General features: G+C 47.0%; 1 protein-coding gene across 1 annotated transcript; it reads right to left on the reverse strand.

Moving 5' to 3' along the window:
* Positions 1-1,582: 1,582 nt before the first annotated feature.
* Positions 1,583-54,134, reverse strand: LARP4B (La ribonucleoprotein 4B). The gene is made up of 18 exons (XM_049776292.1): positions 54,000-54,134; positions 53,170-53,229; positions 35,233-35,380; positions 34,254-34,394; positions 27,381-27,459; positions 25,282-25,418; positions 24,668-24,771; positions 20,415-20,525; positions 19,749-19,802; positions 19,442-19,648; positions 19,087-19,089; positions 16,099-16,205; positions 15,332-15,583; positions 12,387-12,432; positions 9,830-9,994; positions 7,631-7,755; positions 7,445-7,553; positions 1,583-4,767 (listed from the first exon to the last, which is right to left on the reverse strand). The coding sequence occupies exons 1-18, from the start codon at positions 54,078-54,080 to the stop codon at positions 4,498-4,500; spliced, it is 2,199 nt and encodes a 732-aa protein (XP_049632249.1). The 5' UTR covers positions 54,081-54,134; the 3' UTR covers positions 1,583-4,497.
* Positions 54,135-68,755: the final 14,621 nt, after the last annotated feature.

Consider the following 68,755-nt stretch of genomic DNA (forward strand, 5'->3'; position numbering starts at 1 on the left):
TGAGGATCTCCCTTGGCCCACGGGACTGGGACAAAAGAAACATCCAAACTAAGGATACAAACACTTGGGGCTGGAGAAATAGCATGGAGGTAAGGTATTTGCCTTGCATGCAGAAGTTCGGTGGTTTGAATCTCGGTATCCCATATGGTCCCCTGAGCCTGCCAGTAGCAATTTCTGAGTGTGGAGCCAAGAATGACCCCTGAGCGCTGCCAGGTGTGACCCCCAAACCAAAAAAAAAAAAAGGATACAACCACTCACACAGACTACCAGGCCACAAGGCAAAGTCTCCTGCTGGTGGCACATTTTAAGCTTCCAGTGTTAGCCAGTGACTTCCATCAGTGGTTTTCAGCCACTGGCCCAGACTGAGCAAAACTGCAGGTGGGAAAGGTTAAAAGGTGTTGAATAGAGGAAAGGAGTTCTAGTGCAATATGTGGGCACCCAGATGGAATGCAGTCACCTCACTTCGGAAGGTCAATCAGCACATAAGGTAAGCAGCATGTAGGGCTGACCCTAGCACTCTGCCACACAGCCAGTGTGACTCACCACTCGAATCCCCATCGGAGCAGGTTATGCAAAAGTGGCCTATCAGTTCATCATCCTATTTCTCCCTAATTCCCTGGAGAAGAGCCAATCAGTATTTCATTAACTAGGGGCTGGAGAGGTAGCATAGTGGGTAGGGCGTTTGCCTTGTGTGTGGTTGACGTGGGTTCTATCTCTGGCATCTCATATAATTCCCCGAGCTTGCCAGGAGTGATTTCTGAGTGCAGAGCCAGGAGTAAACCCTCGAGTGCCACCGGGTCTGGCCCAAAATCCCCATGCCCTCAAATTTCATTAACTAGCAAATATGCATTAGTCACCTACAAAGTCACTCCAAGAATAGAGACATGATAGTGATGATAGTGATGGGGGGGCAGTGCCTAATGGTTTGGAAACTTACAAACAGAATGATAATTGTGTCAAACCTAGTGTCAGAAGGATAAGAACCAAATGCAGACCCAGGTGGAAACTCTGACACAGGCAACATCATCAATGATGGACACAGGAAAGAAACTTTCTTGTGGCAAACAGTAGAAGCGTGTCTAGCCTAAGAGAATGGACAAACACAAGCACACATCACTCACTCCAGATGGACTACAGACACATCCCTGACACAGCAGTACAGAAAAACTCTTCCAAAGACCAAGACCGCAAATCCCGGAAGAGAAGCAAACAAGCATGATCGGCAAAGGTCAGACACCCATATGTGCGATGAATGCTACCTGGAAGAGAGGTACCCAGCCCTGGGCACAAAAGAAAGCAGCAGTGGAAAAGAGAGGGGCCGGGCCACTACCATGCAGAGCCGGCCAGCATGGAAAGTTGTAGGGTTTGAAACCCCCCAGGACACCCACACACACCAGCAAGACCATGGAGGTGCTGAGACATCACTCGAAGTGCCAGGTTCAATATGCCTTGGACACCCCCTCCCGATGGGTAGCCCAGCTTCACACTCACATGCACTGATGAAAACAGGCAAAAAGTCAGTTTTTTAAAAAAGATGCATTCTTGAAGAAAACTTTAATTTAAAAAAAAATCAAAAGAAAAATTGAACAGTGCCTAAATCTTTATTTTTCATAACCTACAGTTTTTTTTTTCAAATTAGACAATTTTACACTGAGTGACACAGAAGGAAACTTAAATTACCAATAGTTTACACATAAGCTTGATTCCAGTCTTAATGAAAAGAACAGATACGTGGGCCCTCAGGCCCCACAGCACAGTCAAGGCTGTGACCGGCAGTGCTGCCCTGTGGCGATTGTCGGCTGCTTCCTGTGGCCCTGAGCGGACCTGCAGGGTGGAGGGAGCCGGCGCCCTTGTCGTGACTGGATGGCAACACTGCACGCGCTCTGCCCCCTGCTGGTGACAAGAGGGATGGGTGACCGGATGGCAGGAGGCTGCTCAGAAACGCCAAGACACTAACTCGGGGAGCAAAAAACGGAACAACTACTCTACTTGAAATTCATGTCTGGTGGAATGGGGCCGATCCTCCTTCTATTGCCAAGTGGTGAGCCTCAAACACCACTTGTGTGCACAGTCCAATTCCACACCCTGAGGAGCTGCAGGGGACAGGAAAGTGACATGAGATTGGACTTGCCTGCCTGCACTGCTACCACAGCTGCCTGGTGCCTGGTGCCCTCCCTCCCTGGTGATTCTGGAAGTCACAGAAGTCACACAAGGCCAGAGAAGTCATCAGAACAGGCTTAGTTCTACATACAGCCCACTGGCTTCAGGGCACAAAGGCAAAAAGCAGGGACTTGGCCCGACTGGCTGCCATTGAGCAACTGCAGCAGGCAACCGCCTTCCCACCCTGGATCACAGCCGGGCTGCCCGCTGACAGATGCTACTGCCCACCTCTAGAGAGAGGATCTGACACCAGATCTGCAAGCTCTGGGGCAACATCTGCTCCCTCTTGAGCAGGTGCCCTCAGGGTGGCACTGGCCTTGCCAGCTCTTTCCCAAATATGCCTTAGTTTGAACTGAAGAGGCCAGTTCTTGTTTTCACTCAGCTGTCTGACAACTACAAGGAAATACGGTCCCAGATTCCTCCTTACAGGCCTGGGGAAAACAGCACTGTGGGTACTTCTAGCTACTGGACTAAAGAGAACTGAGCTGAAGGAAATGTCAAATATTCAAGGCCTCCTTCTGACAGGTTGAGCATGCTTAGCTACCGATGATTTTAAGTAGTGGATCACGCTTAACTCTCATTTGAAGATCTTATCACTTCCTATGTGCTCTATTATACTTCAAAACCCTTCACATCAGATACAATTAGTACATATTTACACATGTCAAAGAGCATGGAAACATCGGAGTCTTGATTAAAACCTTCCACATTTCCCTTCTGCAGCAGCAAAGAGGCAGAACCAGATCAACACACCAGTAAAAAGAAAAAAAACCTCAACAAATCAAAAGAATATGCAAACCACAACATTTAGTTTATCTACATCCAGCTCAATAGCAACATTTATAATATATCAATAATTTTTATCAGATTTTCTCTTTAGGGTACCTTTTTAATATGTTCTGATTATTTACAACTGTACAAGCAAAGCACACTCCCAAGTGCACGGATTCAATACAGTATCGACTATTTGCATTTACAGGATTTTCAACAATCTGAAAAAAAGAGCAACTGTTTAAGATCTTCAGGGCAGATTACAAACACGACTGCTCGTTCTGGTAGGTGCTACAGTATGCTCACTCAGTAAAACCAGCGACAGCAGATCCCACACTGAGTGACTCTGTGACCGCTCACATCAACCCAGGGGCGGGGCTCCAGGAACTCGAAGCTGTCTTATACAAAAGTTAAGGCAAAGTCATTTTCAAGTTTAAATAAAATTCAAGTCTTTAAATATTGGATGGAAAGAATTGTTTTTTAAAAAAAACCCTCAGTCTTGTTAAATAACATTTTCGGGGATAAACTGTATGGTTACATTTAGCAGGAAATATTTTATCTTGATGTCTGCTGCTTAGAATATTTAAAGAAAAAAATTTAGACACTTTAAAACAAAATAATTGAAGTCTAACTTTATCATAACTGCTAGCTGTAGTGCACACATCTTTTTCAGGGTGCAGCCCTGCGGGGATCAGCAAAAACCCTTGTCTCGGAGGGAAGAGAGCAAAATCTTAGCCTCCACCACAGACTCCACTCCCCGTGGTTCAACACGCTTCCATCGGGGGAGAATTCATGAGTGGGGCTGCTGCCCCAGCAATCACCCACGGGAGCAAAACAGCTTCAGGGCTCCACTGTGCACAAGCAGTGAGTCAGTGGGCGACAAAGTCAAGGTTTCATTTAGGGTCTATTCACAATGTGCTTTGAGTAGAGTGAGAAGCTGGTTAACTTGCTTGCAGTCCATCAAACTGGAGTATTCGGGGCTCGCTCGGAGCTCCAGCAGGCTCACTGCGCCCACTAGGTGAAAATCAGGCTGCTTCTCCAGAGAATACGGGTTCTGGATGGTGCCCGTGTCCTGCCTAGGAGGGAGGACAGGACGGCGGCGCCTGCGCTGCTCCTTCCCGGGCTGCACTCCCGCCCCACCGACAGCACTCGCTCCTCATGGGCCATCTGGACATAGAGATGCGCACTTGCTAACCAGTCACTTAAAAAGGGAAGGAGCACAGTTCTGCTTAATTTAGAAAAACTCACTATACATAGCTTGCATTCACTGCCAAATGGAGGCGTAATAAAAAATATCAATTTGTTAGGATAAATGCATTTTCTATCCTGAAAAAAATCAGACTTATGCATCACCTCCAGTTAAGCACCAACCTAAAATAAGGTTTATAGTAATTAAATCCTGAAAAATAGATTTTTTTTTTCCAAGAGGGGGGAAAATCCGACTCAGAGGGAAATAACTGCAGGCCTCTCGTGGGCCCTGGGACTGCAAGCTCCTAACCAGCGGCTCACTCGGCACCGCACAGCCTCAAGGCCGCCCCCATGCTCACCTCCCTCCAGACCACGCATTCACTGGGGAGATTTAGGGGGGGGGCTCTGTTCTCGGTGCGGACGCTTCCCTGCAGCAGGGGGAGAGGGCCGGCGCCCCAGTGGCCTCCTCTGGTCTCTAGGGGGTCCGGGGTGAGATTTGGAGGCAGGGAGCTCTGTTTCGGTGAGCTTCTTCTCCTCCTTCCCACAGCCAGCAGAGGGGGGCTTCTGCTCTTTAGGGGCCGGCAATGGAGACGAAGGCTCTCTGCTTGTCCTCTGGCAGATCTCAGCGTAGCTGGGCTTCCGCAGTTCCTGGGAAACAGACACAACTCTGGGGTCACGTGCACGAAGTACTGTGTACAGTGACATCCTGAGACACATGGTGATGCCAGACCAAAGTGAGACAAGGTCGCAACATTCACAGCCCATGGATCACCACTATGGCCCACAACTCAAGTTTCTCTGGCAGCACAACTTGCCCTGAAAGACACTGGAAATCCTTCTCCAATTCTGACAGTCAGAATCTGTGAGGGAACAAAAGGTTTCCTGAAACTCCTTCCAAACAAGGCCTTCTGGAGTTCAGGCCAAGCCAGTCACCAGCCAACAATCCCCTCGAGGCCACGGTCACTGCACAGGGTGCAGCCAGGAGTCCTCAGGAGAACACATGGGGGAAGGGAGAGTGTGTGCAGTGAGACCAAAAGAGTGCACAGAAAGTGTGCAAAGCACTCAGGTGGGTTAAAAACAATAGCCCACAGAGACAAGGATGGGAGGAAGAGCTCAACAGCTAGAGGATGTCCACCTCCAGGGTGTAGCTCTATGGGAGTAGCACTCATCTTACATGTGGTTAGGTACTGGACTTTAGCCCCCAGTGCTGCCAAAAATTCAAAATAACCTATCAAATGACAGGAAGTGGGGACTCCCCACTCTAAACAGCACTCAGGGACCACTCCTGGCAGTACTTGGGAGGCAATTTACAGGATCAAAGTAGCTGTTAGCTGTGCCAGGAAAAATGCCTGATCCATTGTACTATCTTTCTAGCTCCTCTGATAGTCCCTGAACCAATACTGCCAGGCATACCCAAAACATTACCTCTGCCCAGTTTTGTCTTTCAGGCCATACCGTTTTCAGGGGTTACTCCTAGCTTTGCATTCAGGGGTTGTTCCTGACAGGACTCAAGAGACATGGGGCTGGAGAGATAGCATGGAGGTAAGGTGTTTGCCTTGCGTGCAGGTCAATGGTTCGAATCCCGGAATCCCATATGGTCCCCCGAGCCTGCCAGGCTCGATTTCTTAGCGTAGAGCCAGGAGTAACCCCTGAAAGCTGCCGGGTGTGACCCAAAAACCAAAAAAAGAGGGGAGGGAGGGAGGGACGAAGGGAAAGGGGGGAGAGGGTGAGAGAGAGAAGGGGGGAGAGGGGGAGAGAGAGAAGGGGGAGAGGGAGGGAGAGGGAGAAAGGGAGGGAGAGAGGAAGAGGGAGAGAGAGAGAGAGGGAGGGAGAAAGGGAGGGAGAGAGGGAAGGAGAGAGGGAGAGAGAGAAAGGAGAGAGAAAGAGAAGGAGAGAGAGAGGAGAGGGAGAGAGAGAAGGAGAGGGAGAGAGAAGGAGGGAGAGAGAAGGAGGGAGAGAGGGAGAGGGAGAGGAAGAGGGAGAGGGAAATTCCAGTCTATCATGTCTTTTTTTTTGTTGTTTTGTTTTTGGGCCACACCCGGGGGATACTCAGGAGTTACTCCTGGCTATGTGCTTAAATGCTCAGAAATCGCTTCTAGCTTGGGGACCATATGGGCTGCCAAGGATCGAATCAGGTTCGTTGGCCACATACACATACAAAGCAAATGCCCTACCTCTGTACTATCACTCTGTCCCCCTTTTGTTTATTGGGTCACACCTGGCAGTGCTCAGGAATTACTCCTGGCTCTGCACTCAAAAATTGCTCCTGCCAGGCTTGGGGGGACCAAATGGGATGCCAGATATCAAACTGGTGTCTGTCCAGTGTTGGTTGCATGCAAGGCAAATGCCCTGCCTCTGTACTATCACTCTGGCCCGTTTTGCTCTTTTTGGTTTTTGGGTCACACCCCAAAGTGCTCAGAGGCCCATATGGGATGCCGGGATTTGAACCACCAACACTCTGCATGCAAGGCAAATCCTCTACCTCCATGCTATCTCTCCGGCCGCCCCCCCATTTATTTTATTTTATTTTTTTGCCTTTTTTTGGGCTACACCCAGCTGTGCTCAGGGGTTACTCCTGGCTCTCTCCTCAGTAATCCCTCCTGGCAGGCACGGGGGACCATCTGGGATGCCGAGATTCAAACCACTGTCCTTTTGCATGCAAGGCAAACACCCTACCGCTGTGCTATCTCTCTGGCCCCCACCGTTTTGTTCTTTTAAAGATTCATCCACTAAGTACCTCATAGTTAGAATACAGGGCCGGAGCAGAGGCACAAGCAGCAAGGCCTTGCACGCGCTAGCCTAGGACAAACTGCGGTTCGATCCCCCGGCGTTCCATATGGTCCCCCAAGCCAGGAGCCATTTCTGAGCGCGTAGCCAGGAGTAACCCCTGAGTGTCCAGGGATAAAACTATCACCAAGTGGAATCGGTTACTCCCTGGAACCATCTTCTCACCTAAGACTGAAATGCAGGGAGGTGTGCTCAAGAGACTTTTCATAGTCATCGGGATTACAAATAGTCAAGATACTTTTTTTTTGGTTTTTGGGCCACACCCGGCGGTGCTCAGGGGTTACTCCTGGCTGTCTGCTCAGAAATAGCTCCTGGCAGGCACGGGGGACCCTATGGGACACCGGGATTCGAACCAACCACCTTTGGTCCTGGATCGGCTGCTTGCAAGGCAAACGCCGCTGTGCTATCTCTCCGGGCCCTAGTCAAGCTACTTTATGCACAAATTCCTGCACACCTAATACAGGCTAAGCACATGAGGATAGAGCAGAAATGAGCTCTTGGTTCCAACAGACCTTGGTTCGAAGGCCTGAGTACCTACCGTGGCGGTGCCATTCACTTGCACCGACTTGCTCACGGTGGTCATGAGTGCAGAGGAAAGTCTATCCACACTTGGGGCTTCCCTCGGCTTCTCCAGCACCTTGGGGTCCCTGTAAAAACACCACAGGTCTGAGTCTCATGCAGCTCCAGCAGATGCCCAGGAAGCAAGGCAGGCAGAAATACGTACTCCGGGGAACATGCTGGAGAAGGGGCACGCTCGTAGGTCGCAGACATGGCACAGGAAGCTGGCACCAGGGGCTCTCGAGGTGTCGCTGTGGAAATCGTGCTTGCGCCTGCCTCTGCACTCAAGCTCTGCAACCAATCAAGGGACAGCTTATGACTGGCTGAGACCATTGCCTGGCCTTTCCCACTGTCTTTCTACACTAATTACATATGAGCTGCTGAGGAGATGCAGTTCTGCTTGCCCACCTGCCCACCTTCCTGGAATGTCAGGATTCCAGGGTGTTGGTAGAGGCCTTTGTGTTAGTCCTCATATTGTCTTCTAATTAGATGTCTCTTGATTGGCTCCTTTGGTTTCCCTGTTGGGGTGAGCTTTGTTTTTCCCAATAAAGGCTGCTTTGGAGTCCTGGAGGAGGAGCTGCCATCTTGGCTTGTGGTTCCACGTGGTGGAGCGACTGACTTGTGGGTGAACAGCTTGCAGTGTGAGTTTCTGGCCTGCTATTCCTTCCCAACCATGTGTGGATCATTTCCTGCATTGAAAATGCTGCTGGACCCGTGTCTCTTGTCCGACCTGGACTTGGGGCATGGGAATCCCTCTCCTTCTCTGGGGATTGTGGAACACACAACCCACCATTTCACAACAGGGGGCCACTCACAATACTGCTTTCTCAAATGCAGAAGCAGAGAAACACCTTAGCTCTCTCTCCCCTCCCCACCCCCAAAGCCCTGGTAGCTTTCCTGTGTCACACTGCATTCCTAGCAGGATTACATACAACTGGCTCCACTAATGGAGGTCTGACGAGGACAACTCCTTGGTCACTTAGTCACTGCCAAAACACTGAGGGGAGGGGCTAAGCAGGTTCGCCAGCAGATCATGAGGCAGAGGCACTGCTCCAGGCACTGAACCCACAATCGTGGACTGCACAGAGCACAAGTACCAGGCAGTGGAGAGAAGCATCACTGGACATAAAATTGAGAGCAACTTCACATCTTTCCTGTCCCAGATGCCAAGTGTGCCCAGAGGGGAGGAGTCCCTGCTCAGGAAAGGCAGTAGTCTGCCAGCTCTGCTGCCAAGTCCCATCCAGCCTGAAATGAGTCTTCAGGCTGTTTCGGTGATAGCAGTTCACAGTCATTTGTACAAACGAGTGGTAACTATTTTTGAAGGCAGAAGGAGTTGCTGTTTCTGCTCTCTAGCCCGTTGGGTCCCACAGTTCATGTTCTTTCAAGCTGCACTGTCAGGTGCATGAAGGCGTATCTAACTCAGAAACGAGTACTCGGAACTAAGGTTCCTATAGCCGCCCCAAAAGGACCAAACTTAACTTGCCTTGGCTATCTGAGGTCCTCGATTCAACCCCAGGGATTGAAAAAATAAAATAAAAAAACAAGCCAGATCAGAGACAATACATGGGATTAAAGCATTTCCTTATATGTGGCCAATCTAGGTTTGACTCCAGGCACTGTTTAAGGTCCCCCATGCTCACCAAAAGAAACCCCTGAGCATCACCAGGTGTGGCCCCAAAATTGTATTTTCAACATTAGAAGCAGCAGACTAAAGTCAGAGTATGACTGACTTCACATGTAGGCTCTCCACTCCAAGCAGCAGGAGCACTCACAGAGGAAGTCACTGTGGACTTGACTTCTAACCTCCCACAACTAGGAAGCTGGGAACCTGTGAGTGCGGATATCTGGGGGCAGAGCCTTTTCCCATTCCCAGTCCTGGTGTGCTGGCCCCTTTGCTTTCTTCGGTGGTAAGGCTATAGGAAACACCAATGTATACCCAAGACCAAGAACTGCCTATGCAGAGATGGGAACCAGCACACACTCCCAGTCCAGGACACCTCACACCTCTCAGCTGCAGGACTGGAAGTAGAACTGGGAATAGAGACCAGACCCTCTGGTCTCTGCATCTAACGCTTCTAGGACTAATCACAGGAGAGCATTAAAGCTCAAGCTTTCTTCAGAATTACCATGAGGGGTTGCCATGATAGCTAAACCTGTCCCACTGTCATGGAACCCAGCACATACAGCACAGGTCTCTCACCATTTGGCCTAGCAGTAGGGAGAGAAGCAGAAGGCTTAATTCTGCCTGACCCTGACCCCATCACCCCAATCCCTAGGTTTCTGCCCTCCTGCTCTCTAAGAACCTCCAGCGGTTCATAGAAAATAAAAACCAGGCAGGATCTAGTGAGGGCAGCAGACACCTTACCCTTTCTTTTGACGATCCTATTAGCAAGCCAGACAGCCTGTTTTCAAACAAGTCCTCCGTCTTCAAATGACCTGCTGCCCCTGGCAGCGGGGGGAAGTTGGACAGTCCTAATTCGAAGCTCGGGGATGGAGGCTTTGGTGGCGTCGGAGACTGAGCCTGACCCCTCTGCAAAAGAATAAATCCCATCCATCAGATGCACAGCGCCAACAACCACAGAAGGTCTCCATGCCATTCTCCCACCACCTGCTTCCCCCCACGGCTGTAAGAATTAACAGTGAGCCCAATCAGAGCAACACAGAAATGCTGGGTGTCTGGGCAAAGAGCTGTCAAGCTCAACTCTCCCCACCCACCACCTGTCTGACCATTGAGGCATTCTGGCTGGTCAATGAGCCAGCAAAGCTATGATGGATCACCATACAGCCTCAGTGTTCAGAAAAGTGGGAGAGCTACAGAACAGGATAAAGAGTGGAATAACCTGGGCCTTCCTCACCTTCATTCACCTCTGAATCAGTTCAGACTACACTGAAGACGGTGGAAGACAAACAAACAAACAAATCACCACTCTCAATTCTCTACAACCTCTATCGGCAATTTTATAAAGATATCCACTTTAAAAGTGGCTAGAGCCAAAGTAAGCCAGTAGGGTGCTTGCCTTGAACTCAACCAATCCAGGTTTGATCCCTGACATTCATTCCATATGGTTCTGCCAAGAGTAATCCCTGAGCACAGGGCCAGGAGTCAGACCTGAGCCTCACTGTGTGGACCCAAACAAGAGGCCTAACAGAAAAAAGTGAAGGGGCTTTTGCCTTGCATAAGGCCGGCCTGGGTTCAATCCCCAGCATCCCATATGGTCCCCTTAGTCTGCCAGAAATAACCCCGATTGCCACTAGGTGAGGGCCAAAAACAAACTAATTTAAAAGGGGGGAGCTTAAGTTACTAGAACATTAGCTTAAGAAATACTTCATACTTTTTAATCAATGTGTAAAAACATGTTATTTAGTAACAAATTTGAAATCCCAGACTTCAAGAAAGCAAACTCAGCACACACATCTCCAAGAGTAGAGCCAGAGATGGTATAACAGGTCAAGTACAGGTCAGCCTGTACAGGTCTGCACACCAAGCACCATACAGTCCCCTGAGTGCTGCCTGGAGTGACCTGCAAACACAGCTGAGAAGAGCTTCCAAACAGGAGCAAACAAAAGATCTTAGGAGAAAGACAGTGCACCTTAACTCGAGGCAGGAAAAGTAGGCAACCATAACCCAAAGCAGGAATGACAAAACAGGATCGGGCAGATGGTTAGAGAACAGAATGGTCCGAGCCTAAGAAGTGGTGGGATGAGAGCAATGTTCCATGTGACAAGCACTGTTCTAAAATGACAAGAAATCAAAGACAGGACTAGATAATAAAAGGTGTGCTCATGGGCTGGAGAGATAGCATGGAGGTAGGGTGTTTGCCTTGCATGCAGAAGGATGGTGGTTCGAATCCCAGCATCCCATATGGTCCCCTGAGCTTGCCAGGAGCGATTTCTGAGCATAGAGCCAGGAGTAACCCTTGAGCACAGCCGGGTGTGACCCAAAAACCAAACCTCTCCCTCCAAAAAAAGGTGTGCTCAGGGCTTACTCCTAACTCTGCATTTCAGAAACCACTCCTGCTAGGCTACAGCCCCTCAAAGATTTTCTAAAATAAATACAGTAACATTTAAATGACAAGTTAAAAAGATGAGATATTGAATTAAAGCAACAAGCTTAGTCACTGCTCCAAGTTTCCAAGGTTACCGAAATAGCCTACATCTAGCAGGGCAGAAAATGTAACATGGAAACAGGACAGGTCACCTTCATGGCGATCTTGTGGCCCACCAGAAACTCACAGAAAAGTTAGCTAGAACCTGGGGGAAATGCAGCATAGTGGCTCCTAACCTGCACTTGGCCACCAGACACAAGGTTCATGTCTGGCATGAGCCAGTGTGGAGTGAGTATTGAGAGGTCTCTGCCACCTCCTACTGTCATCTCCCCATGCACAGTGGGTGCTACCAGCGTGTCCTACTCACGTGTTATGCAAAGGAACATGGAACTGAACCATATCCCGAAAGGGGTCCATCTCATGAAGGTGGAAATTAGGAAAAACATGCTAACAGAACAGACTCTGAAGGTCCAAGGACCAGAAGAGAACCCAATGCACTACGGATGTGGGAAAGCAATGCTCACTTGTGCTGCATTTCCTGAGTGACATGGGGTCATGAGGCAGTGCTCAAGAGAGTTTGGATTTGTCCTGACACCACTTCCCACAGTACCACACAGAAACCCCCACAGACTGACTGATATGCAGAAACGACAACAGTATGGTGAATCTGGTAAGTCATGCTGTAAAGTAACCCCACCAGAAAGAGCTCCAGGCTGCAGGGCCCTTCGGGTGACACTCTGCTAGGACTGGACAGCAGTCTTCCTGAAACCTCTACCTTCTCCTCTGCTTCCCTCTGTCCCTTTAACAGCCCTTCAAAGACACTCATTTTCAGGGTCAATTAGGTTTAAAAAGAAATAACAGAGGCTATGTACTCACTGTAAACTTCTCCTCCCTTTTCTTCCGATAACCAAAGGAGTTTTTCCTGCAGAAGAAAAACAAAACACACGATTAAATTTTCCTACCTGGAACTTTTACTATTAAGCACACATAATCAGAGCAAACCATCAATACTGTCTTTATTACACTGTAATCTTTAAAAGATGGCCTTTGAGTCTAAATGAACCTTACTAATCCCAGCCTTACTAAATATAAGGAAACACAAAGCCTTAGAACAATTTTAAAATCTTTTTAGAAAAAAGGACTAAACTAGCACTGCACAGGTAATACAAGAAATAAAGACAAAGAAAAACATTTATTGGGATTGGGTTTGCTTTGTGGCTCTTTGAAATCGTAGACCAAGTGTTTGAGAAGCCACTCGGAGAGTACTTTGAGAGCTGAGTTACTCTGAGCTAGACAGCTGAAAATTAGAAGGAAGTCAACCAAGCTCCATCAACATGTGGCAGCCCCAGGCCCACCACCTGGTGCTCCTCGGGAGTGATGCTCACCTCCCTGTCACCCCAGCAGCTGGTGTGGCAAAGTTGCACACTTAACACCTGGTCCTGAGGGTCCTGTGGTCTGCTCCTTGTCCTGAGTGGCATCAGGAGTGGCTCTAAGTGTGACCAGGAGCCATTAGCAGGGACTTCCGTACTATGTTCTGCTTCGCCTACAATTTATTCTATGTGCCCAGCCCTTTGTTGCCAGCTGAGTGCAAACACACACTAGAAAGGGGCTAGAAGTGGCTGTGACTAAATCACAGCAGCAGTCTGGCCTGAGAGCTCAGAACGAGGGCCAGGGCCAAGATGTCCTTTCTCAGAGGGCTCACTGCAGGCCTCAAGAGCTTTGGAACCATCATACATTCCAACACCAATGATTCCAGAACTACCTTCTGCTCCTCGCCAGGCCCCTCGCAGAATCTGACAGAGCTCAATCTACCTGTGACCAACAGGCACCAAGGCCTGCATGGGGCCCAAGAAGGTAGCCTGAGCCTTGAAGGCAAGGCTCAAGGAGCTGCTTTGAGCAAGCTCCCTTCACAGCTGGTCAGGAGCAACCAGGGTGACAACAGGTGGTCTGTGCACCTTAGGGAGAAATACCAGTGGCTTGGGCACAAAAGGTTCCCTGGAGAGGCTGCCAAAGGGGTTCATGCAGCTAGGAGCATGTGGCCACTCAGCAGTAACTGCCACTCCTCAGGACACCCTGGAGAGCAGGTGAGGAACTTTGGGTTCCATGCAGTGTGTGTGTGTGTGTGTGTGTGTGTGTGTGTGTATGGTTTCACATTTTTTTCCAGTTCCACCTGCGTGTGTGTGTGTGTGTGTGTGTGTGTGTGTGTGTGTGTTGGTGGTTTCACATTTTTTTCCAGTTCCACCTGCGTGTGTGTGTGTGTGTGTGTATGTGTGTGTGTGTGTGTGTGTGTGTTGGTGGTTTCACATTTTTTTCCAGTTCCACCTGCAATGGCAGAGTTCCACCCGCAATGGCAGCAGTGCTTCAGGATCCCCCAAACCCTGTATGACTCTATTCCAGCTCAACTCGTGCACACTGGCCTAACAAGTCTACAGGGACGGCAAGACACTAAATTCATGACCCCAGCTGACTGACTTGGTCAGGGTTGTTTCCACTGGGGGTGGGGGAACTGCAGCTTCCTGAGAACAGTTAATACAGCACAGCAGAAACCCCTATATTCTGCCCTATGGAATGCCAGTACTGCTGTTGTGTCCCTGCACCCTGGACAAAACAGAGAACTGGTGTGAGGAAAAAACTCTTAAGAGGCCTTATTCTGCTTACATCCAGGAAAGGGTGTGGTTAGGACGGACCCTGTGGGCTTGGGCAGCCAACACATTGTAGCCTCTAGTGCCTTAAGCATGCTGGCCCCCAGCTTTCCTGTTACTCTGGCCATGCTGATTGGCACTTGTCTAGGACTCTCCAAACTGGACAGAAGCACTGGCCACTGGCGTTGTGGAGGTAGCAGGACTCTGGGAAGTGTGAATGTGGTTCGGACAGGAGAAATGCAATTCCTACTGCTGCCAGGGAGTAGTGACACCCAGCCCACACTAAGCTGCTTCCTCTGCATCCTCAGCCCACTCAGTTCTCTCACTTCTGAACTCTCTGGGCCAGGGACCACATCAGTTGTCACTCCTGACAATGTTCCAGCCTGAATGAGGTTACTAAGCAGCACGAACATGAAAGCTGTGCACAAGTGAAGTTTTGTAAAGCTACGTAGATGCTCCGTTTGTTCTGTGAGTTTCCAGAGCTGACTATAAGGAAGCGAGTAGCCTTATGCCAATCCGTGTGGGGGCTGCCTTCCCTTAGGCCTGCACAGAGCTGACTAGAGGCCTGGCTAAAATTGTTTAGCTCCACTACCTGAAGCCAAGATTCACCATGGGGGCATAAGGGAGCCACAGGCGCAGCGACTAGTGGCACCCTCTAGTGGCACCAGATAAGGCTGTAGTGCTCTGCTCGTGAAGAAGTGGGTCGACCCTGTCAGTCACTCAGTCACTAACCATGGCTGGGCAGAGGCTGGCCCAGTGGGTGCCTGTGCTCCACTGCGGCCTGGAAGTAGAAACAGTTGTCACTGGCCTCCATGTGGCCCACAAGCACTCTGACAGCCACAGCTTTCATCTGAAAATCTGTGGCGGGACAAGAAGGTGATTGCATCATATGATGTGAAGTGCTTGCCACTGGTTGCGGATGGGGTCACAGCACGAGGGGGTGGACTCCAGCCCACAAAAAAACCAGCTGCAGAAGCCCTTGGCTCTTCCTTCTCACTGGACCAGAGATGAAAGCAAAATCTCTGCTCTCAGAGGCAAGTCTGCATCCGTCAGTTTGGATTTCTGCGATGCCTTCAGAAATAAGGATCACAGAACATGTCTAAAATAATGGGTTTTGGTAGCACTAATAATTTGGGTCAGGTACAAAGTGCCGGCTTGACAGCAGCTGGGGTCACTCACCTTCCTCTGCCTAAGCCAGGAGAGGACTGGAGACTGGTCAGCTCCACGCGCCCGGGCCCCACGTCTCTCTCGGCGTAGGTGGGAGGGTGCTGTGTTCGGGTTCTAGTTTGACCTGTCTGCCTGGTTTGTGGGCTCCGGACACCGTTTATTAACCGATCCGCAGTGAAGTTAAATATGGAAGGACTTTCTAAGAGCCCAGGCCCTCTCTCTGTGCTGGGGATGGCATGGCGCAGATGAGATTTACTAGGGTTCCTGTGAACACAATGTTGGGATACGCTCAGTTATAAAACCATCCCAGCATTCCCAAAGGAACATGCTAATATAGGGAGCCTGAGCTAAAGAATGTGTGCTGAGAAACTAGAAACTGTCACAGACCAAGCAGAACACAGCTTGTCTTGGAGTACAGGTATCTCCAAAGAAAGGTGTGTGTTGTGCTCTGCTGAAGCCCAGGTTTTGTGGCCCTGGGTTTGCTCAATGCCTCAAGCCTACCATGGAATTAGTGGGCCTTTGGACACCCCACATACATAGAATCTAAGCCTAGACTATTGGTCCTGTCGCTCAGGGTTAACCTAACTAGCAGTTGCATCTGCATCAGAGAATCATCAGAAGCACTTTCTTTAGACTTAGTGGATGTGGCTTATGAGAGTGGTTAGTGACCGAGGGTTAACACACTTGCTTTTACTCTTAAAAGTTTATAACATGGACGCAACCTCTTATTACAAACCCTGGGGAAAAAAACATACATTTCAATATCTCATGCAACTTACCTGCTTCTTGGAGGGTACTGTCTGAGTGAAGTCAGAGGAGACGCTGCAGGTTTGAAGGTTGGAGACGTAAACCCATTTATAAACCCAGTACTTGGAAATGGAGTCACCTGGATTAGGGAAAAAATATCATACATAAGCCAGACAGTGAGTTAGCCATCATAGCACCTCTGCCCCAAGCACATGGATGAGGAAGAAGTAGGTCCTCACAGGCACAGGAGCCCTGGCTAGAGGAGTCCTCCTGCATCCCCACTACATGTAAAGGGTCATTCAAGGACATAGGCTCTAAACACAAATGGGAGTCCAATGCTTAATCTACTGCCACACCACCTTTCTGACTGATAAGACAGAACTTTTTCCTTATGGTGTCTTTAATAAACTTATGCAAGGACTCAATCTTTGGGACACCTATGGGGCTTCAATAATCTCTACCAAAAGACAATTTTAACGTTATCCCCATGGAAGTCTTGCACAGAGACCAATTGATTATAATCATTCCAATCACAATTCTCAAACTCACAACTTACAGTGATATACTTCATAAATACACTAACATGATTCAAAAGGAAAGTTAAAGGGTTCTTCAGAAATATAATTTCTAGAAAGAAAAAAAAAAAGAATTTCTGGAGCTGGGTAGGGGGAAAGTTCCAGAGCAATGTTCAAAGGGGCCAGAGGCCTCCTTAGGGATGCAGTATTAGGGATCAAACCCAAGCCTCTGCATTACCAAGCCCCAATCTTACACCCTAAATTCCCACTGTATGGACAAATTATACTTAAGCCTCTCCTTGTTTAAAAAAGACAAAAAAAAAAAAAAAGTCAATCTTAACAAAAGCCAAAGCTAAAAGAGAAAATTATACTGGAAATAGGTTAGAAGTAATAGGAAACCTGTTTTTTTTTTTTTTTCTTTTTCTTTTTGGGCCACAACTGGTGGCGCTCAGGAGTTACTTCTGGCTCTGTACCCAGAAATTGCTTCTGGCAGGCTTCGGCGACCATATGGGAAGCTAGGAATCAAACCACATTCTGTTCTGGGGTGGTCTTGTGCAAGGCAAATGTCCTACCTACTGCTGTGCTCTCTCTCTGGCCCCGAAAAACCTTCTTTGATTCAAAAAGAATTAAGCGGGACTGGAGAGATAGTATGAAGGTAAGGCGTTTGCCTTTCACGCAGAAGGTCATCAGTTCGAATCCGGCGTCCCATATGGTCCCCCGTGCCTGCCAGGAGCAATTTCTGAGCATGGAGCCAGGAGTTTCCCATGAGCACTGCCAGGTGTGACCCAAAAACCACACACACACACACACACACACACACACACACACACACACAAATCAAAGCAAAAAATAATCAAAAAGAATTAAGCAACAAAAGAAAGCTATGGAAAGATGCGCTTCAAAGTGCTAAGATGGGGTGAAGCCGACAGGGCTAGTGATAGGGCTAGTTCAACAGGTGGGAGTATAGCCTTGAGGACCACTTAAGGCCTCCACGCAGGCCTGACAGCAGCATACGGCTTGGCTGAGCAGGGTATCAGCAGGAAGAGCCCCAGTCCCTGAGTACTGCTGGGGAGAATCCAACACACCTCTCCCCAATTTGTTAGGCTATCTAACTTGGTACTCTAGAAACTTTAGTCTGTAAGATCTCATCACAGCTGTATATGCACCGGCTGTCCTCGGTGATCACTCCTGGCTGTGCTTGGGAGACCATATGGGGTGCAAGGATCAAACTCAGGCCAACTGCATGCAAAGCAATCTGCTGTGCTATCACCGTACTCCTGAACTCGGAACTTTTTTCTTTTAATCAAGGTGAGACCAATCGAATCTTTCTCACATACAGACTTTTATAGAGAATGCTGGCATTCTAAAAATTTTGCTTTTAAGTGTGAAAAGGGGGTACTATACATGATCCCACAGAATCTCCAAAAATGATCCCTGAGAATTACCAGAAATGAGCTCTGAGCAATGTTGGCTGCAGTCCAAAAGCCAAGCAAACAAAAACTGTGCAAAATGGTCACCTGCAAGCAGTGTGACTGATGTAACTTGCAGAGAATCTGCTGGTACTCCTGTTCCGTTTCTGCTCAGAAAGCCAAGCTAGAATGTGTCTCAAAGGGAGCAAAAGGCCTTTGCCGCCCCTAGCAGAGCTAAAGGAGCCTGAGAATATAGCTATATAACTACAGCATTTGACAAACAGCTCAGTTCAGGAGAACTAAGAGACTGCATTGGTGACACCATTAGTGAGTTAAAAGACTGGGCCCTGCTGCCCACCAGCTCATTTCTTGGCCCAGCAGAATCACTGTTTCCAAGAAGCTGTTTTTTGTTTTTGTTTTTTTTTTTGTCAACACTCAGGGGGTTACTCTTGGCTCTATGCTCAGAAATCACTCCTGGCAGGCTTAGGGGACCATATGGGATGCCGGGATTCAAACCACTGACCTTCTGCATGAAAGGCAATGGCCTTACCTCCATGCTATCTCTAAAGCCCCCAAAGCTTCATTTTCTTACTGTTATAATTTAAAAAGAAAGTGAAATGACATTGACTTTCAGTGCTCGTCTGCTGAACATTATTTAGGGGCTAGACTGCCTGTCCCCAAGTCCCTCCAAGACACAAGTGCAAGAGCACTTACTCAAGACACCCTGAAGACACTCCCGGCTTGGCTCTGAAAACATCTGCTGACTCACTTCCCCAAGCTTTGATCTGGGAACATTCACCAGCAGCTTTGCATTGCCATACTTCCTGAGCCCACTGGCCACATGTGGGCTGAATAAAAGGTCGGTCTTTTTCTGCATCTAACCTAGGCACAATGTTGTTTAGGGAAGTGCACTACCAGAGCAGTTTGGCCCACACTCCTCCTAGGTTCCATCCCGTTCCTTCTTTCTGCCCTCTCCAGTACTGAGCACAGGTCCATATAGAGCTCATGCGTAAGAGAATACCCAGCTCCTCTCCCACTCTGCTTGTCAACAGCCCTGACTTACTGACTTGACTCACCACTGCTTTCTTTGCTCCACCAACTCCATTGTTCTTCCTGACTGTTTTGCAACATGAGGCAACCCAGGTGTGACCCAAAAACCAAAAAAAATAAAAAATAAAAATAAAAAGAAGAAGAAAGTGTCCCTTGCATTGCATCTGTGCTCAAGTTTTCTGTTTGTAGTAGAGGTCTTATTCCATTCTATATTTTACTGAGGACCACATAGTGACAGGAGAGGAATTTGTCAAAGGGTTAGATTACAGTATTTCACCCAAACTTGACTCAAACATTGATGTGTGCGTTCCTCACTAGATCAACTTCTCCATCCTCCTGAGCCCAGCAGTGTCTACAAGAGAACTGGGACTTAAGCTCATGCGCAGAGCAGACTCACCAGCGGGGGGGTCGAGATAACTGTGTGTGGCAGACCAGGTGTGAGGGGCGATTAGGCTGTAGAGAGGAAAGTGCTGCTGGGGGCTGTACACTGGAGGTAAGTAGAAGGAGGCCGTGTAGCGCTGATGTGTGTAAAGGCTCATGTCCAGAGGTCTGAATCCGTTCTTTGGCAAAAATGTGTTTATAGCTATTGCCTTTGCCTTTATCCGAGCCTAAGAAGAACAACAGTTTTTTTAGAACAGTTTTTAAGTACAATAGTTGAGATGTTGATTTGCAAATAAAGAAATAAATATACCCAATTGTCTTGCTTACCTTAATTGGTTTCCCTTGAAAAGTCTTGACTTCTTCTCGAAGATATTTGTAAGCCTAAGGGAAAAATCATCCAAAACATCATTCTGTTGACCTTATTGCTTTTAACAGGTACAGTGCAGTGCAGAATTTATCAAGATGGACACTACACTTCCAATGCTCATGAAGTAATAAACCAATGGCAAGTCACTCTCAAAGAAGAAGGGATGGCCTACCAACACAACACCTCAGATAAGAAACTATTAACTTCAAATATAAAAGGTAGAATCCCAAAACCACACACAGCATTGGTAAAGCACTTTACTTAGTGTTACTAGAAGCCAAATCTCCCCCACACCAAAGGCCAGGAATTCTGACCTTAGAAAAAATTAGGAGCTACTCATTCTTCAAATTAAAGTCCCCTGCCAACTCAGGGATTAGGCTCAAATCTAGTCTCAATCTGCCACATTCCCATCCAAGGAAGAGCCCTGCAGCAGCTGTGCACATGTACAGTGCTGCCCTGCCCCTCGTTCTCTGCAGCCAGTATTCAGACTCCCCGCCCACACCACCTCATCTCATCTCAATACTACACTGGCTTTCCTTCACATCGTTGATTTTCTATCATGTGAGGTTACAATATGTTGTATTCAGTCCATAGGTGCTAAATGGGTTGAAGGAGGATGTGCTTACCTGCTGTGCATCAGCTTCCGTTTCAAATGTGATGAACCAATTATCATTATAGGCAAATTCACAGTTTATAAATTTCGGTAAATTATCTCCTTTAAATAATGCTTCTACTTCCTAGAAACAGAAATGGAAAACATCAATTCTCAATCATGTCACACTCAGTCCTTGCCAAATAAGATATGCTCCAATGGGAGTGGGCGTCTCGGAGGAAGAGTCCAACATGTTGATATCTAGAAAACTCTTTCTAAATGCTGCAGTTCACTCTGACTTCCCCAGAGCTCCACAGCACTGAAAATGGGCCTATAACTTGCCAGCAGCCTACCCTATTTCCAAGATAGCTTAAACTTCTTTAAAAAAAAAAACAAAAAAAAAACCACTAGAATGACAGCTCCACAATTTGCAGTGAGATCATTTAAAAAAATTTTTTTTTTGAACTCTGACTTCTGGACAAGATGAACTAGATTTACCCTATCTGATGAAACAAAGGGTAGGGATCTGAAGCGCATGCCTTGCAGGCATAAGAACCAATTCTGATAAACAGCTCTACTAGAGAAAAATGAAAGTCAAAAGCAAACTGTCTGAATTAAGTTTCCAGATAATGAGTAGGAGGACTGAGAGACAAGTATATGTCTGGGATGAGCAGGCCAAAGCTTTAGAAGGTGAGCACAGGCTCATTTAGGTTCTCAGAACCTGCAAGCATCTCTCCAAGCAAAGCAGGACAACCAGGGAAACAAAGTTCAGGGGGACAAGTATTTCCACCACCAGATCTGAGCAGTGTCACAGACCTGGGTAACATGGCTCTGCTTCCACATAGCATATACTTTTGTTTTCCATGGTGGTGGGGAGAGCCCCTAATATACCAGTGAATAGTCTCCAGCAAATAGTCTCAAGGAACCATACTGGTCCAAGTCCCTAAAACCGAGGACTATATGACCATTCAGGGTCTAAGTATAATTCCAAATGTCTGATAACCATTTATTGTTTACCAAGCATACAAAGAAAACAGAGGAGCCCGAGTGCTTTGTGCACACCTTATCCGGGTTGATTCTCAGCACCCTGAGATAAAAGCCAAGAATAACCCTGAACACCACTGGCCAAGGCCAAATAAAACAATCAAGCAAACAAATACATATGGCATATAATGAGAAAAACTAGTTTCAGGTGGAACTATCAGGCGAGGGCAGTAAATCAGTTACTGAAGTCTGTATGTGAAAGGCAGAGATTGCATGTGTTAATTGGAGATCACAAAGATCCAGGGATAAAGAGACAGTATAAAGGGGAGAGTACTTGCATGACCCACCATTTTCTATTCCCAATATCATATTTGGCCCCCCAAGCCAGGGCGGAGACAGGAACAAACCCTGAGCAACATTAGGAGTGGCCAGAAAAAACAAGGCCCAAATGAAACTTCTAGAACATTAAAATGAAATACAATACAATAAAATAAAACTACTTCTTGGCCAAAGGATAGTAAAGGATAGGGTGTTTGCCTTGCATGTGGTAAGTCGGGTTTGACTCCCAGAATCACATAAAAACCCTCTGAACCACCAGGAGTGATCCCTGAGCACCACTGCAAAATAACAAGAACAAATAAAAACAAATTGCTTGCCTCCTCAACCACCCACCCTCATTTCTGGGAGAAAGGAAAATACCACTAAAAAGTACTATAGAGGACCATCTAAATAGAAAATTATTATTTTTTATTTTTATTTATTTTTTTGGTTTTTGGGTCACATCCGGCAGCACTCAGAGGTTCCTCCTGGCTTCCTGGCTCTACGCTCAGAAATCGCTCCTTCTGCATGAAAGGCAAACGCCTTACCTCCATGCAGTCTCTCCGGCCCCTAAATAGAAAATTATGTAAAAAAAAAAAAAAAAAAAAAAAAAGTAGCTGGGCCGGAGAGATAGCACGGAGGTAAGATGTGTTTGCCTTTCATGCAGAAGGTCACTGGTTTGCATCCCGGCATCCCATATGGTTCCCTGAGCCTTCCAGGAGTGATTTCTGAGCTTAGAGCCAGGAGTAATCCCTGAGCGCTGCGGGTGTGACCCAAAAACCAAAAAGAGAGAAAGAGAGAAAGAGGAGAGGGGAGGGGAGGGAAGGAGAGAGGAGGGGAGGGGAAGGGGAGGAGAGGGGGGGAAGGGGAAAGGGAAAGAGAAAAGCCTTGGGGCTGGAACAGTAGCACAGTGGTAGCAGTTCATCTTGCACGTGGCCAACCCCAGACAGACTCAGGTTGGATTCCCAGCATCCCACATGGTCCCCCGAGCCTGCCAGGAGCAATTTTTGTGCAGAGCCAGGAGTAACCGGGAAGCGGGGAAGGGAGGGAGAACCTTAAATGGAAAAAAACAAAACAAAACAAAACCAAAAAAAAACTGAAAAGGTGGTCTTTTTGTTTGGGGGCCACAAATGACAGTATTCAGGGTACATTCCTAGTGTTCAGGGCAGGCAAAGATTGAGTCCAGGTCAGCCATATGCAAGGCAAATGCTCTACCAATTGTATCACTCTAGCCCTAAGCCAAGTGCTTCTCAATTTTGTTATGTCCACCCAGGAAGAAGAAAGTATTTTTCACACACACACCCCGTGCAACTGTAAATAGTATCTTTATTAAAAAAAAAAAACTTGGGGCCGGGAAGGTGGCGCTAGAGGTAAGGTGTCTGCCTTACAAGCGCTAGCGTAGGACGGACCGCGGTTCGATCCCCCGGCATCCAATATGGTCTCCCCAAGCCAGGGGCGATTTCTGAGCTCATAGCCAGGAGTAACCCCTGAGCATCAAACGGGTGTGGCCCAAAAACCAAAAAAAAAAAAAAAAACTTTAACCTGCACAAAAAATATATATAAAATAATTTGAGCTGATTTTTTTTTTGTTTTTTGTTTTTTTTTTTTTGTTTTTGGGTCACACCCGGCAGCACTCAGGGGTTACTCCTGGCTCTACGCTCAGAAATCACTCCTGGCAGGCTCGAGGGACCATATGGGATGCCAGGATTCGAACCACCGACCTTCTGCATGCAAGTCAAATGCTCTACCTTCATGCTATCTCTCTTGCCCCATGAGCTGATTTTTTAATCAGAGGTGAGTCTGGATTTATGGCTACAATGAGCACGTTTTGCAATGCATAGCTTTTTGAAGAAGGGTTTGAAGCAGGACACAGAAACTCTCAGCTCCAGAACTTACATAGACATAAACACAGGGCTTAGCCTGTTATGACAGTTTGCCAAGGTCAAATGCGGCCCCCTTTACGGAGCCTCGAACCCCTCCCACGGGGGCGCGCCCCACTATTTGAGAAGCACTGCCCTAAGCTGAGATAGTCTAGTAGACATATAGGGTTTTCTGACTGACGTCAAATGAAGACACACTTTTTCTCACATGCATATGGAACATTCTCAAGAAAAGATTCCATGTTGGGGCACAGAACTACTAGTACCCTAACATGACCGTCAGATTCTGATTACATACAAAGGTGTGTCTGCTTTTACGAAGCTAGTTCATATGCACCAAGGAGAAGTGTCCCTACACCGAACCATAGACTTGGTCTTCCCTTCAAAGGACCATCTCATCTGTTCTCACATTTAATTCCTAAATTATTCAATTTACCATAAACTCTGTTATTTTACTTTTTTTTTTTTTTTTGGGCCACACCCGGCGGTGCTCAGGGGTTACTCCTGGCTGTCTGCTCAGAAATAGCTCCTGGCAGGCACGGGGGGACCATATGGGACACCGGGATTCGAACCAACCATCTTTGGTCCTGGATCGGCTGCTTGCAAGGCAAACGCCGCTGTGCTATCTCTCCGGGCCCCTATTTTACTTATTTTTAATTTTGTGGTGCTGTTTATGAATCTAGAGTAAGGCATTTGTTCTGTCTACCAACCACGTCCCTGGTCTGTCTGTATATGCATGGTGTGAATCCTGAGAACAAAAAGTTAGGGATCACCTTTACAAATAAACCACAGTGAAATCTCTAGTGTATGAACTCAGAGTTATGTTATCTACATTTTTAAATATGTATTAAAAAACCCTAAGGGCCAGAACAATAATAGTGCAGCGAGTAGGACATTTGCCGTGCATGCGGCCAACCTGGGTTCGATCCCCAGCATCCCAGGCTTTCCAGAGCCTGCCAGGAGTGATTTCTGAGCACAGAGCCAAGAGTAATCCTTGAGTGCTACCATGTGTGGCCCAAATCCCACTCACCTACCCTCCAAAAAAGCCCTGCACATATGCACACATATACATGCACCTTAATTACCCGTTGGAGAAATGACTTACTTCTACTGGGGTGGATTCAGATATTTCACGTAATATCACTATGCAACGATTTTGATTTGGCCTGACTTTTTCTCCTTTCTCGTCTACTTGAACTAAAGGTAAAGCTGTAAAGAGAAAACAAATGAGATCAAAACAAATAATTTACATTCTATTGAGATATAATATAAATACTCCAATGGGAGGTTATATACAGTGCTACCAAAACACATTAAAGAAACTTCATATGAAGGGCAAACTATCAACAGTTTTCCAATCATTCCTGAATGTTAAATTGCCCTAAACTACTAAACACAGGGATTTTAAATATATGCTACAATGTACACACCATGAAACAAAGGCTTTGTTCAAACAGTTTAAACAGTTAAAAGCAAATGATACACAATTTAGGGGAGAGAAAAAACACCTTCCAGTGGTCCTCAAACTATGGCCCGAGGGCCACATACTGTATTTGTATCTGTTTTGTTTCTTCATTGCAAAATAAGATATATGCAGTGTGCATAAGAATTCGTTCATAAGTTTTGTTTTTACGATAGTCAGACCCTCCAATGGTCTGAGGGACAGTGAACTGGGCCCCTGTTTAGAAAGTTTGAGTTGAGTCTGTGTTGTGTACTTACATCTCAGAACCTCAACAATTAAGTCCAGATCAGTACTGAGCTTCTTGATGTGGTCCAGGTTAGCCACTGTTGTGATTGGCACGTACTGGTCACTGTCCATCTGTGATATGAGGTACATGTCACTAGCCAGGTTCTCCCTGCAGAAAGAAAATCATTTTGTTAGTTCCTATTTAAAAGAAAGAAACTGGGGTCAGACAGACAGTACAGTGCAGATGGGAAAACCACAATTTATTCCCTGACACCACAGGTTTAGGGAATCTGAACACCATAAGAGAGATAACTAAAACAAAACTGAGTACGGCCTAAAATAAACATTTTAAAAATGTTACGAAGTGTTTGCACAAGGGCCAGAGCAATATAGTACAGTGGTAATGAGTTTGCCTTGCATATGATTAACCCCAGCATCCCATATATTTCCCTAACCCTGCCAGGAGTAAGCCCTGAGCACTGACCACCCAAGAAAAAGGTGCCTGCACATTGTATAACTGAAGATCCAACACTACTGCTGCTTGAGGGCAGCAATCAAACTAGTGGGAAAAGAGCCTGACTGATCAGCTAGTCAGATGTGGACTCGTGTCCTTTAAGAGGCCGTCTGGCAGCTACTATCACAGGAAGAAATGGGAGAGATAGTACAGAACTACTTCTCTTGCTTGCAGGTAACCCTGGTTTGACTAGGTTAAACCAGTCTGGCACCCCATATGGTCCTCTGAGCACCATCAGGAATAATCACAGAGCAAGGACAAAGTCCTCAGCACTGTCGGGTATAGACTCAAACCGGAAATTAATTAGCCAGTGGCATGAGTTAAAACCCCACCTGCTACCAAGTCTGACCTCAAGTAAAATTGTTTTCAAAGGAATTTGAGTGGCAGAAAGATAAAATAAAATGCATTCCGGCCTGGAGAGATAGCACAGCAGAGTTTGCCTTGCAAGCAGCCGATTCAGGACCAAAGGTGGTTGGTTCGAATCCCGGTGTCCCATATGGTTCCCCGTGCCTGCCAGGAGCTATTTCTGAGCAGACAGCCAGGAGTAATCCCTGAGCACCACCGGGTGTGGCCCAAAAACCAAAAAATAATAAAATAAAATAAAATGCACTCAAAATCACCTAAATTAAGGTTTTAATTACTCACAGTTCATCTCTGTGAGGCATGTTGGAGTAGCCTGAGAACTATAAAAACAAAGGGAGTGGGGGAGGTGGATATACCCAATGGTGCTCAGGGAAAAAACAGGGCCTCTACATGCAGGCAGGCAGCACAAGCATTCTCTCCAAACTCTATATACAATGAAGCCCACTTGAAAGAGTAAGAAGAGGTCCCCAGAAAGACCAGTGTGAATCAGAGCACATGAGCTAGCACCAGTTGGGAGACCCTAGAGCAGCTCCACAATCCCACCTTCCTTCCTAGCACCCCCAGGAACATGACCAGGACACTGGACACACACAATCAACCAGCATGGAAAGTGAAGATCAAATTTAGCCTTGTGTTCTCACTTGGCCTGAGATGGCTCAGGGCACCTGAGGAACAAAAAGTGCTCAATCCCATACAAATGAGGTCTGGGATGAACTTTGACCAAGGTCAACAAAGCACTGGCCAACACGAGGAAGGGCCTTCTGGCCCTTCTCCACCAGGCTCCTCCTGCCTCGGGCCCAGAGAAGTCCAAGTATCACCATCACTAATCAACCTTTCTACATGGCACCCACAGAGAAAACCCAATTTATATGTCCATTTGAACTCAAAATTCTCTATTTTTCAAAGGAAAATGTGCCAGCCGTGCTTGGCAGTAGTTTGAGAAGCACAAGGAACTATCCTCGACTTCGCAGTAGACTGCGAAAGGCTGGGACTGCTGACCAGGCCCTCACAATCACGGTTGCACCCAGACATGCCCAGCGAGTGACTCTGAACACTGTCGGAACAACCATCTTTGGTTCTCCAGCAAGTCAAAGGGAAATAGGAACCACAGAATTCTAGAAGGAAGCCTGCCTGAAAGACGAAAACAGGCTGGCAGTAGCCATACATACTCTTACACAAAATGCTGCATTGTGTACGCGGGAACCCAAGCATTCCACCTCACATTAGGTACTAGAACACCCATGATACACTCACCTAGATAAGCAGAATTCCAATGTTTTCTTAAGTACTTCTCGGGGGTCTTCCTGGTTTTCTGTTTGTGATTCATTTCCTCCTACATAAAAATAATGATTAACTCAGGAAGAATGGCTTAAAACTTACCAAGCAGAGATTCAATGGAGTATTTCTACTATTTTCAAAATTCTTTTTTTTTTGTTTTGTTTTTGGGTCACACCCAACAACACTCAGCTCAGGGGTTACTCTTGGCTCTGCTCAGAAATGGCTCAGGACCATATGGTCCTCCGTGCCTGCCAGGAGCTATTTCTGAGCAAACAACCAGGAGAACTCCTGAGCAACGCCGGGTGTGACCCAAAAACCAAAAAAAAAAAAAGTGAGAGTTGGAGCCCGGAGAGATAGCACAGCAGCGTTTGCCTTGCAAGCAGCCAATCCAGGACCAAAGGTAGTTGGTTCGAATCCCAGTGTCCCATATGGTCCCCCGTGCCTGCCAGGAGCTATTTCTGAGCAGACAGCCACCGGGTATGGCCCAAAAACCAAAACCAAAACCAAAAAAAAAAGTGAGAGTTGGGGCTGAACGGTGGCACTCGAGCTAAGGGCATCTGTCTTGCAAGTGCTAAACTAGGACAGAGGTTCGATCCCACGGCATCCCATATGGTCTCTCAAGCCAGGAGCGAGTTCTGAGCACATAGCCAGGAGTAACCCCTGAGCGTCAATGGGTGTGGCCCAAAAACAAACCAAAAAAGTAGAAAGTTAGAGTGAAGGGGCCAAAGAGAGTGCAATGGGCTTAAGACCGTACTCTGCAGAGGGGGGAGGGGTGGATTCCATCCCTTTTACCATATGATCCCTTAAATACCAATCTAAAAATGACCTAAAGTAGCTAACAAGTCCCAAAAACAATAACAATAAGATGGGGGGGGGGTAAACAAAGACCATTACAAGACAGTGTGAAGACTTAACAAGTGAAACAGAAAGTGTTTTTGTTTTTGTTTTGGTCACATCCAGCAGCACTCATGGGTTACTCTTCACTGCAGGCTCAGGGAACCATATGAGATGCCGGGGTTCGAACCACCGTCTTTCTGCATGCAAGGCAAACGCCTTACCTCCATCTATCTCTCTGGGCCCTAGACAGAAAGTTTTTACTTCAGGAATGGAATAAAATCTATCCTTCAAAAACAAAGGAACAAAATGAGACTAATGAACTTGCTGAGACGGAAAACAGAACTTGTCAAATTGGCCCAGTACCTCCTCCAATGGGGCAGAGATAGCACAGCAGGAACCAGGATGGGCAAGGCAAGAAGCACCCTAAGGGCAAGGGATGAGGGGCAGGGGAACTGATGTAGGACTAGTTTACACCAGAATACAGCACTGGCCCTGCTGTGCGAGCCTTTGCAATCCCTCCCCTACACTGGGAACAGGGACTGGAGAGACAACAGGACAGTGGGTAAAGGGCTGGCCTTGTTCAAGCCTTGGACCTTAGACAGTCCCCCAAGTCCCATCAGGAGTGACCTCTGAGCGAAGAGCCAGGAGTAAGCCCTGAGCACCAGAGTGTACCCTCCACCCCAAAAGAGAAAAAAATAACAGATAACAGTTTCCGACACAGAAATGGAGCATTTTCAGCCACACCAATGTGCCTTTGTGTGCCAAGGCTGAGGTTTAGGAGAGTGAGGTGAGAAGACAGCTGGGCCCCTGGAGACTAGACTGCAGGTGCACACACCAGCTGCCTCAGGTAAAATGTATAGTTTGAGGTCTGAAGTGCACCCTTAAGGGGCCCACCTCCCATTCAGTTGTTCTCGACTGGCCCTGTACCCTGAGGAAAGGCCACCCAGCTCAGCAAACCCTGAGAGGCCCCTGACCCGGCATCCCATATGATCCCTTGAGCCTGCCAGAGCAATTTCTGAGGGTCAGCCAGTCAGCCTGGGCCTGTACCTGAATCTAAAAAAAGCTGGCCACTCCACCCCACCCCCACCCATTCCACCAAGACTGCAACCCTAGCCAGCCAGATAACAAGTTGTGTGTCCTCTCCCCTACCCAACCCCCTGCATACACCCCAGGAGCCTCACTGTACAATGGGGGCTCCACAGATGATGGCCAGCAGCTCAGGACCAACGAGAGCAAGTTCTGCTTGACAGTCTTCATTATGAAGACAGGAAGGTGTCTGCTCAGGTATCTCAGGTTTCTGAACACAGACCAAAGGCCCTAAGAACAAGCAACCGTACTGACACCACCAGAGGCTTCTGCCATCCTGCCTGAAAAGGAACCTAAGCAATCACTTAAAGAAACTCAATGTAGGGCCGGAGCAATAGCACAGAGGCAAAGTGTGCTGCTTGCCTTGCACGTGGCAGACCCAGGTTCAATCCTGGCACCCACTATGGTTCCCCCGCACACTGCCAGAGAGTGATTTCTGAGTGCAGAGTGAGGAATAAACCCTGAACATCGCTGGGTGTACCCCCTTAGTGTAGTGAGAGAGGAGAGAGGAGAGAGGAGAGAGAGAGGGAGGGAGAGAGAGGAGAGAGAGGAGAGAGAGAGAGAGAGAGAGAGAGAGAGAGAGAGAGAGAGAGAGAGAGAGAGAGAGAGAGAGAGAGAGAGAGAGAGAGAGAGAGAAAGAGAGAGAGAGACTACATATGGGGCTGAATTGGGTAGAGCATTTGCCTTGCATGTGGCCAACTCAGGTTCACTCCTTGGTATTCTATATGATTCCCTGAGCCTGGCAGGCATAACACCTGAGCACCAATGTGTGTGGTCTAAAAATAAAACAAAATTGGGGACTGGAGAGATAGCATAAAGATAAGGCATTTGCCTTGCATGCAGAAAGACGGTGGTTCGAATCCCGGCATCCCATATGATCCCCCGTGCCTGCCAGGAGTGATTTCTGAGCATAGAGCCAGAAGTAACCCCTGAGCACTGCCAGGTGTGACCCAAAAATCAAAAACCAAACAAACAAACAAAAAAACTGGAACGGGAATGATAGCACAGGAATGACAGCACAGCTTAGGGCGTCACCCCCTGAGCACTGCTAGCAGTTGTGGCCCAAAAACAAACAAAAGAACAAACAAGCAAAAATAAAGCAAAACTAAGAAAATCAGTTCCAGGGGCCGGAGAGATAGCATGGGAGGTAGGGCGTTTGCCTTTCATGCAGGAGGTCATCGGTTCGAATCCCGGCGTCCCATATGGTCCCCCGTGCCTGCCAGGAACAATTTCTGAGCCTGGAGCCAGGAATAATCCCTGAGCACTGCCGGGTGTGACCCAAAAACCACACACAAAAAAAAAAAAAAAAAAAAAAAAGAAAATCAGTTCCCACTTGTAGTAGCATCCACAAAATGTTTAGAATTAATTTAACCAAGAAAAGATAAAATAACATATAAACGGAAAGATATTCTGTGCATTGGAACTGGAATAATTATTAAAATGAGCATAAGACCCCAAGCAATTCACATTTTCAGTGCAACAGCATTTATCATAAAAATAGATCAAGTAGGGGCTAGAGAGATAGTACAGTGGTAGTGTTATTTTGGACGAATGGTGGTTCGAATCCCAGCATTCCATATGGTCCCCCGAGCCTGCCTGGTTTGACTTCTGAGCGCAGAGCCAGGAGTAACCACTGAGCGCCACCAGGTGTGACCCCCCCCCCAAAAAAAGGGCAAAAATAAAAAGCAATAGATCAAATAGTCCTAAAATATGTAATGAACCACAGGAACTGATCAACAGAAGCAACCTTTTAAAAATGAGAATGAATGGGCCCGGAGAGATAGCACAGCGGCCTTTGCCTTGCAAGCAGCCGATCCAGGACCTAAGGTGGTTGGTTCGAATCCCAGTGTCCCATATGGTCCCCCGTGCCTGCCAGGAGCTATTTTTTGAGCAGACAGCCAGGAGTAAACCCTGAGCAATGCCGGGTGTGACCCAAAAACCAAAAAAAAAAAAAAAGAGAGAGAATGAAGATGACATTTTCGCAGTAGTGTTTACATTTATGGTTTTGATAATGCAAACAATTTGAGAAAGAACAACAAAGCACTAGGCATTCAAATCAGGTTTCAAACTATGTTGTAGTAATTCTAACTGTGATACTGGAATAAAAAAGAACACACATAAGGGCAGGAGAGACAGCACAGCGGTAGGCATTTGCCTTGCATGCAGAAGGTCGGTGGTTCTAATCCCGGCATCCCAAATGGTCCCCCTTGCCTGCCAGGAGCAATTTCTGAGCACAGAGCCAGGAATGACCCAGGCCCCCAAAAAAGAACACACGAACAAGAGGAACAGAACAGGTGGAGAAAGGATAGTTTCTCAAAACTGCTAAGTAAATGGAAACCCCCCAAACTGCAGGGAGGGAGGGCGGGAACTAGAGCAGGCTCTGGAATATCATTCATGGTGGTATCTGTTTTTCTGGCTCTCACACCCAATCCCAAGGCAACAAAAATCAAACCAGCTAGAGATTATGTTTGTTTTTGGGGCCGGAGAGATAGCATGGAGGCAAGGCATTTGCCTTGCACGCAGAAGGTTGGTGGTTCAAATCCCGGTATCCCATATGGTCCCTGGAGCCTGCCAGGAGAGATTTCTGAGCAAAGAGCCAGAAGTAACCCCTGAGCGTTGCTGGGTGTGACCCAAATACCAAAAACAAACAAACAAAAAACTGTGTGTAGCACAAGAAAGGCTCCACAGGATGAAAGGCAACTACTGAGTAGGACAAAATCACCAAATATCATGTGCCTGATAAGATTCACTACCCAAAATATGCAAGAAGGGCTGGAGGCTTATTATGCAAGGCCATATCCTTCCTTGTATGCATTTGATTCAGGTTTAATTCCTGGAACTAAGTAAGGTCCCAGGAGGACCAGGAGAAGTGGAACTTCGAGCACAGAACCAAGAATAAGTCCCAAGCAGCACTGAGTGTGACCCAACAAACAAAATACATAAAGTACAAAGAAAATGATCTAATTACAAAATGAGCGCGAGGTTAGACCTAAGTAGGCATTTCCCCTAAGACAAACAAGGAGTCAACAGGCACAGAATAGATGTTCCAACATCACTAATCACCAGGGAAACGCAACTCAGAACCAGAGTGAGGCATCACCACCCATGTGAGAGAACGACATTCAGACTGTCAAGAAACAAGTGGAGTGAAGAATGTGGGAGAAAGGGAGGCTGCACTGTAGCAAGGGTCTCATCTGGTGTGGTCTCAGTAGAAAGCAGTATGATTGTCCCTCAGATTATTAAAAATAGAACTCCCTTACGAGCCAACAATTGCAGGCCATTTCCAAAGAAAATAAACTCAGTATCTTGAAGACACGTCTACAACCCCCATCTTCTATGAATCACTACAGTGAAGACAGCAAACAGCCTAAATGCTCTTTGCTGGGCGGTTGTAGACAATGGGAAAATGATTCAACCATGAGAAAGATGGAAGCCTTTGTATCAACCCCGATGAACCTGAGAACATTCTACTAAGTAAAATAAGTAGACAAAACTCCAAAATCCAGTGAGAATTCAAAAGATCTATACTGAGGATCAGAGAGATCATTCAAAGGCCCAGTGTTCCTTCTTTGCAGGCATGCAGGAGAAGCCCAGGTACAATCACTGGCATCACAAGGTCCCCTGAACACTGCTGAAGTGATCCCTAGACACAATCAGGTATAGCCCTCAAACAAAAAAAAGAAGTTTTGACTCGTATCAGACTTCCAGTGTCTTTTCTCAGAATCCTTCTGTATCCTGCTAAATTCATATGTCCATCCTCCCCCCTCATGAGTCAAGCTGCAAAACGCCATGAAATTGCAAAGAACCATAGATTCCGTAAACTCCTAATGTGGCTTCCAATGCCTTTTCGAAACTTGATTCTTTTTAGACATTTTTATGCAGTGTACAATGTCGCGTTCAACATCAGTGCTGTCTCTTCCATTCTTTTACATGCTTTCCTAGAGACTGTCTTCAGTTTCTCCTGATGACACTGCATTAGTTCTTTAGGAACTGTGTGACTCTAACTTTCCCCAACCAGTATCCCTGCCCACCTTAAAATCGACAACTGTGCATCAAAAGTAGAGTTCAAGGAGCCGGAGAGATAGCATGAAGGTAGGGCGTTTGCCTTGCATGCAGAAGGGCAGTGGGGTGGTTCAAATCCGGCATCCCGTATGATCCCCTGAGCCTGCCAGGAGCAATTTCTGAGCATAGAGCCGGGAGTCACCCCTGGGCACTGCCAGGTGTGACCCAAAAACCAAAATAAATAAATAAAAATCAAGTAGAGGGGCCGGGTAGGTGGCGCTGGAGGTAAGGTGTCTGCCTTGCAAGCGCTAGCCAAGGAAGGACCTCGGTTCGATCCCCCGGCGTCCCATATGGTCCACCCAAGCCAGGGGCGATTTCTGAGCACATAGCCAGGAGTAACCCCTGAGCGTCAAACGGGTGTGGCCCAAAAACCAAAAAAAAAAAAAAAAATCAAGTAGAGTTCAAGAAGCGATGTGAGGAATCGGAGAGATCGCACAGCAATAAGGTGCTTTGCCTTGCATGCGACCAACACAGGATGGACGCCGGCTGGAATCCTGGCATCCCATATGGTACCCGGAGCCTGCCAGGAGTGACTCCTGAGTACAAAGCCAGGAGAAACCCCTAAGCATCGCTAGGTGTGATCCAACCCTCCCCCAAATAAAATAAAAAATAAAGAAGGGGGGGGAGATAAAAATAAAGAAGCAGGGGCTGGAGAGATAGCCTGGAGGTCAAGTATTTCATATAGAAGGACCTTGGTTCGAATCCCCTGAGCGCTGCCAGGTGTGACCCCAAGACCCAAAAAAATAAAATAAAATAAAATAAAGAAGCAATGTGAATTCCATTGTTTTGGAGAGATGTGACGTTCGATGTTAAAGATGACAGAGTACAAACATTCCACCAGAGAAGGCCTCTGAGCTACTTTACCTGTCTCACTGTCTTCAGTTGCAGATCCATGCTCTGAGCGATCCACGGCCACAGTGCTCATCACCGTTTGGTCCGCATCCTGTAAATCTGGTAACGCTGCATCCTCACGGCTCTTGCCCCCATCACCATTGGCATCCAGGCCTAGAAGTAAAATTGTCACCAAAATAGAAGGCTCAAGAGATTGACTTTCGCTTTCTGCGGCTGTACAGCTCAAAGATCCAGGCTCTCAGAGGACATAGGCATTTCCTCCTCTGAAGACCACCCCCCCAAAAAATGCTTTGATATGAGTAAAAAAAAAAAGATTGACTTTCACTTGAAATAAGACTAAACCTTACACTTACAGTTACTTGAATTTTTTTAACTTCGCTTCAAAAAAATCTGCTGACTCTTCAATTAGGCCAATATGGCACGAATTTTCACTCATAGTTTCTTTTTTCCTATTTTCTTTTGGTGTAAGGGAATATAAATGGTGCCTTAGAATCAAACCCATGTTACATTCTTGCAATACAAATGCCCACCCAATGCAAGTGTCCTATCTCCAAGGCCCCTCACAATTTTTGCTTTTGTTTTTAGGCTACATCCAATAGTGCTCAAGGCTTACTACTGGCTCAGTGTTCAGGGATCACATTTGGTAGGGCTCAGGAGACCATATAAAATGCTGAGGAACAAATTCAGGGCAGCCGTTGTACTTTCACTATGGCCTCTAGTCCCTCACAAATTTTTTTTTGGGGGGGGGGGGGGGTTTGGGCCACACCTATTTGATGCTCAGGGGTTACTCCTGGCTAAGAGCTCAGAAATTGACCCTGGCTTGGGGGTACTATATGGGACGCTGAGGGACCGAACGACTGCGGTCCTTCCTTGGCTAGCACTTGCAAGGCAGACACCTTACTTCTAGAGCCACCTCTCCGGCCCCTCCTCACAAATTCTTAAAAAGCTTTGAGAGCAAAATTGTTCCCCACCCTATGAGGCACCTGCTTACCATCCTGGCCAGGGTCTGCACGGTGGCCTGAGTCCTCCCACGCTGCATTCACGCCACCATCCGCTGCACTACTCGCCTCCAAATGGAACATGTGAGTTCCCCATACTTTTGCATTTGGGTTTAGCTCTGAAACCTTGGCAGTTGGTACCTAGGAAAAATTAATACATGCATTTGCATCCAAATTATAATTAAATGACTAGTTTATTAATGTAAAGTTAAATGCATATATGCAAGAAGATTCATATTGAAAGCAGAACCGGGCTATATGCATGTCCTGAATACAATCAAATGTAAAAAATAAATAAAATAGTAAGTCACAAAAGTTGCTGGCATCAGAACTCCACAGCACCAACAAACAATTCTGTTCTCTACATAGAAGGCTCTCTGGGAACAGGTCACCAGAGACATGGGCTCCACAGCCATCCCGTGGGTGCCTTCCAAGGGTCAGTTCCAAACTCTGCATGGGCTGAGTAGCTAGCTCACTGAACAGAATGCAGATGGATAAGAATTAAATGAAGCACTCCAGAAACAAAGGATGCTGAACACGAGGGTTCTACAAAGTGAAGGCACTGCCTCATTCCCGGCAAACAACCCTAGGCTGGCCTGAGTAGTAGCTTGTTCCTCTGCCTTTCTCTCACAAGACCTGACTGGGGAAGATCAGCCCAATTGACTCTCTACTATGCAGGAAAGCCCACGGTTCCCAGACTCTGCTCCATCCTGCACTCAACATACCTTATCCCCCTGTGCAGGGCAGAGCTGCCACAGGACAACAAGTTCACACACAGTGCCTGAAACTGGATGCAGCCTTCCTGCCCAGCCTGCCATGAGTAGGTCACCTACTCCACCACTGTGTCTGAGAGAAAAAGGTTAGGAAGTACGGGTACAACACATAGACAGAAAAACTCTTGGCAGGGAACTGAAGTTTGTGGGATAAAGAAAACAGCTTCGAAGGCCAGAGAGCTAGTAAAGCAATGAAGCTGCTCACCTTGCATGCAAGCAATCCAATTTCAATCCTTGGCACCCCGTTTATTTCCCCTGAGCGCCAAGCTTGGAAGACTGCCAGGTGTAGCCCAAAAACAGAAAGAAAAAGAAAACCTCTGCAATAGAGAACAATGGTCGGCATGATCAACACAGAGGAAGTTCTCAGAAGGGTGACAAACTCTAGGCCTACCAAAGTGAATCGTGCAGGGAGCACCCATCTGCACAGAAACCAATTTCCTCTCTCCTGCCCCAGTACTGTGTGCCAAAGCCTGGCTCTGCCCTCCTTGGATACCAAGTGCATCCCACTGTGGCCTCTGCTTTGTAGTGCTGCTCTCAGGCCACTGGAGCGCCTGCTCCTTCCTTTCCTTAGACTGTGTTCCTGTCAGAACTCACCTCTACATGCTCCCCAGCCCAGCGCTGGGATTCTTATTTGTCTTTCTTTGGGGGCCATAACCAGCAGTACTCAAGACAGATTCTGGGCTCTGCACTCAAGGATCACTCATGGCAGTGCTCAAGGACTATACAGAAGCCATGTTGACAATATGTGCAAGCTACATGCCTCCCCACTGTACTATATTCTGCCAGCCTTTGGTGGATCCACTTTCTCAGATCAAATCAGGGCTCTTTCTCCATACAACAGCATTGCAGGAGTCTCCGATTTGATGTCTGGCACTACATGGTCCTCCAATGCTATCTGGAGTAACCTCCTATTACTGAGTGTGGGAACATTCCCTAAAATAAAAGACCAATCCAAGAGTTGACACTAGAGTCAAAGGGGCAGTCCCACAACCCCCTGGCCCAGCAGGTACACCCAGCACACAGATCCCTCACCTACACTGAACTGGAAACCACGGCAGGGAAAAACACCAGCAATCCAACTATTATGGTGCCAGAGATTGAACCCAGGGCCCTATACAGGAGGGAGGCACTTTACTTGCGAGCCACATTCTGGTTCAATATCAGTAAAATTAAGGATCAAAGAACTCAAAACCTTTTTGATTGACATGAGGAATAAAACAAACTGAATGTAAATCTTCCAACTTGTTATTCTCTTACAATTATATGGAATTTCAACCAATTATCAACTGGAGTTTCTTCTGCTCACCTTTCTCAGTCTTTTTTTTTTTTTTTTTTGGTTTTTCGGCCACACCCGGTAATGCTCAGGGGTTACTCCTGGCTATGCGCTCAGAAGTTGCTCCTGGCTTGGGGGACCATATGGGACACCGGGGGATCGAACCGTGGTCCGTCCAAGGCTAGCGCAGGCAAGGCAAGCACTTTACCTTTAGCGCCACCGCCCGGCCCCACCTTTCTCAGTCTTTATTCTTCCACTAAAAGTCCTAGCTAGGCAAAGGTTGCTAAAATCCTGAGTTGACCATACATTCTAAAGCAACTTTATGCTAAACAATCAAAATTACTCATTGCACAGCCAAGTACTGAACAAAGTCTACCCTTCAAAAATGCTATTCCACTAAAAAATAGTCACTTCCCAGTGAAAAATTTTGTTTTCTAGACTTGAAACAGAATGGTTCCACCAACAAGTGGACAGAAACTATTAAAACAAATACAGAGAGCAAGGTAGATGAGGAATATCAAATGGGCAGGCATGGAGGAAAGAGACCCATTTGTCATTTTGGATAGCAAATGAAATTAATGGATGTGCTCAGAAGTATAGGATTGCCAGTTCTACATCTATAGAATGAGCTAACAGCTGAGCTCTTGGGCCTGATGGGAAGGCACTAGTACAAGAATCTGGGAAAGCAGCATTCTCAGGCACAGGACACCTTGCTCAGTGCATTGGGTCAAACATAAACATGGCTTGTCTCTGCAGTGGAGATGCCGCCTCAGAACAGCAGGGCTGGGGCTAGAGAGATAGTACAGCAGAGAGGGAGTCTTGCATGAGGCCGACCCAGCTCCACCTCCAATATTCAATATAGTCCCCCCAAGAACCACAAAGAGTAATTTCTGAGGTCAAGTCGAGAGTAAACCCTGAGAATCACTCGGTATGGCTCAGAAACAAAACCAACAGAAAGAACAACAAAGGGGCTGAAGAGATAGTTTAGCGGGTAAGGTATTTATTCTGCATGCAGCCAATATAGGTTCAATCCCCAGCATCTCATACTGGCCCGAGCCCATCTGGAGTGATTCCTGAGCACAGAGGAGTAAACCCTGAGTAGCGCCAGGTGTAGCCAAATTACAAAAAAAAAAAAAAAAAAAAAAAAAAACAGCAAAAAACTCTCACTGGTCCTATAAGCCAGCTGCATCAGGATACCTGTGCAGCTGCACTAGTGTTTGTCCTGAGCTCGGACAATCAGCCCTGTCTATCAAGCTCACCCATATGTGAATGCCAGCCAGTGGGTGAGCCTTTCAAAGCCTCATTTTACAGTGGCATGCCTTTACAACTCAAGGGACAGAACAGTTGAACCTGAGCCAATTCTTTCTGGTGTGACTTCCAAATGTGGGCATGGCAAAGAAAGGCGTCGTGAATAATCCCCTAATCTACAGACTTCAACTTCTTCTTTTTTTTTTTTTTGGTTTTTGGGCCACACCCGGTGACGCTCAGGGGTTACTCCTGGCTATGTGCTCAGAAGTCGCTCCTGGCTTGGGGGACCATATGGGACACCGGGGGATCGAACCGCGGTCCATCCAAGGCTAGCGCAGGCAAGGCAGGCACCTTACCTCTAGCGCCACCACCCGGCCCCAGACTTCAACTTCTATTGGCTATATCCATATAGTTAGTGAGCATTAATATTTGACTAGAGGATCGGAGAGATAGCATGAAGGTAGGGCATTTGCCTTGCATGCAGAAGGACGGTGGTTTGAATCCTGGCATCCCATATGGTCCCCTGAGCCTGCCAGGAGCGATTTCTGAGCATAGAGTCAAGAGTAACCCCTGAGCACAACTGGGTGTGACCCAACCCCCCCTCCCAAATTGAGCTAGAAAAATAGTGCAGCAATACAGGGCACTTGCCTTGCACATGGCCAATCTGGGTTCAAACCCAGCACCCCATAAGGTCCCCCAACCCCCGTCAAGAGTGATCTCAGAGCACAGAGCTAGCAGAAAGTTCAAGAATGTGGCCCAAACACACCATTTCCACCCCCCCAAAAGCTTTATATTTAAAAATTACTGAACCAGAGCTGGAGTGATAGCACAGCAGTAGGGCATTTGCCTTGAGTCAACCAGGAATGAACCCAGGTTCCATCCACAGCATCCGACGTGGTCCCCTGAACCTGTCAGGAGTGATTTCTGAGCACAGAGCCAGGAGTAACCCCAAAGCTGCTAGGTGTAGCCCAAAAGCAAACAAACAAAAAACGTTACTGAATCAAAGAGACTTTGCCATTACAAGTAAGTCCTCTCTCGGGCCGGAGAGATAGCATGGAGGTAAGGCATTTGCCTTGCATGCAGGAGGTCATCGGTTCGAATCCCGCATCCCATATGGTCCCCCGTGCCTGCCAGGAGCAGTTTCTGAGCCTGGAGCCAGGAATAACCCCTGGGCACTGCCGGATGTGACCCAAAAACTACAAAAAAAACAAACAAAAAAAACAAGTATGGGGCCGGGCGGTGGCGCTAAAGGTAAGGTGCCTGCCTTGCCTGCGCTAGCCTTGGACGGACCGCGGTTCGATCCCCCGGTGTCCCATATGGTCCCCCAAGCCAGGAGCAACTTCTGAGCGCATAGCCAGGAGTAACCCCTGAGCATTACCGGGTGTGGCCCAAAAACCAAAAAAAAAAACAAACAAGTATGTCCTCTCAGTGGTACAGGTCTCAAGACATGCTTTGGAAATAGCAAGAACTTCTGAGTTTGTTAACCAATTGAATTTATTAGTTTCTAGAAAGAGGTCCCAACCAATGGTCTGGTTCAATGGTGCCAGAGTGCAGGGCGGGTACCATTTTTTAAAGTCCTAACCAGCAGTGCTCAGTGGTTGTTCTTAGAGCTCCCAGTGTCAGTGATAATGTGGTCTCTTATTTTTGAGAACAAACCAGCAGTGCTCAGCAATTGCTCCTAGAACTACTTGAGGACCATATGGTACAAGGGACTGAATTGGGGCCTCTTACATACAAAGTGTGCTTTGAATGTGCTCAGCCTGTGGGGATATCTCTCTAGCCCTCAGTAGGCATGTGCCAGTTCTGTTCCAAAAAGTAGATGACAGTGTGGAAGGAGAGGCACTCCATGAACAGCCTTTGCTTATACAAAGACACTGCCCACCAACAGAGGGTGCAAACTAACAGCAGAGCAGGGCTGGTGATAAGGAGAATGATTCACAAGCTCTCTCTTCAGCTGGCAAACAAGAACTGGATTCCTATCCACCTGACTCAAGCCTTCATTGCTTAGAATAAGCCTTCACAGGGCCGGAGAAATAGCATGGAGGTAGGACATTTGCCTTGCATGCAGAAGGACAGTGGTTCGAATCCCTGCATCCCATATGGTCCCCTGAGCCTTCCAGGAGCGATTTCTGAGTGTAGAACCAGGAGTAACCCCTAAGCGCTGCCAGGTGTGACCCAAAGCCAAAAACAAAACAAAAAAAAATAAGCCTTCACTCATTGGCCTCAGGCTTGCTCTCCACCATCCCAGGTGAGGCTTCTACTGGTAGACAGATGGACCTATCAGACCTGGGAGGCAGAGCCCCTTCCTGGGAGAGGGGCCCAGCACACCCCCTGGCTCCATATTAAGGGCCCACAGCACAGCTCTTGAAAGGAGAGAAGTACTCAACAAATTACAGGCCAAGGGAAGCTATTCTTTCTGTCATTCAGTGAAGATGGCAGATAAGACAGAGCAACAATCAGCTTAATCCCCCAGCGGGGTTAGCTACAAAGATTCATCTCCAGCACAGCCAGAACACTAGAAAACAAATGAGAAATGTGAAAAAAGCCCATCAAGCTCAAGGAGAGCAGTATCACCAGATACACAAACACAAGTAAATCCTCCATGTCTTTAGTATCCACCCATCCATCCAGTTTTTAGTGTTCAAGGGTTACTCCTGGCTGTGTGCACTCAGGAAACATTCCTGACAAAATTTCTCTAAAAAGAGGACAACTTCCCAACATGCAGCTTGATCATGGCACTCTTTAATGGTGCACACAGGGGCCAGAGGAATAGCACAAACAGGTGTTTGCCTTGCACACAAACAACCTACGATGGACCCAGGTACAATCCCCGGCATCCCATCTGGTCCCCTGAGCCTGCTAGGAGTGATTTCTGAGCACAGAGCCAGGAGTAACCCCTGAGCGCCGCCCCCAGTGTGGTCCCAAAATAAAACAAAGATATGGACAAAAATATACACCAGTTAATCATAAAAAATTTTTAAAAAATGGGGGGGGGGATGGAGAGATAGCATGGAGGTAGGGCATTTGTCTTGCATGAAGAAGGTTGGTGGTTCGAATTTTGGAATCCCATATGGTCCCCTGAGCGCTGCTGGGTGTGACCCAAAAACCAAAAATCATAAACCAAAAAAAAAAAAGAACTTTTTGGCCACACCCACTGATGCTCACGCCTGGCTATGTGCTCAGAAATCGCTCCTGGCTTGGGGAACCATATGGGACGTAGGGGGAGGGGGGGGGAGATTGAACCGAAGTCCATCCTAGGTTAGCGTATCTAAGACCTTCCTGCTTGTGCCACCTCTCCAGCCCCAATCAAAAAGACTTTTATTGATTTATTTTCTGATAATCCTATTTGCCATTCCTTTTTATTGTTTAAGTTTTTAAGTTTTATTGGACCAAGTAACATGTAATACATTTGCTATGTACCTGCCAAGGGAGCATGTTGAGGAAGGGGAATCAGACGGAACCTGGGGATACTAGTGGAGGGGAGGGAGGGAAGGAAACATGGGTGGTGGGATTGGTGTTGGAACAATGTATGTCTGAACTAACTCTATTAAGAACTTGGTAAATCATGGCATCTCAATAAACATTCAATTTTTATAAAGAGGGCTGGAGAGATGGCATGAGCACTGCTGGGTGTGACCCCCCCCCCCAAAAAAAAAACCCAAAAAAAATTTTTGGTAAAGAATAAGCCTTCACTAAATTTAAAAGAAAAGAATTTAAAGCGGAGCGGGAGAGATAGCATGGAGGTAAGGTGTTTGCCTTCTATACAGAAGGTCATTGGTTAAAATCTCGGCATCCCACATGGTCCCCCATGCCTGCCAGGAGCGATTTCTGAGCGTGGAGCCAGGAGTAACCCCTGAGCACAAAAAAAAAAAAAAAAAAAAAAGAATTTAAAAATAAGAGGGGTCAGTTTGAATCCCAGCATCCCATATGGTCCCCCTTGCCTGCCAGGAGTGATTTCTGATTGCTGTTGGATGTGACAAAAAAACAATAATTAATTCAAGCAGCATGGTACTGCCAAGCCTGAGCACAGAACCTTCAGACCCGCCCAGGATCACCAGGAATGTCCTTCAAGACATCTCAACAATGCTTAAGAGCCTTGCCAAAGAAGCAGCCAACTGACAGAGCAGCACAAGGGCACTAATGTATAAAGCATACTTACTAGGGGCTGGAGAGACAGTACTAAAGGAAGGGTGGTGTTTACCATGTACGCGTCTGAACCAAGTTTGATGCCTACCACTCGCTATGATCCCAAAGGCCTGCCAGGACTGAGCTCTGAGCAGAGCCAGGATTAAATTCTGAGCACTACCAGGTGTGGCCAAAACAGTTATTTATTGTAGGATACCTATCTGAGACCCACCCATTTCTGGGAGGGGTCTTGGGAACCGGATAATAGGTGTGACCTTACTTCCAAGACCCGGCCCATTCCTGGGAGGGGTCTTGGAATAGGTAGATAAACCCGGAAGCCAGGGGATTAAAGGTCTTTGCCTTTTGGCCCTGCTGGGCGCTCTAAGGAAGATGGCTGAAAGAGTTTAGACGCAGGGTAGCCTGGAATGGCTGAATGCTTAAAAGGTTATGAGATAGGCCACACACACGTGGTGGCTAGGGCCTAAATAAAGATGATTCTTCCTGAAGCCTGCCTGTGAGTGAGTGATTTCGCGATTCACCTGGGCCTGGAACTCGCCGGCTGAATGGGGTTGTGAAGCCACGTGGCCTGGAATGGCATCCATCACGATCAAGCCCCATCCAGCTCCATCATTAATTATGTAATACAACAATTTATTTTTTTAAATCATACTTACTAGCTGTCCACTATTTTGCCAATTCCAAATGACAACATCTGCTGCCATAGGTGGTGGATAAGGGGGCTTCTGCATCCATAGCAGGGGTGCTACCCAGTCCTGGATCTCCATGTGCAGGTTCTCCCCACAGGTGTTCTCTCTTCCCACTGCTCCTTCCCCAGCAGCATCTGCCCACACACAGCCCACTGGACAGTTACAACCAGATGCCAGGTCTTCGGGGTACATCTGACTGGCCAACTCTTTTGTCGGGTAACAGGACTGTTCATTCAGCAACTGGCAGTAAAACTCCTCTGGGCAACTCTGCGAGTCAAGCTTATGCCCCACGCCCTCTGAGTGGGTGACCTCACAGTCCCTGACACTTGGCAAGACTGGGAAAGTGGGATCTGACAGGGGTGTGCTGTGGGAAGTAGCTTTTGTAGGGCCAACACCAGCCAAGTACGATTGCCCCTCAGAGGTGTCACAAAGCCCCCCATTTCCAAAAGCTACCTCTGGACTCCCTACAAAGTCCACTTCTGCACAGAAGGTGGGTGATGTAACTGAAAGAGTGGTGTCTCTGTTCCTAGAAGTCAACATATGCCTGCTTGTACCACAAGGGTTCGTGACATGCACTCTGTGGGCGTCATCACTGCAAGCATCCGAGTCCTCAGCAGGGTTTGCTCCTTGAAGATCACTCACCGCTGGAGATGCACCATCTCCAGAAGTAGCAGCATATACAGCTGACTCCAAAGAAACATGTGGTAGTGCAGACTTTTCCTCACTGCAAACAGGACTGCCCTCCTGTGCACAGGAACCCTCACCCTGACTTACAGAGCCACCGTCGTCCACTAGCCAAGTGTCATCATTTCTCTCCATCTGATCTGTTTCCAAATCAGAGCAAGCTGTGGTCACGGCAGTCATCCAAGCCAGACCATGCTGCCTGGGCAGTGTGTTACAATTCTGAGAACTTATTTCCCCCTCCAAGGCAGTTCTAGACTCTGTCCTAACATCTTCTATGTCATGACCAACTGTCTCTCTTTTAGACACTTTTAGAGAGTCTTTTCCAGTTTTGAACCTGTGAGGGTCACCCTCTGCTCTCTGGAAACACATTTCACCTTCTGCCTTAGAATTCAGGCCAGTTTCACATTTTTGCTCTTCTAGACAACTGACCAAAATTGTGGAGGAAATAAAATGATTCTGGGAACATTTGGAGTCATCAAGAGATCTGCCATTTGGAGATCCTGGCTTGGAATTGGTATTCTCTGGGGGGACTGTGCTTTCATACACTCCTTCTGTGTCTGTCTCTTGCTCTGAAGGCCTGCCAGCACACATCTGTGCCCAGGGTGGGCCAGCTCCCATGTCAACACACAGATCCCACTGATAGGGTGGTGCCCATTCATAGGCCCCCTTTCCAGGACCCACCTCAGCCTTGCTCAGAGGAGATGGACTACCTTCTGGCCACAAAGGCAATGCTTCATTTGTTGAATGGGGGGTTCCAGCTGCCAGGCTGCTGTCCTGTCCACGAGGCTGAGCCTCAGTCATCTGAGGCCACAGGAGGGATCTGGGTCCAGGATTAAGATCAAGCCTGTGAGGGTCTGTTTCCTGGAAGCCAGTCAGAACAGGAAGACACATGTTGCCAAAGCCCTCTTGCGTGGTGCACCTTTGGGGACTTGAATTAATTCCGTCCGGTCTTACAGCAAGGAAACTACTGTCCAGTCTGCTAACTTCTAAGAGGAAACCATCAGTGTCCCTCAAGTGGGCTATGGAATCCTTTTCAGAAGGGAGATTCTGACCCACAGTGACAGCTCCAGCCCCAAATTCATGGTTCCTCCCAACACCTGGAGCACTATTAGTGAAATGAACATGTGAGTCACCCCCTGGGATGACTTGTCCCGAACGCACTTGTTCTTCAGGAACGGCACAGACACATGTGAGTGAGTCAGTGCCTGTGCTAATGTTTAACTCAGAATGGATGCCAGCATTATGCAATGCACGACTTTCCGGGTAATCTTTAGGGAGCCCAGGGTAAACGTTTGCCCTTAAAGACTCAGCCTGCAAGTCACCGGTATTGACTCTACAGGGCAGGTCACTGTGGGTAGAAAGTTGAGTTTCATCATTCTTGACTTCCTTCATTTCATTTGGCTCTGACATGCCAGGCAGGCACTCCAACTGCTCTGAGCCTTGGGAGGGCTGAGTCAGTGGCCAGGCACCCTGGGGGGTCTCCCTACCAGGGACAGCTGAGCAACACTTGGTTGTTGCAGTGAGCTCCTCCTCATGGTGCAGGCAGGCAGGATCCAAGACACAGATACTGTAAAATCCGCTCTCTACAGAATTACGGCCTGAAGTGAGGTCCACACACACACAGTTTTCGCCCTCCACCTCCCTGGCAAAAGGCTCCGGAAGGCCAGTTTCATCATGACTTCTGATCTGACCCTTTCTTGCTGGCTTTCCCCCTGAATCAAGGCTGGCACAAGTGGAGGGGCATGCTCGGCTCCTCACAAGAGCAACTTCCTGCAGGCCCCAGCCCAGAGGCTCAGGGATAAGTGGGAGAGCCTCATCACTGTCAGTATCCCTGCACACAGTGTCACAGACAACACTTCCTGAGGTCTGGACAGGTCCGTCTGAGAAGGTAGGAACTGCAGAAGATAGTGAGTTAGGCAAGTGAGGAGATCTATGAGCCCGAGTATGCATAGGCTGTACCAAAACCCCCACACACGGCTGAGCTCCAGCAGCACAGCCAGCTCCATTGCCAACTTTGTGGAGCTGCTCACCGTCAAGGGCATCAAATAACAAAGACAAAGTTTGACTTATCTGCTTCTCCGGTTCCTTCTCCTCCACAGATTTTTCTAACAAGGCAGTTTTTTCACTGTTGTCCCTACTTAACTCTTTGCTGAAGCAACAGCCCATGTTAGAAGTTCAAGTTCACACAAGTGCTTGTTGCTCTGAGTCTGTGCAAATGCATCTCACACTAACTTCCTCTGGTCTCTGAGAAGTCAACACCCAACACCAAAAATAGCCCCTTGCAGTAGTCACATGTGCCTGCCACTCAAATCCAGAATCCTAATGACAGCGGCCCTGTTCCACAGTCATCACTCCAGGCCCACCCTGAAACCACACACAGAATCCAAAGGCTCAGAACAGGCTCACTGTAACAAAAGTCTTTCTTATTCTCAAGAGTAAAATGATCACCTGGACCAGAAGTTCAAACTTGGACACTGTCTACTGTGTCTTTCTGAATGATCACTCATGGCATAGTGGCATCCAAAGGAGACAGTGGTCTACTTTCCCAAAGGAAAAGAGAGCAAGAGTTTGCTTTGTAAGATTTTAACTAGCTACTAGCTATGTATCTGCTTTTTTGCCTTTGAGAAATAAGAACTGCTGGTCAGGAACAACACTGCAAGGCTCAAAAATGAAATGCTATCTACTAACCATTAGAGGTAGTCATGAAGTATTTATGGGAAGTCACGCTAAAGTGTACAACAATGCTAAAAATTGTGACCCCCAAGGCCCGAGATTCTACAGTAGATAAGGTGTTTGCCTTACATGCATACAGTTGACCTGGATTCAATCCCCAGTTCTCTTACAGTGCCCCAAGTCCCAACAGGCATAGTCCCTGAGCAGAGGAGTAAGCTCTGCGCACTGCCAGGAGTAACATCCCCCAAAAAGCAGGGACAAGCAGTGCAGGTGAAGTGTGACCTCCACTCCTTTCCGAGAGGGTGACCATGTGCAGCTCCACGGATAATGTGACAACAGCAATGGAGAGGGAAGTGGGGAGGCCTTTTCTGCCTGAAAATTTCCCCAAACAAACCTTTATTTCTGGTTGTCTACTTCTCCAAATAAAACTATCATCTATCATCCTTGCTTATCCAACCCAAACTGGCATGACTACATCCACCTCTCCAGAGTCACTTGAAATGAAGGACACAAACTCCTGAAGTCGTTGCCATACTCACCCTCATGATTTAATTATTGGCTAATAAGGCTTCTCTCTTCTGCTCTTGCCTCACCATAACTCAATAATGTTCCTAAAATATAACAGCTATTCTCCACATAAAATTTTTCAGCTCTATTACACTTAATCTCAAAAACTCACATACAGGGGCCAGAGCAGTGGCACAAGCTGTAGGATGTTTGCCTTGTGCAACCTAGGACAGCCCGTGGTTCGATCCCCCGGCATCCCATATGGTCTCCCAAACCAGGAGCTATTTCTGAGCGCATAGCCAGGAGTAACCCTGAGTGTCACCAGGTGTGGTGCAAAAAAAAAAAAAAAAAAAAAAAACAACCCATAAAACCTCACATACAGGTGCAAATAGTTGACACAGGGCTTTATTTTCAATATTATTTTCTACTTGTTTCTCTTTTTTGGGGGGGAGGGGAGGGGGGGTGCACACCTGGCGGTGTTCAGGGGTTACTCCTGACTGTGCTCAGAAATCCCTCCTGGCAGGTTCATGGGACCACCTGGGATGCCGGGGATGGAACCTAGGTCTGTCCCAGATGAGCTGCAAGTCAGGCAAATGCCCTACCATGTGCTATCACTCCAGCCCCTTGTTTCTCTTTTAAATGAAATAACAGATGCTAAAAAAGAAGTATTTTATCTCTTGCATTTGGACTCAGAAGCTAAACTGCTTGGATTCAAAATTTGGCTCTATCACTTTCTAATAAATTTTATTGCAGAAATTAAGATTCTCAGGGTCTCAGCTTTCTCTTTAGTAAAACAAAGATGCAGAGGTAGAGAATAAGCACAGGGATGAAAGTGCTTGTATTGCTTGTGGCTGATCCCATTTTGACTTCTGACTTGAAATATGGTTCCCAAGCACATGGTCCTACACATGACTTGGCACGTGAGAGAAGATGATTCGTTAAAGTGCCCATGGCCCTGTATATGAACTATGGGATTCTTCATTGTGACTAGGATGTGTCTTGGTGTGCTTTTCCTTGAGTCTCTTTTAGCTAGTACTCTTCGGGCATGTAGGATTTGGTTGCATGTAGTCTTTAGCTCTGGTAGTTTCTCAGTAATGATGTCTTTGACTATTGATTCTTCCTGGGGGTTTTCTTCCTGGATCTTTGGGACTCCAATGATTCTTAAGTTGTTTCTGTTGAGCTTATCAAAGACTTGTATTTTCTTTTTTTGTTGTTGTTTTTTGTTTGTTTGTTTGTTTGTTTTGGGCCACACCTGGCAGAGCTCAGGGGTTACTCCTGACTATCTGCTCAGAAATAGCTCCTAGCAGGCACAGGGGACCATATGGGACACCGGGATTTGAGCCAACCACCTTTGGTCCTGGATCAGCTGCTTGCAAGGCAAACGCCGCTGTGCTATCTCTCCGGGCCCAAAGACTTCTATTTTCATCTGTTCACATTCTTTGAGTAATTTTTCCATTGTCTGATGTTTTGTGAATATACCCCTCTCCCAAAACCTGCTCCTACAGCAATAGGTTCAGGGTTTTACCATCAGTGCTCGGCACTAGATGAATGGAAGTTCAAACTTCTTATTAAGTACTAATCTCAGGAGCTGGAGCAATAGCACAGTGATAGGGTGTTTGATTTTCATGCGGCCTACCTGGGATGGATCCGGGTTCAATCCCTGGCATCCCATATGATCCCGAGCCTACAAGGAGCAATTTCTGAGCACAGAGCCAGGAGTGACCCGTGAGCTCCGCCAGGTCTGCCTACCCCTCAAAAAAAAGTAATGATCTCACTGTCTATTCAATACAAGCTAACTCCAAGTGAACAGTTTTGCAAACTGAACCACTCACTGTGATAATGTAAAAGGAAGTCATGCTCTAACAACTCCATGGTTTGCCCAAGAAGGCCACTGTGGATGAACCACATCTAGAACTACTCACTACTCAGGAGTTCTGTAGAGATGGGAAACTGTATCATAGGCAAGGCAGATATTACCACTAATGAATGTAAAGTCTACTCTGAATTGTTCAGTCATTAATCTGGAAATCACCAAGTTGTTCCTATTCACGTCACATCAATCTTAGGAGCATCTGACCCTAACAGACAGGTCCTGAAATCAGGCTATTAGGCACACTCACTTCCCAATTAAAACCACAGAGCACTAATCAGCCAGAAGTCAGACTCAGTCTGTCTTCACAAACACTAGTTAGGGAACAGGTCACAGATATGACCAGTCAGAAAAGACTGCAGAAAGATACTACTTAAAGGGGTCAGAGTGATAGCACAGTGGTAGGGTGTTTGCCTTGCATGTGGCCAACCCTGGACAGACCCCAGTTCGATTCCCAGCATCCCATATGGTCCCCGAGTCTGCCAGGAGCGATTTATGAGCACAGAGCCAGGTGCCTGAGTGCCACTGATGTGGCCCAAAAACCAAAAACCAAAAAAAAAAAATGTCACTTACAAAAGCAGAAAATAAAAAGCTTCCACCAAAATCAAATGGCTAGGAAATGGTGACCTATCAATAGAGAAAGCTCTGCTCTGCAGATTAAAGCAATGAGATATTATAGATGAAATCATGCTTAGTGATTTAATAGGATAAAATAACATAAGTATACACTGGTTACAACTATATGCAAATATATCCTCTTACAAAGCCTCTTTCTTTTTGAAAACAAAGTTTTAGACATGTGGTAAAGCTGACAGTCTCTCATGGTACCTCCCAGCTCATGAATACCCCCAAGACCATGATCCTCGTAAAACTAATAAATGCTATATCCACCCTAAAAACACACGGTAGGGGGACATGGTAGAAAGTATCAAAGATGGACAAAACGGGGCCAGAGAGATAGCATGGAGGTAAGGTGTTTGCCTTGCATGCAGAAGGATGGTGGTTCAAATCCTGGCATCCCATATGGTCCCCCAAGCCTGCCAGGAGCGATTTCTGAGCCTAGAACCAGGAGGAACCCCTGAGCGCTGTCGGATGTGGCCCCAAAAAAAACAAAACAAAAAAGATGGACAAAAAGTTACTGACCCTCAAAAGATAAATCCTGTGAAAGCAGTTCTTAAGCTGATTATTTCCCTATAAAGTGTCAGATTCTTATCCAAGTGTCTCAGTTCTTCTTTAGATAATTCATATCATAGCTCTCACCCACAAAATATTCAAAGCAAGCTAGCAAATACAACCAGATAATTCAAAATTCAAATCTAATTATATGCCCCAAATAAGGCTGACTTTTGTTTGTTTGTTTGGTTTGTTTTTGGGCCACACCCGGTGAAGTTCAGGGGTTACTCCTGGCTATGCACTCAGAAGTCGCTCCTGGCATGGGAGACCATATGGGACGCCAGGGGATCAAACCGCTGTCCGTCCTAGGCTAGCGCAGGCAAGGCAGGCACCTTACCTCTAGCGCCACCGCCCGGCCCCGAGGCTGACATTTTATATTTATTATATTGGACTGCAAAGCAAGAATGGAAAAGAGAAGTTTGTTCTAAAATAAAAGTGAAAAATCCCTCAATGATTTCTAAAAAAAAAAAAATAACTCCCTTCAAACCACTAGACGCCTTGTCCGACCTAGGGTTTTCACTTAAGAAAGATTGGGCCAGAGAACTGAATGGACTGGGTCATCTTTTGCTTTCAGGAGGCCCTGGCATTACATAGTCTAGAGTCCACCCCCAAGCACTACAGGACAGGACTCAGAAATCAATAATAAATTTCTTTTTTTTTTTTTTAATAACGTGGGGGGGGGGGTCAGTGATGGTACAGTGCATAAGGCATTTGCCTTGCATGCGGCCAACCCAGGTTTAATCCCTGGCATCTCATACAGTTCCCCAAACTCACCAAGAATGTTCTGAGCATAAAATCAGAAATAAGCCCTGACCAGAGCCGGGTGTGGACAAAAAAAATTTTTTTAAATAAATTGTAGGAGCCAGGAGCTGGAGAGATAGCACAGCGGTGCTTGCCTTGCAAGCAGCCGATCCAGGACCTAAGGTGGTTGGTTCGAATCCCAGCGTCTCATATGGTCCCCCGTGCTCACCAAGAGCTATTTCTGAGCAGCCAGCCAGGAGTAAGCCCTGAGCACTGCCAGGTGAGGCCCAAAAGCCAAAAAAAAAAAAAAAAAAAAGTAGGAGCCAGAGTGATAGCACAGCAGTAGAACGTTTGTTTTGCACGTGGTCAGTCCCTGGCATCTAATATGGTCCCCCGAGCCAGCTGGGAGCAATTCCTAAGCGCAGAGCCAGGAGTAACCCCTGAGTGCTGCTGGGTGTGGCCCAACCCCCTCTCCCAATGTAAACTAGGGCCAGAGCAATAGAACAGAGTGCTAGGTTATGTTCCTTACAAGCGGCCAACCCAGGTTCAATACCTGGCACCCCATGTCATCCCTAAGGCTCAGCAGGAGTGATCCATGAACCAAATGTAGCCAGAAACAAAACAAAAAATGTAAATTAGGGACTGAAAGAAAGTACAGTAGGTAAGTCACATGTCTTGCAAACAGATGACCTAGTGGTGATCTCTGTACCAGAATAAGCCCTTGAGTACAGCTGAGTGTAATATAAAATAAAAATTAAAAAATAATAATATAATGGTAACAACAGCAAAATTATATAGATAATAGTAATGATATCTCACTACCCATACAGTCCCCACTACCCACTACCACGTAAGTCCCTAGTCACAGTCAGGAGTACTCTGAATACAGAACTTTGAGTAAGATCTAGGCAAGTCAGATAAGCTGCCCCTCACCCAAAAATTACAATCTTGAGCTAGAGAGATTGTATTGGATAAGATGCTTGTCCTGCCCATGTCCGAGCCAAGAATAACAACTGAGCATCTCCAGGTTCCAGGTGTGATCCAAAACCTTAAAAAAAGTTAAAAAAAAATTAAAAAAATACCTGTTTAAAATTAGATCAAGAATCTATCTCCCTGGGGCCGGAGAGATAGCACAGCCGCGTTTGGCGTTTGTTCGAATCCCGGTGTCCCATATGGGCCCTGTGCCAGACAGGAGCTATTTCTGAGCAGATAGCCAGGTGTAACCCCTGAGCAACGCTGAGTGTGGCCCAAAAACAAACAAACAAACAAACAAAAATTCCAACTCCCACATCTTGACTTTTTATATGAATTGCTTACAAATGGGGAAATACATATGGTTTACTTTTGGGTGGAGGTGGAGGGTATCCACATCTGGTGGTGGTGCTCAAGGCTTACTCCCAACTCTGCTCAGAGATCATTCCTGGGGGCCGGAGAGATAGCATGGAGGTAAAGCGTTTGCCCTTCATGCAGGAGGTCATCGGTTTGAATCCTGGCGCCCCATATGGAGCAATTTCTGAGCCTGGAGCCAGGAATAACCCCTGAGCACTGCCAGGTGTGACTCAAAAACCACGAGAAAAAAAAAAAAGAGAGAAAGAGAGAGTACATTCCTGGTAGTATTCACAGACTACTGGGATGCTAGGGATCAAACCTGGGTCAGCCATGTGTGACGAAAGTGTTCTACCCACTGCTACTGCTCTGGCCCCAGGTTTACTCTTTATAGCTTATAGCTTAAGGTTCATTATTTCATGCTGCAAGTGACCAATTTAAATTTGGCTCCAGATACACTTGCAAACACAAACACAAATGAGGCACAGCAGAATTTTAACCCACTGTATCTCCAGGTTCTAATCCTCTCATGAGGCACAACTAAAAAGTGAGACCAATTTTTCTCTGTTCACTATGTCTGTACTTCTGAGAATATAAGCAAGTAAATCTAATGCCAATCTTAATCACACAACAGATTATCACCAAGTTGTGAAAAATCCTGTGACAAAGAGCTATTGCCACACATGGCATACACATGTTAGAAGGAGTTATTTCAGTACTACTTCTCTATACCCCCGTGATTCCCTGAAAATACTTAGGAAAAACATTCTCCACGTTTTTTACAATAAGTACTTGAATCCTGCTGTGATTAATATTAACATCAATTTTACCTGACTCAAAGCTGGGATGGAACTTGTCTGAGAAGTGGTTTGAGATATGGGACCATTCATCTGTAAAATTGAAAACACAAACAAAACATCACTACCATGTTAAAAAACATGCTTTCAAACCATGATTATGAAAAGAAAAACATCAAGGATATTACACTTTACAGTGACAAAATCATGAGATATACTCTTAAAAAAAAATCAGGGCTGGGGGCTGAAGAGATAGCATGGAGGTAAGGCTTTTGCCTTGCATGCAGAAGGAAGGTGGTTCGAATCCCGGCATTCCATATGGTCCCCCAAGCCTGCCAGGAGTGATTTCTGAGTGTAGAGCCAGGAGTAACCCCTGAGTGCTGCTGGGTGTGACTCAAAACAAACAAACAAACAAATCAGGGCTGAAGTGATAGCACAGCAGTAGGGTGTTTTGTCTTGCTCACATTCAATCTGTTTTGTTTTGTTTTGTTTTGGGGGGACCACACAAAGAGTGGAGACTATTTGGAAAACCTGGGGACAGAACTTCGGTCCATCCTAGGTTAGCGCATGCAAGGCAAAGGCCCTATCACTTGTGCCACCGCTCTGGCCCCATGACTCTGGTTTTTGTTTGTAGTTTTTTGAACCATACATGGTGGCACACAGGGGTTACTCCTGGCTCTGTGCTCAGAAATTACTCCTGGCAGGCTCAGGGGTCACATGAAATATTGGGGGATCAAACCAGGTTGGTGCCGGGTCAGCCTCGTGCAAGGTAAATGCCTGACTTTGACTTATTATTGATGGAAACAACTCCTGGATCAGGAAAAAAAGAGATGCCGGCAGTCTGGCGTAAGAAGTGCACTCACCAGATGAGCCCCTCCTTTCCCTTCCTGGACGCGTTGGCCCTGCGGTTCAGCCACCACCTTAGCGTCCTGATCAGAAGTCATGGGCTGCTTACTCTGTGGCTCCACTGGGAGAAGTTGGAGGCTCACTGTGGGATACTGTGAAAAAGAAATGACAGTGGGCAGGTAAACTTAAGAGTACAGTACATCACTGATTCTTAAGCTGAGTTACTAAAGTATCTTAAAATTCTCAAATATCTGGTCGGAGAGATATTGCAGCAGGTGAGGTGCTTGCCTTGCATGTGGCTGAACCAGGTTTGCAGAGGTCCTTTACAATCCCACTAACCACAGAGTCCCGTAAGTTCACTGAGCAGATAGGTACACACACACAGTAGACAAGAGGTTGTGAAGAAGCTCTATAATACTGACATGCCCCAAGTCAACACCTTATCAGAACTGATAGGCTAAAACTGGCTCTGATGATGTCCTGGATGTTGCCAACAAATTTGGGATCATCTAAACCAAGTCCAGCTCACTAAATTGTTTTTACCATTAAAAATGGGAGACTACGGGGGCCGGGCGGTGGCGCTGGAGGTAAGGTGCCTGCCTTGCCTGAGCTAGCCTAGGATGGACCACGGTTCGATCCCCCGGTGTCCCATATGGTCCCCCAAGAAGCCAGGAGCAACTTCTGAGCGCATAGCCAGGAGTAACCCCTGAGCGTCACAGGGTGTGGCCCAAAAACCAAAAAAAAAAAAGGGAGACTAGGGCCCGGAGAGATAGCACAGCGGCGTTTGCCTTGCAAGCAGCCGATCCAGGACCAAAGGTGGTTGGTTCAAATCCCGGTGTCCCATATGGTCCCCCGTGCCTGCCAGGAGCTATTTCTGAGCAGACAGCCAGGAGTAACCCCTGAGCACTGCCGGGTGTGACCCAAAAACCAAAAAAAAAAAAAAAAAAAGAAATCATATTTAAGAGTGTCACTGTTTGTTTTTTGGCGGGTTTTTTTGGGTCACACCCAGCAGCGCTCAGAGGTTACTCCTGGCTCCACGCTCAGAAATCGCTCCTGACAGGCTCAGGGGACCATGTGGGATGCCAGGATTTGAACCACCGTTCTTCTGCATGCAAGGCAAACGCCTTATCTCCATGCTATCTCTCTAGCCCCAATGTCCACTGGTTTTTTGTTTGTTTGTTTGTTTTTTGTTTTTTGTTTTTGGGCCACACCCGGCAGTGCTCAGGGGTTACTCCTGGCTGGCTGCTCAGAAACAGCTCCTGGCAGGCACGGGGGACCATATGGGACACCGGGATTCGAACCAACCACCTTTGGTCCTGGATCAGCTGCTTGCAAGGCAAACACCTCTGTGCTATCTCTCCGGGCCCCAATGTCCACTGTTTTTAATTCAGAATTCATTTAGTAATTTTAGAGAAAAAATTTAAAAGCTTTCAAATTCCTAACTAAATCATGACAAACTTTTCCCCATATAGGATAATTTTTTTAGCTAGGGTTTTACACATACACACACCCTGCAGTGCTCAGAGCTTACTCCAAACTCTGAAGTTCAGGGATCACTCTAGGGTCAATCTTTGATCAGTATCTGCAAGGCCAGGGTCCTATCAGCTGTACTATCTCTCTCCACCTCTTAACTAGGTCCAGAGATATAAAATAGCAAGTAGGGCATTTGCCTTGTACACTGATGACCTGGGTTCAATCCCCAGCACCCCACATGGTCCCTGTTTGATCCATGGCACCTTATGGTCCCCTGAACCCTGCCAGAGTGATTCCTGAGCACAGAGCCAGGAATAAATCCTGAACACTGATAGCATGGCCTCAAAACTGAGGAAAAAAATAAGTTTTGATCACTTCATTAACATCCCCCTGGATATGAGAAGCACTTTATTAAATCTGACAAATTGCAAACACAGTCATTTTTATAGTTGATTAAAAAGGAATTCTATCTCTTTTGGGGGGGGCAGGGTCCACACCCAGCAGCGCTCAGGGGTTAGTCCTGGCTCTACGCTCAGAAATCGTTCCTGGCAGGCTCAGGGATGCAGGGATTCTAACCACCAATCTCCAGCATGCAAGGCAAATGCCTTACCTCCATGCTATCTATCCGGCCTCAGGAATTCTATCTTACTTAAAACAAGTCCAATAAGATGAAATAGAAGCATTCCTATGTGCATATGGTTCCTAAGGGTTACTCTGTAGAGCAGGGGTCTTCAAACTATGGCCCGAGGGCCACATGCGGCCCGCAGAGGAGTCTGATCCAGCCCACCAGCACTGAGCGCTGTTTGGTTGCCAAGATACCTGCGAGCATATACACTCAGTGTATATCCAAATATCAGGAACCATGCACTCAAAATGGTAACCATCTTTGGTAGCACTTATGCCTGTGAACAGACTTTTTCAAGAATGAAACATCTGAAATCTCCAACCAGATCAAGATTAACTGATGCCCACTTGCATCACTTGTTATGGCTGGCAGTGACAAATATGGAACCGGACATTGACCATCTCATTAGCCAAAAGCAGGCCCACAGTTCCCATTGAAATACTGGTGCGTGATCTGTTTATTTATAAATAGTTTTCATTTTATTTATATAAGATATGTGCAGTGTGAGTAGGAATTAGTAGCTCATATAGTCCGGCCCTCCAGCTCTCTAAGGGACTGTAATCCGGCCCCCACTTTAAAAAGTTTGAAGACCCCTGCTGTAGAGGTTCCACTGAATGCAACCATCATCCTCAGATCTCAACCTTTCTGTCTGCAAAGAACAATTCTCTCCTTAGGACCTAGTCCCCTGACCAGAACAAGCAAACAAGGCCCCAGTAAGAGACAGATTCCCAGGTGAATGTTGGGAGGGTCCCAGGTGGGCTGATTCCCAGGCATGCCAAACACCAGGAGTCACACAGCAGAGCCAGCAGCCCCACGACACAATACAGTAGGCTAGCTACTGCCTTTTCTTCATTTTGTTGTTTCTTCATTTTGTTGTCACAGCCACAGACTGTGCTCAGAAATCACTCTTAGTGGGCAATGAGGGACCACATGTGGTGCAGGGATGAAACCCTGGTCAGCACCTTCCCCACTGAATCATATCTGTGACTCCAGCTACTTCTCCTCACCTAGAATGGAAAGCTGGGATGTGACTGAGTTGGAAAACTGACTGACCTAAGCATTCCTGCCTTCTCAGCCCCATTAGTCAACTGTTTCTCATCCAGAATTCCTGGGTCACAACTCCTGCCCCACCTACTGAAGAAGGCAGATTCCACCAGTCCTCAGTGAAGTCCATCCCTTCTCCTCCCTCTTCAGATCAAGGGCTGAAGAAACACTTTCAATTGGCCCTGTGAGCCTCTGCTGCCTGCCAACTGCAGACAATCCTGTGCGACTGAAAAGCTACTGCTGACATCTCTAAATCATCTCTTTGGGGCAAAGAGCAAAACTGCCTGTGCAATCTATTATTACTTATTTGTACACCAGCATGTAGTGGTTCTTTATAACCCTTCCCTTCTTGGGGGATGGGAGTTGGGTAACACCTGACAGTGCTTAGGGGTTTTATCCCTGGCCTTGCACTCAGGAATCATTCCAGCAGGGGGTTGGGGTGGGGAATACATATGAAATGCTGGGAGTCAAACCCAGGTCCATTGTGTGGTAAGCAAAAGCAATACCCGCTGTACTACTGTTGTGGCCCCTGATCTCTATTAACTAATCTGTAAGTCAAAACAAAACAAAAACATCTAAAATATGTGTTTACTCAAGTGAAGGGCAATGAAATACAGTAAGTCACAAAGAAATTCCAGAAAAAGGGGCCTGGAGAGATAGCACAGCGGCATTTGCCTTGCAAGCAGCCAATCCAGGAACAAAGGTGGTTGGTTTGAATCCCGCTGTCCCATATGGTCCCCCGTGCCTGCCAGGAGCTATTTCTGAGCAGACAGCCAGGAGGAACCCCTGAGCAACACTGGGTGTGGCCCAAAAACCAAAAAAAGAAAGAAAAGAAAAAAGAAAATAAACTTGTTTTTCTCAGATTAGTTTTAGAGACTGACACTGAAATAAAGGAGTACTTGTCCTATCCAACATTAGTGATTTCATCAGTAGTCTAAATCCCTTTCTTCCTCTTTACTTCACCTTTGATCTCTTCCTCCTCCTCATCTATTTACACATGCCCTACCTGTGCCTTCTCCAAAAACAACAGCAAAGGAGAGTAGGTGACAACCTAACTTTCTGCGCACATTGTTGTTTTCCAAGATGACAAAAGGTAAATATTAAAATATCCAGGCCATAGGGCCGGAGCAGAGCGATGCACAGCGGTAAGACGACCAATAGAGGAGGGACCCCAGTTCAAATCCTGGCATCCCATATGGTCCCCTGAGCCTGCCAGGAGCGACCTGAGTGCAGAGCCAGGAGTAACCCCTGAGCACCGCCTGGTGTGACCCAAAAACCAAAAAAAAAAAAAAAAAAAAAAAGGAAATATATATATATGTATATGTATATATATATGTGTATATATATATATATATATATATGTATGTATGTATGTATGTATATATTTAGGCCAGATAACATAGTGGTTAAGGCACTTGCCTTGCACCCAGCTGACCCTGGTCAATTTCCAGATCACCAAGGCCTATCAGGAATAATCCTTGGGCACAGAGCAAAGAGTAAGCCGTGACCACCATCCAGTACAGCTCCCCCCACCCCTGCGCAGTTCTGTGTGTTTTTATTTGGTTTTATATTTACTTATTGGTCTGGGTGTCACACCCGCCTGTGCTCAGGGGTTACACCTGGCTCTGTACTCAGGAATCGCACCTGGAAGGTCAGAGTGGTGGCACAAGTGACAGGGCATTTGCCTTGCATGGGCTACCCTAGGACAGACCGAGGTTCAATCCCCAGCATCCCGTATGGTCCCCCAAGCCAGGAGCGATTTCTGAGTGCATAGCCAGGAGTAACCCCTGAGCATTACTGGATGTGGCCCAAAAATAAATAAATAAATAAACAAATAAATAAGAAATCACACCTAAGGGCCGGCGAGGTGGCGCTAGAGGTAAGGTGTGCTAGCCAAGGAAGGACTGCGGTTCGATCCCCCGGCATCCCATATGGTCCCCCCAAGCCAGGGCCAAGTTCTGAGCACTTAGCCAGGAGAAACCCCTGAGCATCAAACAGTGTGGCCCCCAAAATATAACAAACAAAAAGAAATCGCACCTAGCAGGTTCAGGGGAACATATGGAATGCCAATGATCAAATCTGGGTCAGCCACATGCAAGACCCCAATGTGCTATTGCTCTAGCCCCTAATGTGTTTTAACTTTACTGTTTTGTTTTAATGGTGGTGGGGGGGGAGACCTAACGCTTTAGGGCCACCAAGGTTTCGTGCCAAAGAGAAGTTCCATGGCCCATGACGAACCCCAAAAATGATACGTTTAGAACATTTTGATTTGAGATCATAACAGGAGGTGCTCAGGGATTACTTGACTTTGTACTCAGCGGTCACTCCTGGCAGCACTGGGGAACCATAATGTGGTGCTGGGATCAAACTCCATGTGGGCCACATGAAAGGTGTGTACCCTAGTGCTTTACTCTCTCCCCAGCTCTGAGTGATAGTATGTCTGAAAAAGAATTCATGAAGTCAGTGCATGCTGCCAGGGTATGATTCCCTCCAAGCCAGGGTTCGATTCCCAGCATCCCTTCTGGTTCCCTCCAATCAATTCCATGAATGACCAAGTGCAGAAGTAATCCCTGATCATTGCTGGATGTAGCCAAAAACAAACATCAAATCAGCTGCAATGATTTTGATGTATTGATGAACAAGGTAAATGAATTCCCCTCAGGTTCTCTGACTCCAACCATTATAGAAAAATAACTTGAACTTTCTGATGAAAGTCAGTATTGCTGAAGCATTACAATGCTATATAGTAGAGGTCATTTGTATAAAGGGCATTTCAATGTCAGCTCTTCCCAAATCTAAACTTGTAACCATAGGTTAGCAGGCCCACTCTTCTCTCTATTGAGATAAAGGCCAACAGATCTCAGGCCTCAGTTTCCCAGAAGTGACACAGTTGTTTTGAAGAATGAACAGCAACAGAGAACTCCATAAGCTAAGCACACTATTGAGGGTGTTGAGGGTAGGAACTGTTGAAATCTGCATTTGTTTCACAATTTGCAGGAACGCTGTAGGTTGCTAAAATCTGAAATCTTTTTTTTTTTTTTTTGGTTTTTCGGGCCACACCCGTTTGATGCTCAGGGGTTACTCCTGGCTAAGTGCTCAGAACTTGGCCCTGGCTTGGGGGGACCATATGGGACGCCAGGGGATCGAACCGCAGTCCTTCCTTGGCTAGCACTTGCAAGGCAGACAGACACCTTACCTTTAATGCCACCTCGCCGGCCCCTAAAATCTGAAATCTTTATCCTCACCAGTGAGGAGGCACAATTAGCTGGAGAGGTGGTGAAGGCTGAGAAAGGACTACAAGACTCACTGTGAGTCAACCAGTCACCTCCTGAGTCCGAGCTGCTCTAAATAAGGCCAGATGAAGAAAGCCAAGCACTGCCTCTGATTTCCAAAGCCTGCACACAGAGCCTCATATCACAGAGCAAATGAAAGATCTATCACTAGCTGAGTAGCACAGGAAGGAAAACACTGGTGTGATGTGAGTTTCACAAAGACAACACGGACAATCTCAAGCTAGAAAACCTGTTACTGATGTCCTAAATGAAGTATGACTAATACATTACCTAAAAATAACAAAACACATAGGACCAGAGAGATAGCCAGTGGGGAGGGCCTTTGCCTTGCAAAGAGTGGACCTGTGTTTAATTCCAGGCATCCCATATGGTCCCAAGCACAAGCACCATCAGGAATTGATGTCTGAGTACAGAGCCACGAGTAACCCCTGAGTATTGCTGGGTGTAGATCTAAAACACAAAATAAAATAAAATACTGAACCACTTTAATCAACGTACATAACAGAATTCTATTTAAAGAATATGCGGGGGCCGGAGAGATAGCATGGAGGTAAGGTGTTTGCCTTCCATGCAGGAGGTCATCGGTTCGAATCCCGGCATCCCATTGCCTGCCAGGAGCAATTTCTGAGCCTGGAGTCAGGAATAACCCCTGAGCACTGCCGGGTGTGACCCAAAAAAAAAAAAAAAAAAAAAGAATATGCGGGCCCGGAGAGATAGCACAGCGGCATTTGCCTTGCAAGCAGCTGATCCAGGACCAAAGGTGGTTGGTTCGAATCTCGGTGTCCCATATGGTTCCCCCGTGCCTGCCAGGAGCTATTTCTGAGCAGACAGCCAGGAGTAACCCCTGAGCACCGCCGGGTGTGACCCAAAAACCAAAAAAAAAAAAAAATGCTTATTTGGACCAAAGTGATAGTGCACTTGCCTTGCACGTGGCTGACCCAGGACAGGCTCGAGTTTGATCCCCAGCGTCCCATATGGTCCCCCGAGCCAGGAGCAATTTCTGGACACAGAGTGTCACCGGGTGTGGCCCAAACACCAAAAAAAAACAAACAAACAAAAAAAAAAAAAACCAAAGAATATGCTTATTTAGGGAAACTAAAAAGTAAAATGGGTGGAAACATATTACAGCAGGCAGCCTTGCATGTGGCTGACCCCGTTTTGATCCCCAGCATCACATATGGTTTCCAAACCCTGCCAGGAGTGATCTCTATTAGAATTTCTTTTAGGAATAAATCTGCCTCTGGGAGGCCTTGCACGCAGTCCACCTAGACCAGTGGTCGGCAACCTTTTTTTTCAACTGAGCCAAATCTCGCCAAAACCACAATTGGAATTTATTTTGAGAGCCACACAGGGCGCGCACTGACAGAGGCTAGGAGCAGAGTCCTGACTCCTGGAGCGGCCGCCTGGCACACAGAAGAGCCAAATTAAAAGTATAAAGAGCCACATGTGGCTCGCAAGCCGCAGGTTGTCGACTACTGACCTAGACCAACTCCACAGTTCAATCCCTAGCATACTATATGGTCCCCCAAGCCTGCCAAGAGCAATTTCTGAGCGCAGGGCCAGGAGTAATGCCTGAGCACAGTGGTCCAAAAACCAAAAAAATAAAACCAAACCAAAAAAAAAAAAAAAAATCTCTGGGACTAAAAGAATTCCAAAAAAAGCAACAGCACAGGGGCAGGTACAATAGTACACCAGATAAAGCATTTTGCCCCACAAGCAGTTCTATCCCCAGCATCCATGATTCCCCCAAATACCACCAGAAATGACTCCTGAATGGAGTAGAGGGGAGAGAGAGAAGAAAAATGTCTGCCCCAGAAGCACGTAGAGGGAAGAAGGGGAAAAACTGAGGACATTGGTGGCAGGAAATGTACACTGGTGAAGGGTGTTGTATATTGTATGACTGAAATTCAATCATGAACAACTTAGCAATTTTGAAAAAAAAAAAAAAAAACACCTAGCTGTATTATGAACAAACTAGTAACCACGGTGTTTAAATAAAGTAATTCATTTTTTGGGGGGGGCCACACCCGGCGGTGTTCAGGGGTTACTCCTGGCTATCTGCTCAGAAATAGCTGCTGGCAGGCATGGGGGACCAATGGGACGCCGGGATTCGAATCAGCCACCTTAGGGCCTGGATCAGCTGCTTGCAAGGCAAATGCTGCTGTGCTATCTCTACGGTCCCAGTAATTCATTTTTAAAAAAAAAAGTAGTTCAAGGGGCCAGAGCTGTGGCGCAAGCAGTAAGGCACTAGCCTAGGACGAACAGCAGTACAACTCCCCACCCCACCCCCCGCGTCCCATATGGTCCCCCAAGCCAGGAGCGATCTTTTTTTGGGGGGGCCAACCCAGCAATGCTCAGGGGTTACTCCTGTCTCTCTACTCAGAAATCACTCCTGGCAGGCATGGGGAACCATATGGGATGCCAGGATTGAAACCACCATTGGTCCTGGGTCAGCCTCTTGCCAGGCAAATGCCCTACCACTATGCTATTTCTCTTGCCCTGCCAGGAGCGATTTCTGAGTGCATAGCCAGGAGTATAATCCCTGAGTGTCGCCAGGCATGGCTCAAAAACAAAAACAAAAAAAAAAGTTGTTCAAGCATACCTGGATGTGCCCCACCCACCAAAAGGAGGTAAAACATATCACTGATACAATGACCTGGAAAGAGTTGTGATGATCCAAAGGCCACAAGCAGAAACAGCAAAGCAAAACCAGGAACCTGTAATCTTGTCCTTTGGTCTCCATTATAACCAGGTCTTTCTCCCAGATGTTTAAGGTGCTAACAAGCAATAATGCTGACTCATCCTTTCCTCAAATGACCAGCAGAAGGGACACCAGAAAAGTCATTCCTGTCTGATAACAAAAATCACTGAGGATGCAGATCTTAATTAGAAAACAGTGGGGCCCGGAGAGATAGCACAGCGGAGTTTGCCTTGCAAGCAGCCAATCCAGGACCAAAGGTGGTTGGTTCAAATCCCGGTGTCCCATGTGGTCCCCCGTGCCTGCCAGGAGCTATTTCTGAGCAGACAGCCAGGAGTAACCCTTGAGCACCACCGGGTGTGACCCAAAAAAAAAAAAAAAAAAAAAAGAAAAGAAAAAGAAAACAGTGGAGGCCAGAGTGGTGGTGCAAGCGGTAGGACATTTGCCTTGCACATACTAACGGTTCAATCCCCGGGAGTCCCATATGGTCCCCCAAGCCAGGAGTGATTTTTGAGCGCATAACCAGGCACCAGGTGTGGCACAAAAAAAAAAAATAAAAAAATAAAAAAGGCCAGAGAGATAGCATGGAGGTAAGGCGTTTGCCTTGTATGCAGAAGGACAGTGGTTCAAATCCTGGCATCCCACATGGTCCCCCGAGCCTGCCAGGAGCAATTTCTGAGCGTAGAGATAAGAATAACCCCTGAGCGCTGCTGGGTGTGACCCAAAAACAAAAACAAAACAAAAAAAGGTCTAAAGGGGACCAGAGAGAGAGCACAGCAGTAGGGCATTTGCCATGTACACAGCCAACACAGGAAGGACCTGGTTCAATTCCCGGCATCCCATATAGTCCCCCAAGCCTGCCAAAGGGTATTTCTGAGCGCAGAGCCAGAAGTAACCCCTCAGCACCGCCGGATATGACCCAAAATAAACAAAGAAAAAAGAAAGAAAGAAATGGGGTATGGTGCTCTGAAACGATATTACAGTGGGTAGGGCGTTTGCCTTGCATGCAGCTGACCCAAGTTCGATCTCCGGCAGGAGTGACTTCTGAGTGCAGAGCTAGGAGTAACCCTAGTGCCACCAGGTGTGACTCACATCCCCACCCGGGCCACAGCAACAATACAGTGAATAGTGCACTGCCTACCTTGCACACAGCCAACCTGGGTTTGATCCCTGGCATCCCATATGGTCCCCCAGCTCCTCCCCACGTATGATTTCTAAGCACAGGAATAAATCCTGATCACCACTGGATGTGGCTCAAAATTAAAAAAGTGATCCTGGGGCCGGAGAGATAGCATGGAGGTAAGGCGTTTGCCTTTCATGCAGGAGGTCATCGGTTCGAATCCCGGCTTCCCATATGGTCCCCCGTGCCTGCCAGGAGCAATTTCTGAGCCTGGAGCCAGGAATAACCCCTGAGCACTGCCGGGTGTGACCCAAAAACCACAAAAAAAAAAAAAAAAGTGATCCTGAGCATGGCTGGGTATGCCACACACACACACACACAAAATAGTTTCTGCTAAATATGAGGACCACCTCATTGGTCCTCATTATCAGTGGTTAGGATTAGGGGTAGGGAGAAATTGTTTTCTGTCTTAGGTTTTGAGCATGCCCAGTGGTGATCCACGGTTACTCTGGGATCAGTGGCTGAGAGACTACATGATACTGAGGAATGAACTAGAGCTCTTCCAGCAAAGCAGGGGCTTCACTCCTTTGAGCCATCTTTCCAGCCCTAATATGGCCCCAAAAAGCCAGAGTAAGTAAATGTCTAAAAATTTTTTTTTGGGGGGGAGGGAGGGTTGGGTCACACCCAGTAGGCCCCAGAGATTACTCCTGGCTCTGGTGCTCAGAAATCATTCCTGGCAGGCTCAGGGGACCATATAGAATGCCGGGGATCAAACCTGGATCCATCCTGGGTCATCCGCATGCAAAACGAATGTCCTACCACTGTCCTATCTGTCCAGGCCCTATGCCTAGAATTTTAAAAGTTTAACTACAGGGGCTTCAAGTCTACTTAAAAGACTCCTAGAATTTGGCCAGAGATAGTACAAGGGTTAAATAATTTGCCTTGAATACAGTCACTCATTTCATCCCAGCACTGCATGGTCTGAACACCTCTGGGTGTGGTCCAAATCCCCCCAAAAGATTCTGGGTACTCTGAATATGCAAGCTATACGCCATGCAGCAAAGGGTCTCGGTATCTCTAGCTTATATTGAAATATACATGTAATGGTAAGAAGCTAAATACGTGGTAAATTTTCATAAAGGAAAGCAAAGACATGAGCCAGGGAAATAGTTCAAGTGCTAGAGTACATGCCTGGCATCATGGGCCCCAGATTCGAACTTCAGCACCAAGTGGACTCCCTCGTACCATCAGGCAGAACCCTGGGGATCTCCAGCACCTTAACATTGGAGCTGTTTCTTTACCCCAAACCCCCAAATCATCTCCAAGAGGAGAAAAAGAATGTAACCTCAAGAGAAAAAAAATTAGAAACTACTGAATTAGGTGGTTTAAAAGAACGTAATATGGGGCCGGAGCGATAGCACAGCGGTAAGGCATTTGCCTTGCATGCGGCCAATACAGGATGGACCCCAATTTGAATCCCGGCATTCCATATGGTCCCCCAAGGCTGCCAGGAGTGACTTTTTTTTTTTTTTTTTTTTGTGGTTTTTGGGTCACACCCGGCAGTGCTCAGGGGTTATTCCTGGCTCCAGGCTCAGAAATTGCTCCTGGCAGGCACGGGGGACCATATGGGACACCGGGATTCGAACTGATGACCTCCTGCATGAAAGGCAAACGCCTTACCTCCATGCTATCTCTCCGGCCCCCAGGAGTGACTTTTGAATGCAGACCCAGGAGTAACCCCTGAGCAGCGCCGGGTGTGACCCAAACACAAATAAATAAATAAATAAATAAATAAATAAATAAATAAATAAATAAATAAATAGATAGATAGATAGATAGATAGAACACAATATTTTCAGGGGTAAAAATCTTTTTTTTTTTTTTTTTTTGGTTTTTGGGTCACACCTGGCAGTGCTCAGGGGTTATTCCTGGCTCCAGGCTCAGAAATTGCTCCTGGCAGGCACAGGGGACCATATGGGGCGCCGGGATTCGAACCGATGACCTCCTGCATGAAAGGCAAACGCCTTACCTCCATGCTATCTCTCCGGCCCCCGGTAAAAATCTTTTAAGAAGGTTTCAAGAGGGGCCGGCGAGGTGGCCCTAAAGGTAAGCGCCTTGCAAGCGCTAGCCAAGGAAAGATCGCGACTGCGGTTCGATCCCCCAGCATCCTATATAGTCCCTCCAAGCCAGGGGCAATTTCTGAGCGCTTAGCCAGGAGTAACCCCTGAGCATCAAACAGGTGTGGTCAAAATAAAAAAAAAAAAAAAAAAAAAAAAAAGGTTTCAGCCCGGAGAGATAGCACTGCGGTGATTGCCTTGCAATCAGCCGATCCAGGACCTAAGGTGGTTGGTTCGAATCCTGGTGTCCCATATGGTCCCCCGTGCCTGCCAGGAACTATTTCTGAGTAGACAGCTAGGAGTAACCCCTGAGCACCACTGGGTGTGGCCCAAAAAACAAACAAACAAAAAAAAAAAAGTAGAAAAAGCTGAAATAATCAAAAAACTCACAAACAATAGCAAATTTAAAGCATATTTTAAAAACTATTTTAGCGGCTGGAGCAATAGTACTGTGAGTATGGCATTTGTGCCTTACACAAAACCATCCAGAGTTCTAATTCCAAAAGCTCATATGCTCCCATAAGTGCTACCAGGCGTAACTCCTGAGTCCCTGAGTGCAAAGCCAGGAGTAAGCCCTGAGCATAGCCAGGTGTGAACAAAAAAAGAAAAAAAAAAAGAAAAGAAAAGCTATTTAGGGATGGAGAGATAGCATGGAGGTAAGGCATTTGCCTTGCATGCAGAAGGATGGTGGTTCAAATCCCGACATCCCATATGGTCCCCTGAGCCTGCCAGGAGCAATTTCTGATTTTAGAGCCAGGAGTAACTCCTGAGCGCTACGGGTGTGACCCAAAAAACCAAAAACAAACGGGGGGGAAAAAAAAGAACTATGTTAAATATTTTTCTTTGGGGCCAGAGAGATAGCATGAAGGTAAGGCATTTGCCTTGCATGCAGAAGATTGGTGTTTTGAATCCCAGCATCCTATATGGTCCCCTGAGCCTGCCAGGAGCGATTTATGAGCATAGAGCCAGAGTAACTCACTGAGCGCTGCCAGGTGTGACCCAAACCCCCCCCCCCATAATTTTTTTTCTTTGGGTTCATTGGGCCACTCGCAATGATGCTAGGAACCAAGCCATGTTGAAACCAACCAGGATTAGCCTCATGCAAGGTTAAGGACTTAACTCTGGTACTCTCTCCAGCCCCTAAGTATTTAACAATATCCAATGTACAAGAGGGTTTCTTTTTTTTAGTTTTTGGGTCACACCTGGCGGTACTCAGGGGTTACTCCTGGCTGTCTGCTCAGAAATAGCTCCTGGCAGGCATGGGGGACCATATGGGACACCGGGATTCGAACCAACCACCTTTGGTCCTGGATCGGCTGCTTGCAAGGCAAACTCCGCTGTGCTATCTCTCCGGGCCCAACAAGAGGGTTTCTTAAGCAAAATAGTATTCATTCAGAACATGATTTGGCCTTCCCATCATGATAAACACAAGTGTGACCAAGGGCCCCACCTGGGGATTGTGGGGGTTGAGACAGCTGTGTCCCCATTCCTCCGAGTGACAACCCACCATCCGCAGGATCTGGGCTGGAGTGGGCAGGGACTGCCTGCCTTGTATGCAACCCACCTAGATACTATCCCCGGCATCCCTTATGCTCAGTACTGATTTCTGAGTTCAGAGCCAGGAATAACCCCTGTGCATTGCCAAGTTTAGCCAAAAGAAAAGGGGCCGGAAAGATAACATAGAGGTAGAGCGTTTGTCTTACATGCAGAAGGATGGTGGTTCAAATTCCGGCATCCCATAGGGTCCCCAACCCTGCCAGGAGCAATTTCTGAGTGTAGAGCCAGGAGGAACCCCTGAGCGCTGCTGGGTATGACCCAAAAACAAACGAAGAAAAAAAAAAAGGAAGAAGAAACCATAGAGCCGAAGGCTCACTGAAGAGGCAATTCCGGGAGCCAGTGAAGTAAATTACCTTGCATGTGCATACTGCCTTGCAGCTCAATCCCTGACGCAACCTAGATCCTCAAGCACTTCCAGGAGAGGCCCATATACAAAGATTTTTTTTCAGGACTGCACTGTTTAAAAATATTTTCTCAGAACTGGCAGGATAGTACAACAGGTAGTACCACTTGCCTTGCATGCAGCTAACTTGGGTTTGCTCCCTAAACACACATAATCCTCTGAGCCCCCCCCCAAGAATTCTGGGTGCAGACAGAAGCCCAGAGCACCAAAATGTGCCCCCCCCCTCCAACTACTTCCCACAGCTCTCAGAGTAAGGAGCAAAGGGGTTAGATACTCAGCAGTTAAGTATTGTTGGGGGATTTTGTCGTTGTTTTGGTTTGGAACCAGACCTGGATCATAATCTTCAGGGCAGCCCCTCAGAAAAGCTCTACCCAAGTGCCACTTCTCTCGGCCCTTTCAACACAAGTCTGCCCTGCCCTATCTAAGTTTGCACTTACTCTCTT

This window comes from Suncus etruscus, chromosome 7, assembly GCF_024139225.1.
Source record: "Suncus etruscus isolate mSunEtr1 chromosome 7, mSunEtr1.pri.cur, whole genome shotgun sequence".
Taxonomy (NCBI): Eukaryota; Metazoa; Chordata; class Mammalia; order Eulipotyphla; family Soricidae; genus Suncus; species Suncus etruscus.

Coding starts and splice junctions, on each gene's coding strand:
- LARP4B (XM_049776292.1), bottom strand. CDS start 54,080: ATGACTTCTGATCAGGACGCTAAGGTGGTGGCTGAACCGCAGGGCCAA. Junction 53,230..53,999: donor GGAAAGGAGGGGCTCATCTG/GTGAGTGCACTT, acceptor TCAATTTTACAG/ATGAATGGTCCCATATCTCA. Junction 19,803..20,414: donor CGGAAGCTGATGCACAGCAG/GTAAGCACATCC, acceptor TTTTTCCCTTAG/GCTTACAAATATCTTCGAGA.